The following is a 72,089-nucleotide window of genomic DNA, read 5'->3' as shown; positions in this document are numbered from 1 at the left end:
CGGTTAAAGTGACAATAAAGCCTACTTGAACTTGAACTACAGCAACAAGTAATGGTGCATTAGTTATCAGTGCCTTCACTAAACCTTGTGCATTCTGTGAGAAAAGTCATACCTTAGATGAATGCTACCAGTTCAACGCTAAGACATATAAAGACAAATTGGAATTTTTTTTTTAGAAAGAATGGATTTTGCTTTGGATGTTTAGTAAAAGGACATTTAAACAAAGACTGCACAAGAGGAATCACATGTCAGTCGTGCTCAAAGAAACATCCTCGCATGCTATACATTTCCGCACAAGACACAGCTCAGGTAATGGTAAAAGTTGATGAAACTGAAACAGTTAATACCTTGCCTGCTACAGTGAGTCATGAAATGAGCGCCTGTACTGGGGCTGGAGACTCCATAGTACTCTCTCCATAGTACCTGTTAAAATAAAGTCCAAGAAAAGTAACAAGACAGTAGAAGTGTATGCCTTTCTGGACCCAGGTAGTTCTGCTACTTCTCATTAGCATTAGCAAGGCAATTAAACGTTCAAGCAGTTGACAAAAAGTTGACAGCACCTATGCTGAAAATTGTAGACCCCTCCATGATTTCTAAGTAAAAGAACTCGCAAAATAACAGGGTAATTAAATACTTATTGGCCTCACTGTGTATAATATAATGTATAAAATTCTTAACTTTTTTTTATTTATATCCTGTATGCTAGTTGTTAGTCTTTTGGCTGCTCCCATAAAGGGAGGACCATCCAGTGGCTGGGTTTTGGGCATTGCATGGGAATCAATTGGTGTTATGTACCAGCACACCAAAGAGGAACATGGGAATCATTTGGTACGTGGTATATACCAGCACATCAAAGAGGAGGTGCCTTAGTTCTTCTTCACCTCCAGTTACCATGCCAGTGGGTTTTAAACATCCACGCACTAAGTATTATACACACAACAACATCGTAGACACAACATATAGCAACTAGCAGATTATCTGATGCATGCATAATATATTTATGGTCTCTTGGTAAGGTCATATTATCGCATGGATTCTCATACCACTGTTATGCAGACGACACCCAACTTGTTCTCTCCTTTCCTCCCTCTGACACTCAGGTTTCCACCCGGATCTCAGCATGTCTGGCAGACATCTCATTTTGGATGGCTGCTCATCAGCTGAAACTCAATCTCAGTAAAACCGAACTGTTGTTTATCCCTTGTGACTCATCTCCAGGTCAAGACCTTGTGATATCCATGGACAACAACCAAATCACTCCCTCAACCACTGCCCGCAATCTTGGGGTAACCATGGACAATCATCTGTCATTTGCCCCACACATCGCTAACCTTACTCGCTCTTGTCGATTTCTTCTTTACAATATCAGAAGAATTCGCCCATTTCTTTCTTCACAGGCTACTCAGGTGCTTGTTCAGTCCCTTGTTATTTCAAGACTGGACTACTGCAACTCACTCCTGGCAGGCCTGCCTTTGTCCACGATTCGTCCTCTGCAACTGATCCAGAATGCAGCAGCACGACTCGTTTTTAACCTTCCCAAGTTTTCCCACACCACCCCACTCCTCCGCTCCCTGCACTGGCTTCCTGTAGCTGCCCGCATCAAATTCAAAACACTGATGCTTGCCTACAAAGCTAAAAATGGCCCAGCACCCACTTACCTCTCTGCGCTAATTACACCACGCACTGCACCACGTTCCCTCCGATCCTTCAGCACTGCTCGCCTCATCCCACCATCTCTCAGGGATCGAGGGCGGCATTCATTCAGGCTCTTTTCTGTTCTGGCACCTAGGTGGTGGAATGAACTTCCTCTAGATGTCCGTACATCAGAGACTTTGACTATCTTTAAACGACGACTCAAGACGCATCTGTTTCTCCAGTACTTGGACTAACCCCCCCCCCAAAAAAAAAATATATATAAAAAAATAAAAATAAATAAATAAATCAGATGTGTTGGACTAATGGTACTTAGTTATTAACCTAGTTAACCCAGTGTAAGTATGTATCCAATGTTGTAAACATTAAAGCACTTTTTGTAAGTCGCTCTCTGGATAAGAGCGTCTGCCAAATGCCTAAATGTAAATGTAAATAATATGTATGTCTAGTATAAGGGGTATTTACACAGATACAAAGTTTATTGAGTCCTATGACATTTAATTTTTTAATAATCAGCATTATTGCTCCCTGCAGGCCAGTATGCAAGGGTATCTGGGTGTAGCTTGATGTCTCTATAAACTCACATACTCCACCATCCGGCGCCCTCATCATATCAAAAGCAAGGCTGTTTTACACAGCCATGAGTGTTGTTGCATCTAGTTGTACTTTGGGTAATCCAGAGATGCTATTGTGTAATTAATAAATGACTGTTGGTTATATGAGACATACAGTGCATCCGGAAAATATTCACAGCACATCACTTTTTCTACATTTTGTTACTGTACATCACAGCTTTATTCTAAAATGTATTAAATAAATTTTTTCCTCAGAATTCAACACACAACACCTCATAATGACAATCAGGCCTATATGGTAAAGTGGCCAGACGGAAGCCACTCCTTAGTAAAAGGCACATGGCAGGCCGCCACTGCCCTTGCCCTTTGTAAGTGAGCAAACCTAAAAAATCTGTAGGGGATCAAATACTTATTTCCCTCACTGTAGGTAAAATATCATAGTGGTGTCGGAAAACGCAGTGCCACTTCACAAAACCAAGTATCCAAGGGATAATCCTGAGCTCTGGGTATTGTCTGTGTAAAGTTTTTCATGCTCTACAATTGTTTACATACACTGATGGGCCATAACAGTAACACCACATAATATTAGCACATTAACATGAACAATTAGTATATATCAAGAGAGAGATCATGGGCATTCAAGGCTTACCCATGTTCGTAAGGTACAAAAGGTCAGCCTGTCTGGCCTGATCCTACAAAAAAGCCAGTGCGTAGCAGTTGACAAGAAAAAAAGAAAGAAAGAAAGAAAGAAAGAAAGAAAGAAAGGAGAGACACTATCACATGAGAACTCCTCTGCTCCAAGTTGATTTCAGGTACCTACTAATAATACAGTATATGCTGCCATTTTAATATCCCAACCCCTGTTTAATTAATATTACGATTTAAAAATAAGATATTCCTGGTACAGTCCTTGTTTGTGGAAGTGTTATGATTTGCATGTTTTTCTTTTCACACTTTTTTTTTTCGTCAGCAGGAGAAAGCTCCACCTCCAAAATTAAAGCTAAGCTTTGTGTCAGTACACACATATACAAAGTCTATGGCACAATCATTCTTGGACTGTTGAATGATGGAAACGGTTTTCCCCAACATAACAAGTAGGTACTTGTTTTTCCTTTGACATTTTTGTAAAATCTCAGGAATGCTTTATTAAAACTGACAAATTCATTACTGTGTCTCTGTCAACAGACCTGTTGACTACATATTTACTAAATAATGTTTTTAAAATGCACGCACTAATTTTTTTTTAGCAATGAGTCATGAGTGAACATCATCAGTGTTAGAATGACAATAGTTAGGTATGTTTCTTAAAGTTTATTTAACCCATCTTTAAATATATATAATGTAACAATCTGCATATCATATTGTATTTGATGTGCTGGGAAACTAAAAATATAAATGCTTCCTACATTACCTGTTCTTCATTACAATTTTAATTATCCTGTGTTGTTTAAAAAACCCATCCTATAAACACACACTTTAGGACAATCAAACCAATGTATTCATGAATATACTGTTTATTGCCCTATTGTAAATTTTTATAGCTGTGGACTATGCTCAGTACTTCTGTATATAAATGTTATTAGCTTATTCTTTAGTGAGGCATCATAACAAAGCTGACATTATTTTTCTTAAACAGATGAATACCCTGACTATGATAACTTAAATAAGGATGATCACATATACCAGGCCTGCAACAAAAACGATGTAAGGTCATTCAGCCAAGTTTTCCTCCCCACACTCTACAGCATGGTCTTCTTTGTAGGATTCATTGGCAATAGCTTGGTGGTGTGTGTCCTGGTCAAGTACCACAAAACATCCAACATGTCAGACCTGTGCCTCTTAAACCTGGCTCTTTCAGACCTCCTCTTCCTGAGCTCATTGCCTTTCTGGGCTCACTATGCTGCCATATCTAAGTGGACCTTTGGAAGCTTCATGTGCCAAGCAGTGACAGCGCTCTATATGCTGGGATTCTATGGAAGTACTTTCCTTATGATTCTCATGACTGTGGACCGCTATGCTGTCATTGTCCATGCCTTTACCTGTCTCTCCTTTAGGCACCGATCGGTCAGAGCTAGTATAGCCCTGTTTTTATTTATATGGGCACTCAGCTTGGGAGCTTCTGTACCAACCATCATTTCATCCAAAGTAAAGAATGACTCAATGAATGTATCTATCTGCACTGAGGAGTATCCAGAAGGGACACCGTGGAAACCATTCTTTTACATTGAGCTAAACATCTTTGGCTTTATTATTCCCCTCTCAGTGATGGTGTTCTGCTACTCCCGTATTATTCCAGTCTTAATGAGCATAAAATCTCAGAAGAAACATAGAGTTGTCAGACTCATGTTGGTCTTGGTTATTGTTTTCTTCCTCTTCTGGACGCCCTACAACATTGTCATCTTCCTGAAGTTCCTGCAACTTCTGGGCTACATGCAAAGCTGTGAGTGGTATCAAGACCTGAACATGGCTATGAATTGGGTAAAAACCATAGCGTTTAGTCACTGCTGCCTGAACCCCATAATCTACGCCCTTGTGGGGCAGAAATTCAGGAATTTGTTTCTGAAGATCGTGAAAGAGTGGTTTTATGTTCCCTGGTGTACTTGTTTGTTTTTGGTTTTCTTTCTCTATCTGTTTCTTTGTTTTTTTTCTCTTTAACACTAGAAGCGCCGCGCCAGTGTCACCTACTAAAAGCGCGGTTCAGCGGTCATTTGACCGCCTATTGTTTTGAATGGGAAGCTGCTGCTGACACACAATGATCGCTAGATGGCGCTTTCACCCAAAGCAAATAGTTTAGCTCCAAGATCAACTTGCACTTGGACAATGCGCCATTCATTCCCGCGTTGATAATAAGCGGTATCTTTTTTTCATATTCAACTGAGAAAACCTACTACAGAGTCTCTAAGGGAAAAAACAAGTCATGTTTGGAATTATAACCCAAAGTTTTTGACTTTTTTCTGCCGTTTTTTCTCCTCCTTTGTCCATCTAGGGGCTTCGTACTATAACAAAAAGGAAAGCTCTACTTAATTTTATATCGTATGGAGAAAATGTTATTAGTTTGTTCATTCTATTTGAAGCTTCTGAACGTCTCGGAGTAGCGATTTAGTTCTGAAATCGCTTCCGAGAAATTATCGCTAAAACAATATTAAATTTGAATAAATCAGATCTACTACAGCAAATAATAAACTATGCTATGTCATAACCGAAGCAAACACAACGAATATGTCTCGTTTCGTTCAGTGTTGCTAGGCAACGGACCACGCGCCTAATCGGTTCACTTGGCCGCGGTGTATTATAAACCTGCGGGATGTTTCACTGCTTATGTTCATGTAATAAAAGCGAGGGAAATGTGGAAGTGATGTGTGGCCACTGAATGAGAACTAAATCAAAGATTTTGGTAACTACACTGAGTGTAACATCTGCATAGTGACACTAAACAGCTGAACAACTTCACTTTCCCGTTTTCCTCTGAGAAAAAAAGCTGTATGTTGTTTGTTTATAAAAGTACACGAAGTAGGCGCGCGCGCGCACACACACACACACCTCCCCTGAGCCCTCGGTCAACATCTAATGACCGTCGATATGCAAATGAGTCAAGACGTAGCCTAACGTGGTGTCGTGTCGGATTTCACCGGTCAAAGAAAGTGGAAAGACTTTGAACAGTTGCAGCATTTTTTCAGTTACAACAAGCACAGCGATGAGTCCACGTTGTTTCACTGGTTATGACATAGTGACACTAAACAGCTGAACAACTTCACTTTTCTGTTTACCTCTGAGAAAAAAAAGCTGTATTTAGTTTGTTTATATTCAGAGTAACACCTTCCAACCACCTCTCATAGTCTATTGTTAGTTTTAATGATTTGGCTGAAACTAATTATCACTACATAAGTACCCCAACACCATTGATCATGAGTTTCAGCTGAAACTAATTCTATACATGCAACAGAAAATGTAGATGCAGATTCCACATGTATAAAGATATATGCTATATATATATATATATATATGTGTGTATTCGATGCATGCTATATATATGTGTGTGTGTGTATGTGTGTGTAATCGAGGCTGGCTCTATTCAGGGGCAATAGGGGCAGCGCCCCATCAACTAAATGTCTGCACATGTTAATATATTCCTAAAATTAATATATTACAAGTTGATAAACTGATCCGCGGTAGCAGAGAAATCCGCTGAAAAAGGGACACTACACAATAAGGTATTAGATGTCCCTCATGTCTCTGTCCCTCTGCTGTGCGTACTCATTCACAGGCTGCAGCGCGCGCGCGCGCGCTCACACACACACAAACACACACCTCCCCTAAAGCAGTTGCGGCGTTTTTCAGTTACAACAAGCACAGCGATGAGTATAAGAATAAAATAAGGTATCAGTTTGGTCTGTGTAGTCAGTGCCCGACAGAATAGAATAAATGAATGAATAACACATTCCAACCACCTCTCAAAAGAGTGCCATAGTTTTGCAAAAATACTTGCAAAACATCAGCATACATTGGAGGGAACTTCTGAGGTGGTCAGTGATTGATGGCACGGTCGTTCGGAGGGGGTTGTGATCACACCTAGAGTTCTTTTGTTCTAAGCTGTTGGTCAAATATCTCTCCACTTGAAATGGAAGCACAAAATTGAGGGGCAACATGCAAGGGATTTCAGCATCTCGACGCACAGTAGAAGCTGTTTGTAAAGAAGACACTCTTTGTTTTTTTATTTTGTAATCTTTCTCGTGTTTACCTTGTACTGTACAATGTATATTCATTTTATTAATGAATTGCTGTGAATAAACTACATATGCAGTTGATTTACCAGAAAGGACTTTTCAGTTTTTGTGTGCTAAACTAAACTTCAGGGTCAAGTAATAGCGATTTTATTTTAAAAGTATATATATATGGAAAGATTAAGAAACACGCTGAAGCGGAATATATATATATATAGCATGTATCTTTATACATGTGGAATCTGCATCTACATTTTCTGTTGCATGTATAGAATTAGTTTCAGCTGAAACTCATGATCAGGGGTGTTGGGGTACTTATGTAGTGATAATTAGTTTCAGCCAAATCATTAAAACTAACAATAGACTATGAGAGGTGGTTGGAAGGTGTTACTCTGAATATAAACAAACTAAATACACCTTTTTTTTTTTTCAGAGGTAAACAAAAAAATGAAGTTGTTCAGCTGTTTAGTGTCACTATGTCATAACCAGTGAAACAACGTGGACTCATCGCTGTGCTTGTTGTAACTTAAGCTGAAACTGCTTCAAAGTCTTTCCACTTTCTTTGACCGCTGAAATCCGACACGACACCACGTTAGGCTACGTCTTGACTCATTTGCATATCGACGGTCATTAGATGTTGACCGAGGGCTCAGGGGAGGTGTCTGTGTGTGTGTCTGTGCGCGCGCGCGCGCGCGCCTACTTCTTGTACTTTTATAAACATTCTACATATAAACAAACATTCAGTGGCAACACATCACCTCCACATTTCCCTCGCTTTTATGCATAAGCAGTAAAACATTCCACAGGTTTATAATACACCGCGGCCAAGTGAACCACGTTCCCGCCGATTAGGCGCGTGGTCCGTTGCCTAGCAACATTGAACGAAACGAGGCATAATCGTGGTGTTTGCTTCGGTTATGACATAGCATAGTTTATTATCTGCTGTGGTAGATCTGATTTATTTACATTCAATAATGAGGCTTTATATCCTCAGGAGGGGTCATTACATATGTAATATGTAAAACAATATTGTTTTAGAGATAATTTCACGGAAGCTTCTAACAGAACGAACAAACTAATTAATTTTCTCAAAACCTTATAAAATTAAGTAAAGCGAAATTCCCTAAATGTCCTTATAAAATATCGCTGATTATCAACGCCAGAATGAATGGCGAATTGTCGATATTTTACGGAAGCATATATATATATATATATATATATATATATATATATATATATATATATATGTATGTGTATATGTGTATATATATATATATATATATATATATATATATATATATATATATATATATAAACTGCATATATGGAATGAAACCTGAGATAGTTACATATACGCACTGAATGACGCATAGATAGTATGCGCGATTCCTTGCGCCATCTGCTGAGAGAAATGAGAATCGCAGGTTGGAAAAGACAGGAAACGTCATGCCGCCGCGCAGCTGTCAGCGATTTCACGTAAATAAGAGCAAAATAGCTTTATACTGGCTTTTACTGGTGCGATTTAAAAAATTTAAGCATACAGGGTGATTAAGCTCACAGAACTAGGAAAAGTCATGAAAGGAGGGTCCTGGAAATTGATCGAGTGTGAAGTATTATTTTTTTTTTACCCCCTTGCGGTCAAATGACCGCTGCTCGGCGCTTCTAGTGTTAAAAGTATAGGATCACCATATTGGTTGTCCGGGGTTCACCAGTCCTCCAATGGCCTTGGACCTGTCATCATAAAAGGGACAGGGCTCCCTTGGCTTTCTGTCAGTCGTCCTGCTTTCCGGCCAGCGGGCAACTGTCCATTTTGTGCCAATTGCATTATTTTTTTTTGTGTGTTGAAGCTTTGCTGTGTTTAGTCTGTTTTGTTTGTTGGTAATTCGTTAGCCTGATTTCGCCTTTGTTTGTTTAGACTTTCAAACACTTTTGAAATATAAACACCTGTTATTGAATGACGTTTGTAATGTGCATACTGCAAAGCACTGTTTTGCTTTGGCTAATCTAGCTTCGATTGTTATTTAAGTCTTGCTAAAATAACCAAGAGAAAGGAGACAGGTAAACTTGTAGCTTAAACGTAGCTTTCTTTTGTTAATAATAGGTAGCGAGTGACAACCACCTTTGTACTTTGTTTTTATTAGTTCAAGTAGTTTAGTTTGGGCGTCGGATGCGCTGAAGCTTAGGTTTTATTTCCACATTTTTTGTTTGGTAGTTGGATTATTTGGGTACGGGTTTAGTTATTAGAATTCCTTTTGCTTTTGATAATTTTTCTTTTGGTGTCACTTAGTTTTTCTCCTTTTCTCTTTACTTTATCTTTTGTTTTATTTTTTTAAATTAGTTAAAATAAAAATCTTTTGTTAACCTTATTCATTTGCCTCATTGATTTTCTTCATGTTTACCCCAGTGGCAAGAACACCTCACTTAAATGTTACAGACCATCCCCAATAACATCTAACATGTAACAAGTGGTTTCCTGTTTGCTTTGGCTGTGTGTTGCTTTCAGTGTTCAACAACTGAAAGCAAGTTCTCAGAGAGAGAGAATGACCTCCTTCCACACACACTCTTCAATAAATTCCAGCACAAAGTTTAACAGTTTATAATTCATAATGTCATGCAACAAACCACTATTAAAAAACAAGCAAACAAAAAACTATTTTTTTATATCATACTTTATACTGGATATAATATAAGGTGGGATAAGGAGTGTGTTGGTTGGATTTCTCTGAGTTTTATTTGTAGGTATTGTAAAATTGTGGTGTGTCTATTTTTCTGCATTAATTATATGAGTAGAAAAGTAGCTCCAAAACTAGTGATACTGCCACAAGCATAACATCAATTAGTTTAACCTTAAACCTCATGCTGATAGAAACATAAAATTTTGTGTGTTATACCAGACTGAATGTAAACAACAAGGAGTCCTCACCACTATACACCCATCGGATTCTCCTACTTTATATGTGGCTTTGGTGAACATGGACATCAAAGCAGCAATAAGTCTGACATTTAAATTAAAATTAAAGGAACAAAAACAAATGTGCTACTTTAAAGGCCATAAATATTAAATTAGAAAATTAGTTGCTTTTATAACAATCTCAGCAACAACCACATTTCCCCTCTTGTCTTATCACAGTATACTAATCACCGGCCTAATCATCTGTTATCATCTGCACCTGTTTCTTAATGGTTTATCAGTCTGGTTCTTTGGAAGCAAAATGAAAAAAAATGCAGCATGGCTCAAGACTTAGAAGTAATTTGATTGTATAAGTCTTTGCAACAATGTCAATTGTTAATTGCCATTAATCTATCCTACCATTTCATTAAAACAATCTAGTAATTATAAAAATGTGCAAATAGGATAAATTCTGGTGGAAGTTTATAAATGTACAGTATAATACATTCTCCTTAAACAATTTCCCTCTGGGATTAATAAAGTTATTTGAATCTTGAATCTTAATAGACACCACTTGTTTTAGCAGTACAAAGCCGCATTTTAGACAAATCATTGTAGCTCAGCCACTTTTTATATGCCAATGCACACAGCCTATTTTCATTACTGCTCTTAGACAGAGAAGACATTTAAACTAGATCCATTAACGGATTTAAATTCTTCTAAAACACTCACTGAATGGATCAGAGTCTCACAAGTCTTTTGAGTCACTTGAGTCAGTAGAGTTCCTATCTGTGGTTTCATAAGGTCTTCCAATAGAGGACGCTTACCAAATCCTTAGAATCCACCAAGTCGCCCCCCCCCCCCAACCCAAATCCGGCTGTTTCACTACGTGCTACAAGTCTGATGGATCCGCTGAATCCCATGTTTCAGATGAATCAGCCAGGACAGTATAGGTTATGTGTGTAGTATAAAATGAGTTTAAAATGTGTGAAAAAATATGTATAAAATAAAATAAAAGATTATTATCTTTTTATTTATCCCTGATAAGCAAGCCAAAGGTGACGGTTCCAGTGAAAATTTGAAGGGGCAATAGGAAAAATCCTTGAGAGAAACCAGAATCAACAGGGAACCCATCCTTATTTGGGGGATATCTGAGAGCTGGGATTTATTTGCACTCATACTGTGTGTTCGGAGGCTGGACATTTAGTATAACAGGAAAGGTTTATATTCCGATTTATACATTCTGATTTTCTCATATATTTCTCATCTATTTTTTGGTATTTTTTGGTTCTGTAAAACTGCTTTGTGACAATGACTGTTGTTAAAATCTTTATATAAAAAATATATATATAAAATTATATTTAAACTATACATAAAGTTAGTATGTTCTACGTGGTGCGGTATGGACGGCCGCACCACAAGATGTTATACTGTTTAAAAGCGCCTTAACTCAGGGCTCTAAAGGGGGTCAACGAAATAGGAGTTTGGGAGAGTGCTTATGATACGCACAGACCTTTCCGTTTAGAAATAGTGAGGGATTATTAATTAAGGAACTAAAAAATATAACCAACAGAAAACTGAAAACCCAAAATAAACAGACAGCTCCGTTGTCTACGCGAGAACAGACACGGCTCATATGCATAAATATGTAATTGCATTATATTTCTCACTCATCGTCTATACCGCTTACTCTTATATGCAGGGAGCCTGGATCCTATCCCAGGAGACTTAGGGCACGAGGCAGGGTACACCCTAGACGGGTGGCAATCCATTGCAAGGCATACACATACACATTCACGCACTATGGGCAATTTGGGAATACCAATTAGTCTACTCTGCATTTCTTTGGACTGTGGGAGGAAACCGGAGTACCCAGAGGAAACCACCAAGTACAGGGAGAACATGCAAATGTGATTCAAATAAAAATTTTATTTCTCACATACACAGTCATACACAGTACAATATGCAGTGAAATGCTTGGACAACTGCCCATAACCTTAAAATCGAGACAATGAATAAAAAATAAATGTGAAAAGAAAAACAGAAGGTATGTTTGACTAAGTAAGAATAAAATAAAATATAAAATTAAAAATAAAATAACACTATACAGTACAAAATATACTGTACAATATAAGAAAAATATATATAAAAAATATAGAAAAATAAAAGACAGCTGTACTGTACAGGAAAAATATACGATATAAGAAAAATGTATAAAAAATTTAGAAAAATAAGAGACAGCTGTACTGTACAGGACAAAATATATAATATAAGAAACATATATGAAAAATGAAAAGATATAAAAAATAATACAGAGATATAGGGTTTACTGACTTTTGTGGGAATGAAGTTGAATATAAATTAAATATAAACAGCAATGCCACATATTTAAAGTGTTTAAAGTGACTTGTGCATCCGGGTAACAGAACGTCCAGAGGGTGTGCGAATATGCTTGAAATGACTTAAAGTGACTTGTAATAGGGTAATTGGGTAATTTAACTAATGTCCACGAATGTGTTGTGCAGTGGCCACTAGTGTAAGTGAATGTCCAGAATGTCCACAGTGAGTGCAGAAACCATGTGTGTGGATGTGTAAAATGGATCAGTACAGAGTGAGGTACTGATTGAGAGGCTGTATCGCCTGCAGGAAGAAGCTCCTCCTCAGTCTCTCTGTGTTGGTCTTCAGGGAGCGAAATCGCTTTCCTGACCTCAACAGAAAGAAGAGTCCATTGCTGGGGTGGCTAAGGTCTTTCACCACCTTCCTGGCCTTGGTCCAGCACCGTGTGCTGTAGATTGAGTGCAGGTCAGGGAGCTCAGCGATGATGCGCTCAGCTGATCGCACCACCCTCTGTAGAGCTCGTCTGTCCTGTCTGGTGCTGTTCCCAAACCAGGTTGAGATGTTTCCCATCAGTATGCTTTCTATGGTGCAGGAGTAAAAGTTCCTGAGTACCTTGGAGGGCGGTCTAAAGTGTCTCAAGCATCTGAGGTGGTAGAGACGCTGTCGGGCCTTTTTCACCACGGTGTTGATGTGACAGGACCATGACAAGTCCTGTGTGATGTGAACACGAGGTATTTGAAGCGCTCCACCCTCTCCACTGGGCTTCTGTTGATGACTGGGGTCTGGTAGTTCCTCTCCTGCTTAGTGCTGAAGTCCACTATCAACTCCTTTGTCTTACTGACGTTTAGAAGGAGGTTGTTCCTCTGGCACCAGTTCTCCAGATTCCCAATCTCCTTCAGGTAGGCCGACTCATCGTTGTTGGTGATCAGGCCCACCACGACAGTGTCGTCAGCAAACTTGATGACGGCGGTGGAGTTGGTAGTGGCCACGCAGTCAAATGTGTACAAAGAGTACAGCATGGGGCTCAGAACACAGCCCTGGGGTGCTCCAGTGCTGAGAGTGAGGGAGGCTGAGACATGACCGCCCATCCTTTCTGCCTGTGGTCTGCCAGTTAGGAAGTTGGAGATCCACTGGCACATAGATGAGGTGAGTCCCAGGTACTCCAGCTTGGTGGTGAGTGTGAAGGGAATTATGGTATTAAATGCAGAGCTGTAGTCGATGAAGAGCATTTTCCGGTGCTGGCAGTGTCTTCCTGTCTGTAGCCGTTAGCGCCGCTACCATTAGCATTGCTAGCGTCTTTAGCTGCAGCCTCGAAGCGAGCATAGAAAGTGTTCAGCTCGTCTGCCAAAGACGCGTCCATGTACGTCATACCGGTTGTTGGTGCTTTATAGTCCGTAATTGTCCTTAATCCCTGCCACAGGCTCCTACAGTCAGTCTGTTGGAGTTGTGACTCTAGTTTTCTCCTGTAGCGCTACTTCGCCTTTTTCACTGCCTTCCGAACGTTATAAGACGCAGCCTTGTATGAGTCCATGTCCCCCGACGTGAGTCCCGTGTTGTAGGCAGCGGTGCAAGATCTCGGAGCATCGCAGATGGTTTTATCCACCCACAGCTTCTGGTTGGGAAACGTTCTAATAGTCTTTTTCTCCACGGTATCATCCGGTAGTTTCCAGATGAATCCCACAACTGCTTCCATAAACACGCTGACGTCATCATCGGAGCTGTTTCTGAACATGTCCCAGTCTGCGTCATCGAGTGCGTCCTGTAACACGGCCCTCGATTGGTCCAACCAGCGCGCAACCTCCCTCTGAACCGGATGGATTCGACATGAGCGGGAGACAGCTATGCCCGCTTACGCTCGAATTCCATGTGACAGCCAAATATGTTGTCCTCTGAACAGGAAAGAGCATGCTTTCATGGCGTTGTATCTCAATCCTAAAAAACAAAGATTAGCTAGGACGACATGCTGATGTCGAAGCGCTAGCTACTGAGACTGGGCCAGCCAGTCATGTTATTCTAATAAGGATGCTTTGAAGTCGTTAGAGCCAGAACTACATCCATGTATTTTGTGTATGTGCGGGTGAGAGAGCTAGACCAAATGGAAGGACCCGATACTGGTAAGCTTCGAAAGCGAACCTCTATAAAATATTTCTATGGATTTATTTTTAAATAGCAGTAAAGCCCGTAAAATCTTAAAATTGGATGCAGCCCCCCGTTCCTCTTGGGAACCAAGAAATACCGACTGTAGTAGCTTGACTCTCTGTCTGGTAGGGGAACATGTTACATGGCCCCATTTCCCAGCAACTTCTGTCAGCAGATGCGCACTTTCCGGTTTCAGGGAAGTGGAGACTATGCCATTGAAACGTGGAGGGTGATGTGAAAACTGAATTCTGTAGTTTCTCTCTACAGTGCTTAGTACCCAAGGGGATATACTTGGCAGTAGCTTCCACGCTGACAGTTTCTCAGAAAGGGGCAAAGTCTCGGCGGCTTGGTTAAACAGGGGGGATGTAAGATGTTCGGCATCCTGAAACATGGCGGAAAAAAAAAAGAACTAACATGTTATTGTGGGCAGTATAAGGTACACCTGTGCACCACTCATGATGTCAGATCAGCATCTTGATGTGGCACACCTGTGAGGTGGGATGGATTATCTCAGCAAAGGAGAAGTGCTCACTATCACACATTTAGACTGATTTGTGAACAATGTTTGAGAGAAATGGTAATATTGTGTATCTGGAATGAATTTTAGATCTTTAAGTCCATCTCATGAAAAATCGGAGCAGAAACAAAGGTGTTGCGTTTATATATTTGTTGAGTGTACAACCAAAGGTGTATGAGGACAACCAGGGTGCCGTAGCACTAGCCAGAAACCCAATATGTATGTGCAAACACATTGATCTCACGTGCCATTTTATAAGAGGAATGTAAATGATGGCAAGGTACTGTAATCTTGGAGTGTTCTCCCACTGAGAAAATTATTGCAGACATTATAACAAAGCCAGCCACTAAGCAAAAATTAAAGAGGTTTGTTCGAGACATGTTTTACATTTCAGAGTGTGAAAAAGTATGTGTATGTTATTTATGTAAAAGGAAAGTCTTATTTGTTCTTATTGTTTTTCTGACAACACATTGAGCTAAGAGTGAGTGGGGATGTTAAGTATTGGACTCTTGCACATTGTATTACGGCAAGACCAAATTCCGAATTAAAAAAAAATAATTAGTGGACAATATAACGGTTTAAGTACAGTATGATGATGTCGTTACGCCTTTACATTTTCAGTTCTTTACTTTGTAGCCTGCTGAGATAATTTTTGTTTGTGCCGAATAAAGCACTGAAGAGGTGACTGAGAACTTTTCTAGGTTTTGTTTTGACCTTTTTTTAATGCGATTATTGAGGATATCATAAACAACTTTGAAAAATTATTCTTGCTAACTTCTGTTGGCACAGTTAAATTTATTTAGCACAGGAGCAAAAGCAAGGAGGTTCTTTTGAGTAGTTTTTTGCAGGATCTGCTAAGTTCTTAATTCAATAAAAACTCATAAAAACTGTTTGGGCCGTTTGTTTATGAACCTTTCGTCATGAAGTTCCTGTTCCTGAAATTTATGAGCTGTCATAAAAACTTCTCTTTCTTTTTAAGCACAACAGAAGCTCAGAATATGGGATGTAACATTTAGAATCACTTTAATTTAGGTTGTGTGTGTTTTTTTTTTTTTGGCAGCCATAGTTAGTGTTAAAGTGAAAAAAATAATAATAATGAATCTAAATCAACCTTAAAAACAACTGAACTCAACATGTTGTTAGTAGCTAATATATATATATATATATATATATATATATATATATATATATATATATATACACTCACCTAAAGGATTATTAGGAACACCTGTTCAATTTTTCATTAATTTAATCTAATCAACCAATCACATGGCAGTTGCTTCAATGCATTTAGGGGTGTGGTCCTGGTCAAGAGAATCTCCTGAATGTGTCTCCTGTATGTCCAAACTGAATGTCAAAATGGAAAAGAAAGGTGATTTAAGCAATTTTGAGCGTGGCATGGTTGTTGGTGCCAGACGGGCCGGTCTCAGTATTTCACAATCTGCTCAGTTACTGGGATTTTTACGCACAACCATTTCTAGCGTTTACAAAAAATGTTGTAAAAAGGGAAAAACATCCAGTATTCGGCAGTCCTGTGGGCGAAAATGCCTTGTTGATGCTAGAGGTCAGAGGAGAATGGGCCGACTGATTCAAGCTGATAGAAGAGCAACTTTGACTAAAATAACCACTCCTTACAACCGAGGTATGCAGCAAAGCATTTGTGAAGCCACAGCACGCACAACCTTGAGGCGGATGGGCTACAACGGCAGAAGACCTCACCGGGTACCACTCATCTCCACTACAAATAGTAAAAAGAGGCTACAATTTGCACAAGCTCACCAAAATTGGACAGTTGAAGACTGGAAAAATGTTGCCTGGTCTGATGAGTCTCAATTTCTGTTGAGCCATTCAAATGGTAGAGTCAGAATTTGGCGTAAACAGAATGAGAACATGGATCCATCATGCCTTGTTACCACTGTGCAGGCTGGTGATGGTGGTGTAATGGTGTGGGGGATGTTTTCTTGGCACACTTTAGGCCCCTTAGTGCCAATTGGGAATCGTTTAAATGCCACAGGCTACCTGAGCATTGTTTCTGACCATGTCCGTCCCTTTATGACCACCATGTATCCATCCTCTGATGGCTACTTCCAGCAGGATAATGCACCATGTCACAAAGCACGAATCATTTCAAATTGGTTTCTTGAACATGACAATGAGTTCACTGTACTAATATGGCCCCCACTGTCACCAGATCTCAACCTAATAGAGCATCTTTGGGATGTGGTGGAAAGGGAGCTTCATGCCCTGGTGTGTATCCCATAAATCTCCATTATCTACAAGATGAAACCCTATTAATATGGGCCATCATTTCTAAAGAATGCTCTCAGCACCTTGTTGAATAAATGCCACGTATGAATGAAGGCAAAAGGGGGTCAAACACTGTATTAGTATGGTGTTCCTAATAATCCTTTAGGTGTGTATATATATATATATATATATAACCCAGGCTGAAGCTCAATGATTCTCAAGACAATGACACACTTTGACAAACCAGAGTGTCTGAGGGCCTTGTAAGTAACTATAAACATTATAGTCATCTATATATTGTTTTCACTAAAAGACTGCAAAGGAAAAAAAGAGTGCACCAAAACAGCAATGCACTGTGTATTTTGACACCTTTTCATGGGTATCAGCTTTTTTATTGGATTGGACTACACGGTCCAGTGGAAGACAAGGAAACTGCTGAAACAGCCATGCTGCAGGTCAGGGTTACTGGCCAAGTTTTTTTTTCCTTTTTCCAAAACATCAGTTACGTATTTTAACCACTTCCAGGTGTAACTAGATATTGAAACTGTAAATCCTGTGACAAGAGCCAAATTGTTTACATGTGTAATGTGTAAATTATACTTTTTCTCACTGATGTCACACAATCAATTTATGGCTTTCATAGTACTGCACCCTTTAAGCCCACCTTAAAATAATGTGAAGGCTTTAAAAATAACAGGACTTAAAAACTATTGATCGTTAATAACTGTAAACTTATGGTATTATGTATTTTAAAATACAAACTATTACTATGTGATATACTTAATTAGTATACAGCTAGTAAGCTAACTTTGGCTTATACCATAATATCATCTGGTAGTTTATTTTCATTCAGATAAAAGTTTCTTTTAAATTAAGATTTAATGAAAGCCTATTTATAGCGCAGCTCGGGGCTCGAAAAGTTAAATAAATTGCGTGCTGGCGGGTGTTGCACATCGGCGGTTGCAAAGCATATGTTGAGCGACAAAAAAAAAATACAATTATGAATAAGTTTTATTTTAATGTTACATCATCACCTTAATCTTTACATTTTAAATTACATTTGAAAAACCAACAACTAAAAAAAAATATTTTAATTAAATACTTTTTTTAAAATAGTATTTTTTGTATTTTAGAGGAACTAACTGTTCACCAATATGCTAGGATATTTAAAACACAAGAAAAAAAGGCTACATTTAAAAACCTCTTTGGCTAAACCTGCTATACCACCCATGCACTTCCATCCTATTTTTGGTGCATTAAGCAGATTTAGAACATTTCAGTAGTATTGGACAGAATCCCACAAAGCAAACGCAATAACTTTATACACACAAATGAATTTCATGTCTCTTCTGTGCAAATCGCTTGTGCAAATTTTGTAAGGTTATTTCTCAGCTTCACCACAGTGCTTCGCTACAGCATCCCACAGTTTTGTTGTGTACTGTATATAACATTTGTTCAAACAACATTAAAATTACATAATTTCCTATTTAGACATTAAGTGATGTATACCTGTCAGTTATTACTGCTATCATGAATGCAACAGCAGTAACAAAACCTAAACTTCCTTTTATTGACTTCAACATTTACCAAAAACCCTTTAAACACATGAAAGCACAGCAGTCACCATGTTGCAAAGGATGTATATTCACTTCAAAAATCTGAAGACTACATGTTATGCTTTGCTCAAAAAAAAAATTTAATGCATTTAATTAGCTATTTAATATAGCTGTTTTCAAGTGAAATGTTTTATTATAGACAACCATGTGTGTCGGAGAATGATAATTTTCTAAAATGAGCAAAAGCCCATTTATCATATTTTCATCTATAAACAATGCCATTTTGCAGAGAATGTGATGAATATACAGTGGGTACGGAAAGTATTCAGACCCCCATAATGTAAACTTAAATGTGATATTTTAGGTTTTCTTTTTTAATAAATCTGAAAAAAAAGGCCAACAATTCTGTGTTTTTCTGTCAATATTGGGTGCTGTGTCTACATTAACGAGGAAAAAAATTAACCTAAATGATTTTAGCAAATGGCTGTAATATAACAAAGAGTAAAAATTTAATGGGGTCTGAATACTTTTCGTACCCACTGTATATTATATGTTCATAAATAATATGACAGATTATGTGCATAAAATATGTATAAACTGAAATTAACAACCAAAAATAAAACATTTAACATCTTGAAATACAGAAACCTAGAAATCTCCCATTGTAATAAATGGCTTAACCTGAGCTAAACATCTAAAAATAAAAAAAATAAATACAATTAAAAATAACAGTTAGAAAAGCGATTAATTTATTCATTTTTTTATATTTCTTATGCTGGACAGGGTTTGAGGCCTAGATCCTATCCCAGGAAACTTTAAGCTTGAAACGTGCTACACCCTGGACAGGATGCCAATCCATCTCTCTCTCTCACACACACGCACGCACGCACGCACGCACGCACGCACGCACACACTCACTCACTCACTCACTCACTCTCTCTCTCTCTCTCTCTCTGTCTCTCTCTCTCTCACACACACACACTCTCAAACACACACACTATCGCGTTGCGTTTAATAAACATTCCCTAATCACAAACCCAAATAGGAAATATCTATCCGCAAAGGACAAACCATTACCGGTTTCAAATTCTGTAAAGGTCAGCACAAGTGTCCTTGGAAATGTAGTCCCCGGAATTGTCTGTTTTCGACCACAAAGAACTCACAGCTGCTGCACAGTACTGGGGGTACCAACCTCGCAATGGGAGGCAGTCCTTTTATTATTTTATATTGCAATCAACTACAACTTCAGCTAAGAAAAGCAATATATGGTAAATAAGTATAACTAAGCAAAGGGTTCAAAGGACAATAAAAGAACACAAAGTCTTGTGAACTTAAATTAACAATGCCTGGTAACACTGCATAAGAACATTATCGAAATACAACAGAACTCTTTTATACCTTGGTCCTGTGACTCATGTTCTAACAGCCTTCCCCTACTGTACACTGTAAAAAAAAAAGGTACATTTTACGGTAAAAAAAAAAAAAAAACGGCAGCTGTAAAAAATACTGTAGCACCGGTATTGCACTGTAAAAAAAAAAACTGTACATTTTACGGTAAAAAAATGGCAGCTGTGGTTGCCAGAAGTTTACCGTAAAAAATATGGTTGCAATGTTTTTGGTTGTACGGGATTGCACTCATTATACTGTATATTTTACAGATTTTTTTTTTTTTTTACGGTTTATAACTGTGTAATTAACATGTTTATGTTGTTATAAAAACAGTTAATTCCCGTCAAATTCCACGGTTTACATTGTAACAAATACAAACCATAACCATGTTTTTTACAGCTCAGAACTGTCCAATTGTCTATACAACTTTATCCTGTATATGGTATTTTATACTAATTGATGAATACAAACCTAAATTAAATTATCAAAACCCATCAAAATTTTTTCAAGACTTGGACATCAGCATGGTCCAATGTATTTTTTTAAAAAGACAGCAAAACAATATAAAAATTCTCAAAATCAAATATAGAAGTGTCAGGGTGGACATTTTTAAACGTTTTGGGCAAACAATCTAAGCATATAATTTTATAGAAGGACTTTTATTACAACTTTTCTAATAATTTTTTTTTTTTATCACACACATGTTAAAATTGTTTATGTCCTCTGTCCTGCATTGTGGTTTTTAAGTGCACACTGCACCGGGGTGTTAAATATGTTTATGTATTTTGTAATGGGTTTGGCACAAGGGGGGCAACAACAAACACGGACGAGGTCTTACGGAAAAGGGGTAATTTTACTTACGGAAGGAAAGGGTTAAAGCAGGGAGGAAGGGAAAAAGGGAAGGAAAGGTGCTTACGTGCATGTCTGGTAAATTTCTGGCAACCACAGCTGCCAGTTTTTTACCGTACAGTTTACGGTTTATTTGTTAATCGTAGAAAAAAAATATTAAAATCCGTAAAATATACAGTATAATGAGTGCAATCCCGTACAACCAATAAGTTGCTACCGTATTTTTTATGGTAAATTTCTGGCAAACACAGCTGACAGTTTTTTACAGTAAAATTTACGGTTTATTTTTTACAAAGCAGATATTTTTCTGATTTTTAAAATTTATCAACAAAGGTTTAGTAAAATATAAACTGATCCTTCATGATATTAGTAACCAATACCTTCTCTGAGAGTTTCCTTTTTTATAAATAGAGTATATCATAAATTTTACTGCAATAAACCATATTTTCATATGTTTTTAACTGTTAAATTTAAGGTCTTACTCTGTAAAACTAATAAAAAAATTTTCACTGTAAATTCTACGGTTATCACAAGTTTTGTAAAATAAGGTTTTATTCTGTAGCATGTATATGGTATTTTACTGTTAAAATTACCAATTTTTTTTTTACAATTAGCAGGTTCTTACCTCATAAGGTAAATACTGATGTATTAAGATGTGCTCTACTGCTCCTAAATAGATTTAATATAATTAGCAAAATACATATTATTGTCTTGTGTCTTACAAACTGCCAGACAATTTCTCAAGAAGTGCATTAACCGCAGACTTTACACCACACAATACATTTTAGGTGTGAAGAAAACCGTTGATAACATCAGCCTCACTGCCTGCAGCCTTTCAAACATTAACTGATTCTCTTTCCACGGATGTTGCAGCAATGTCAGGGAGAAGAGTCTTTGCAGGATTTCCTCTCACCAGAACTTTGCGCATCTTCTTGAGATGCCTTGGTTCTTGTCGAGCTGCAACTTGCCCTGCTTTGATGTCTAGAACATTTTCAGCTTCACACATTACATCTCCAATAGTGAACTGGGACATATAACAACTTAAAACATTAGCACATTCCATAACAACACACATGCTTAATCCATCCTCTTTTCAAATGTATTTTTTCTATTTATGGTTATCCAAATTTTGTAGTAAAAATTACTCAGATGGATGAGGACTTAAAGGTCCTCTTGTCTGGGAACTTCGTGACAATAGTTGTACAATGACCAAAGCAAACAGGAAACCACTCTTTCAGGATCTTTAGAAATAAATTCCTGAATCTCTGCCCCACAAAGGCATAGATTATGGGGTTAAGGCAGCAGTGACTGAAGGCTATGGTTTCCACCCACTGCATAGCCATATTCAGGTCTTTATCCCACTGACAGGTGTTCATGAAGCCGAAGTGTTGCAGGAACTTCAGGAAGATGACAATGTTGTAGGGCATCCAGAAGAGGAAAAAAACAATAACCAAGACCAACATGAGTTTGACAACTCTATGTTTCTTTTGAGATTTTATGACCATTAAGACTGGGATGATACGGGAGTAGCAGAACACCATCACTGAGAAGGGAATAATTAAGCCGAGGATATTCAGCTCAATGTAAGAGAATAATTTCCACATTGTCCCTTCTGGATACTCCTTAGTGCAAATAGATACATTTATTGAGTAATTTTTTACTTTGGATGAAATGATGGTTGGTAAAGAAGCTCCCAAGCTGAGTGCCCATATTAAAAAAAACAGGCCTATACTAACTCTGACAGATTGTTGCTTAAAGGAGAGACAGGCATTGGCATGGACAATGACAGTGTAGCGGTGCACAGTCATGAGAATCATAAAGAAGATACTTCCATAGAAACCCAGCAGGTAGAGCGCTGTCACTGCATGACACATGAAGCTTCCAAAGGTCCACTCAGATATGGCGGCATAGTGAGCCCAGAAAGGCAATGAGATCAGGAAGAGGAGGTCTGAAAGAGCCAGGTTAAAGAGGCACAGGTCTGACATGTTGGATGTTTTGTGGTACTTGACCAGGACACACACCACCAGGCCGTTGCCAATGAATCCCACAAGGAACACCATGCTGTAGAGTGTGGGGAGGAAGACTCGGCTAAATGACCTTACATCGCTGTTATGGCAGACCTGGTATATGTCATTATCCTTATCTAAGTTATCGTAGTCAGAGTAGTCTTCATCTGTTTAAGAAAAATAATGTCAGCTTTGTTATAATGCTTCACTAAAGAATAATATTTATATCTAGTAGTACTGAGCATAGTCCACAGCTAAAAATTATTATGTGAAAGATCGTCACATTTAAATAGGAGCAATAAACAGTATACTCATAAATACACTGGTTTGATCATTTTATTATTGTTCTGATGTGTGTTTATAGGGTGTGTTTATAGGATGTAAGAACCGGCAATGTGAGAAGCATTTATATTTTTAGTTTTCCAGCACATCCCAGTTCTAAGCGAAACCTGAGCCTGCTAGATTTTAAATACAATAAGATATGCAGTTTGTTACATTTGATATACTTAAAGTTAAATAAACAATATTAAATGTGAGGTAAAGATATAAAGCTACTCTTATTAGCACAAGGCGTGAACAGATTAACCACCATTGCTTTAACACATCAATAAAGAGGGCTGATTTTGATCATGTCCAATACCATCGTGCTAGTGGTGCTACCTTTAATATTGAAGTGTCCAAAATAACAACAGTGACCTAACTTTTGTGTTTAACTACAATTTGAACACAAACCTCAAATAACCACAAACGTTAAGAAACATACCTAACTATTGTCATTTTAACAATCTGTTCACTCATGACTCATATAGTCTGCTTTGTGATTTGGTGATGTGCTAAAAAAATAAGTGTGCGTGCATTATGAAAACATTATTTGGTGAATATGTAGTCAACAAGTCTGTTAGAGACAGTAATAAATATATAAATTTAATAAACACACTAGAGATTTTAATGAGAAGCGTTCCTGAGATTTAGCAAAAATGTAAAATGAAAAACAAGCACCTACTTTGTGTCATGTTGGGGAAAACCTTTGCCATTATCCAACAGTCCAAGAATGTTTGTTAAAGTAGACTTTGTACTGTAACTGTAGGCACTGATATGAGGCTTGGCATTTACATTTCTGAGGTGGAGCTTTCCCTGGCTAAAGAAAAAGTATGTGTGGGAAGAGAAATATGCAATTTAAAACACTTTCATAAACAAGAACTGTAACAAGAATATTGTCTTTTAAAATCCTAATAATAACTAAACTAGGGTGGTAATATTGTAGTACATTGAAATGGCAGCATATCTTTTTAACAGGCACCTGAAATCAACTTGTCGAAATCAACACATCATTATACCCAGTATGGTTTAGGTTTAAAACCTTTATTAAAAAGTCATGATTCAAATGACTGGCTGTTAGGGGTACTTAAGGCAAAATTCCATATTGCAAATCGCATTTTCCCATGAAAAATAAAGGCTTCCATAGGAAATAAAGGCAGATAATTTGTTCTAGCCACCCAAAAATATTACTAATATTACCAATTTCCTGGGCTATAATCATATGTTTGCATATAAAAACAATAAAAAAATTTAAAAAAAGATGTAATAAATTAAGCTAAATATTAAATAAATCAACACTAAACCTTTTTTAACCTCAATTTATTCTTGGCATCAGCTGCTTTAAAAGGGAAACTGCAAGTGCCTCTATTTTCTTCTTGATACTGTCCTTGATAACATGTAGACCAGCCACATAATATGTTTTAATTAGGCTGCTAATCCTTTTTATATGTTGTTGTATATTTTATAATCTGTACCCATATGATGTATTCAGAGGTGTCAAATAATGAAGTACAAATACTTTGTTACCTTACCTAAGTAGAAATTTTGGGTATCTATACTTTACTGGAGTAATTATTTTTGACCCGCACCACGCCCCTTCATCCACAAAGTGACGGCCTCGTGGAGCGGTTCAATCGGACGCTCACCACCCAACTCGCCGTGCTGACCAGCGACCGGCAGAAGGATTGAAATGAACATTTGCCTCTCGTGCTGTGGGCATATCGCACAGCAGTGCAGGAGTCATCACAGCTGACGCCAGCTGCGTTAATGTTCGGGCGCGAGTTGCGCATGCCTGTGGACCTTGTGTTTGGGCCACCTCCACAGTCTGATTTACCCACGAAGCCTGGGTTGGATTATTTTTGTTCCTTAAAAGACAAACTGTTCCGTGCCCATGAGTTGGCGCGTAGACACTTGGCGGACGCCGGTGATAAGCAGCGCCGCGTGTGTAATACTCACAGCCGAGGGCGAGACTTTGCTACTGGGGAGCAGGTTTGGGTGTATTCCCCCGGAAGGAAAAGGGGGCTCTCGCCTAAGCTTATGTCTCACTGGGTGGGCCCCTGTACGGTAATTGCCCAGCTCTCCGATGTAGTCTACCGGGTGAGGTTGACGGGGCGGTCGCGAGTGGTCGTGCTCCACCGGGACCGTCTCGCGCCCTACCAGCCCAACGCCAGCGAGACCTCGAACTCTGTGGAGGCTGGTCCGCCTCAGGGAGAGGGTAGCGGCCCTCCTTCCCCCGCAAAAAGACTCCGGCGTTCACAACGCCAGCGCCGACCACCATCACACTTCCAGGACTGAGTTTGCCATCTTGACCGGGGTGGGAGCAGTGTGGCGTGGGCGGGGTTTTGGACTAGTAACCATCATGCTTTGCGGGAGGGGTTGTTAGGTGTTCACCCTGTCGAGGAAAGGTGTTTGGGTTAGTGGCTTCGGCCAGGGTGTGTGTGTGTGGGTTAGAAGTGTGTCCTGTTGATGTGTGTTAGTGAATGTGTTTTTGTGTAACTTTTCGTGCCATGTTAAATAAAATACTCCCAGCTATTTGCATTGGGCAGCAAGGAAGCTCACTCGTCTCTTCAAGTCCCTTCGTAGCAGTGAAAAACGCTACAATACAATTCCAACACTCTATTGGTTGGTACGCGATCTATCGCACCTGCACATGACGTCACGTCACACTCCAGCAAGATTGTTTGAATAAAATAGCATTTTCGGTTGATAAGGTTGTGATAAGTGGACGAAGATGTCCGTGATAGAGACTCAAGATTCGAGCGAAATGTCACAACCAAGCACCAGCGAGGAAGCTAACAGCACTAGGAAGGTAACAGGAATAATATATATAATTTTATATATACTTGTTTTTATTAATCACTTGAATTAATCATTCATCCTGACAGCGCTAATGTTTATTGTAGACAACCATACAAGGGTAATTGTTACTAAGCCTGCCCTGGGTGCACTAATTTTCTTGTATGTTGCCCTCACAGATTCCTGCAGCTAAGCTTGGATGTACATTTACATTCCAATAAAGGTTACCGATGACATGCCTCTGAAGTTTGACTTTTTGCACCATTAAAATTTATCATATCATTTTCTCCATAAAACATGTTAATGCTCAGTAGTACACATATATGGTTCTTTAATGTATTTGCATTGTACTAAAATGCATTCTTTTTCAATTGCCATATACAGTATCCAAATCACTATGGCCATTAAAAAATACAACAAAAAAACAACACATTTTTTTTATTTTTTTTTATGAGGTGTTAGTGCAGTATATAGGCCCGTGGCACAGACTAAGCTTTTATCCTTAATGCTCCCCCCCCCCCCCATGTTACTTTTACTTTTAAACTTTAAGTAGTTTTGAAACCAGTACCTTTACACTTTTACTTGAGTAAAAAGCTTGAGTTGATACTTCAACTTCTAAAGAAGTCTTTTTAAACCCTAGTATCTATACTTCTATTCAAGTAATGAATTTGAATACTTTTGACACCACTGGATGTATTGTTGCATCAGTTGTTTTGGTTCAACGATTTTACTCTTGTAAGACTTTCTCTCCAAATCATGAGGGGAATCCCTTTAACACAAAACTCAAATGTAGTATAGCTATGATATGAGCAATCATGATACTGTATATAAAGGAGAAATGCCTGCGGACAATAATAAGTACTGTATAGTATTATATATTCTTTTAAATCACTTGTCTATACACTCTAAAAAATAAAACTGTGCTGTACTCAATTTTTTTGGTGAAACATTTTTACACTTAAAAATATTGAGTAAATATAAAAAAATATAAAAAATCATGTAAAATATACTTCATGAATTGAGTACAAGTCAGTACAAAAATTAAGTAGACCTGAATAACTATATTTAGTACAATGATGTACAGAATTGAGTAAATGTAATGAAAATCTAAAGTTAATGCAAAGTGAAAATGGGTAAAATAATTGAGTAGATATAATTGAAATGGAAGGTAGAAGATACTGAAAATTATACTATTATTTAACAAACAAATGTGCTACATTTACTAAATATTTTTACTGAATGAAAGAAACAATACACACATTTTCATTTTAATGAAACATTTATTTGCCAAATTTGACAAGACATGAAGTCTAAACTTAACCTGGTTTACTTTGCAAATGACATGTAACAAGATCATAAACAAAGAGCTGAATTTATGTTATTAGTAAACAGTTTCAGAAACAATACTTATGCCACAAGTATTATACAGTTAACACATGGAAAGTAGACCTTTACCTTCACACTTCAGTTTCCTGCAAACTGTGGGATCCATACAAATGTGTGTGCAGACCTTCTCAGGTCTTAAAGAAGCAATGACAGTCTAAATGAAGACAGGACACTAAATATCCATGACCAACAGTACCATGCTTCACTCCATAATGATCGAAATTCCTTTTGATGATTCGACAAATGTGCAGAGCTTACACCGCCATCCCATAATGCTGGCACCTAAAAAGGAACAATAGTATACAAGTAAGTACAAGTGTGACTGTTACTGTAAAGTCTACCAGACTGGTAAAATAGTACTTCCGTTCAAATACATACTTTTTGGACTAATAGTCTATTTCTATCTTTGTACATTTAATACTTCTGTAACATTTAAAAAAGTTGACATTTACCTCCTGTTTTATCTCCATTCAACTTCTCTTCATTAGTGGTGTTGGTGCTGTGAAAGAGATATAGAAAATATATAACATGTTTCACACAAACACACAAAATCAATCAGTTTTAGTTTCTTTTACTTACATATCAGAACATACATAACATTGTAAATATAAATATTTAAATTTCATATTACTTTCTCCCAATTCTGAGAGAAATGTTGTATTTTCACTAAATCTTTATATTTCATAGCTTTAGTTACTAGTACAGTACTTAGCACTTTTATTTATAACATCTGCCGCTGCGTGCTCAGTGTTTAATCATGTTAAAAATACTCATATACAGTAACGATTAAAACACTGCCAGGGCCCGGACACTGCACCTCATTTCTGCTGTTTAAACCTGATTTGTTCTGAGTTTCTTCCTTAAAGTGTCGGAGTGAACGAGCAGACTCGCGGTTCAGTGTGTGAGGTGGACCGGTACACACGCGGTAATTATTTGAACATGCTAGTTTTATATCCTCGCCACAGTGGCGGTAGGCTGCGCGAAATCACCGCATTTGGCGGGAGAAATTCAAATATTGCGGCACAACCGTGGCCGGTTACACCGAGAAACCCGGAGGAAACCCGGACATGCACGCGCTGCTGCTCGGTGTTAAATCTCTCCTTTTACACCAGATTTTAAGTGTCTGTATTAAACGCGCTTTAGCTGAGCAGTTTGGTGGTTGGAACAAACAAGCTAAATCACAATGAACCCCAGGACTGGCCTGTTGCTAGCTATCGTTAGATCTGGAGCTCGGCTGTGACAGGATTTAGAACAGTAACTCACACCCTATAAAGTTGTGTGTGTTATTATTTCTTGTTATTCTTTAAGGTAAAATATTAACACCTGTAAGTTCATTGTTATATGATGGAACTGCTAACATTGTAACTGGATCTAAGTGAGCTGGGAAAACTTTAAACACAATCAGTGATTATATTAAAATATTTATGCTATACTAAAGCCCAATCCCAATTCTATTTTCTACCCCTTCGCCTACCCCTCGCCCCTTCCCCTTGTCCCTTGAAACGAAGTGGAAAGGGGAAGGGTTAAAATATCTCCCCTAAGAAATGGGACACCACTACAACACTGTTATACGTCATCATACGTATCCGTTCATTTACATGTACACATACAGTATGGCCGTAAGCAAAACAAACAATGCGTTATCAAAAGCTCGGCAAACTGCCGTGCTACTGAACTTTTATATTTGTTTGTAGCAGTAAAGTGTATATGACATAAAAATATATTTTTGTAATATTGCGCAATCGGTGCTATCCGCTAGCAAACTTTACCGTTTTTTTTGCAAACGTTTTTTTACAAAACATCACCATAAACACAAACACAAGACTAAAATTAATATACATATAATGAAAACTTGTCATAAAAATCCTTATTAATGGCAAAAATTCGTAAAATTTACGGGTCTGCTTGCTCGAGTGAGCGGCCATCTTGAAAATTTCGTTAGCCCTTCGTTTGAAGTGAGGTCCCGAAAAATCTTAGTTTGGAGGGCTATCTGGCCCTTCCCCTTACCCCTACCCCTCCAACCAAAAGAGAAATGAGACACCCCTACCCCTTCACGTGAACGCGCCAAACGGAGGGGTAGGGCTAAGTGTAGGGGTAAGGGGTAGTATTGGGATTGGGCTTTAGTGATTCTATTAATAAAGTCCTAGTTGATGCTGTGTTTTGGTTATTTCTGTAAGAACTTCGCAATTGTCTGTCTCGCTGATTCCACGGTTTGCATAAAATGGAGGCATTAAAGAATATAGAAGAAAGGAAGAAGAAGAAACCGAGAAACCCGGAGGAAACCCGGACATGCACGCGCTGCTGCTCGGTGTTAAATCACTCCTTTTACACCAGATTTTAAGTGTCTGTATTAAACGCGCTTTAGCTGAGCAGTTTGGTGGTTGGAACAAACAAGCTAAATCACACTGAACCCCAGGACTGGCCTGTTGCTAGCTATCGTTAGCTCTGGAGCTCGGCTGTGACAGGATTCAGAACAGTAACTCACACCCTATAAAGTTGTGTGTGCAGGCAGACAGAGTCATTATTACAGTAACTTGTGTTAGCTGTTTACTCACCAGGATTTGTAAGGAGTGTTCCAGAATGTTCCAGGTGCTTCATGTCCATCCTCACATCCTCACAGCCTTCTTGTCTCTGATGTTACACCAGACTTCCCATGAGCACTTGCACAGGGCAATTTACTCAATTATTTAAGTTTTTGTTGTTAAACATAAAGAATATTGAGTTGGAATAATTTATAATTGTAGTTCTTGAAACTAATCAGTACAATTACTCCATTACCAGTTATTTTGATTTTAATGTATCAAAAAATATTAAGTGCATGTTAAAAATATAATTCAGTTAGTCAAATACTGATTTTTACTAGTGAAGTAAACTTAAATTATAGTGTAAATTTAAGACAAAATGAATAATTGTTTTTTTTAGGCATTTATTTTGATTTGTCTAACTCAAACAATCATGTATGTGACTTTTAGAGATTTTATTAAAGTAACCTGTTTATAACTGTGAAATTTACAAGGCCACAGAATCATTTTTTAGAGTGTAGTTAAAGAATCTCTATTTTATAGTAACTTGACATGGACACCATATCACAAACTCTGTGAATTCAGATCAAGTTTCCTGGGACAGTTTTGGCAAAGAGTAATTAAAAAAAAGACTTTTGAAATGACATTGGCTTGATGTCACCTTTTTTTAATGCATCTGAACAAAAGCTGTATCAATCTTTTTTACACTGACAGTTGTATTTTTTTGTTTGTTTGTTTGTTTGTTTGTTTGTTTTTTGGACCATATAATTATCCTTAAATGGACTTGACAATTGCCTGTTTTTTTTGTAGGATTACTAGTTTGTGTAACTGACTGTGTTATGTTGCTATACTGTAAATAAGCACTGCGTTTGATTTTTTTTCTGATAAGGAGGATTTCCTTGAATATGATTTAGAAATTCAAAAAGCTCTAAAGTAGAGAAATATTGACACATGCAACAATTAAACTACTTTATTTTTGTTTGTTTGTTGTTTGTTTAATGAAGCAAGTGAGTAAATGTCTACTGCAATATCAGCTCTGCTGGATCTTTCAGTTTCCCCAGAATGTGCGTGTTAGGACAGGTAAAGGCGGATTCAGACAAAATATCCTCTGAAGTCAAACACGTAAAGTGGGAAATTCCAGTCCTTCATGATTGGAACAACGGCCAAGACTCATACATGAATAGATTTTAGCATAGCCTGTTGATGTGCAATCAAATGTGGATTACATATCTGTTTAAAATGGCTATCTCTAAAAACAGTGGGGCAGTAGAGCCGCTTATAAAGCTTTTAACATTTACTTTAACTAACTGCATTTCCTAGTCCCAACATGGTCATATTACAGTGTTAAAGGAATCTTAAGCATTTTATTGGTCTAGTTGCACTGCCAGTCAAATGTCCTTGCCTTTTTTAAATTATTGAATGCATTTTATGTTATGGGGATTCAATAATTAATAGAATATTATTGAATAAAAAACTTTAAATAGACTGAAAAGTCTGTGAAGATTCATCCAGGTGTGGTTATCTGGAAGTTAAGTCATGTGAACTGGACTTCTCTCTTGCTACGTAGATATGTTTCACTATTCATCCAAGTAGCTTTTTCAGTGTAAGGTAAGTTCCTCATATTTGAGTCTTCCGAGGTCAAAAGAATCCTCCCCGTCTGAAAATGTTCATTACACAAACAATGAAGAGGGTAAGTGTATGAGAAAGGATCATCAGAGAGTGCAGGGGGAGTGTCGTTATGGTGTAACACCGTGTAAGGAGGGAGTGGGAAGACTAGTTCAGGTGTAATGACTGGCCAGAATCAGCAGTATATTCTATCTTCACCTGAAGAAGAAAGTATGCTAAACATGTTTGAGGATGAAAAGGTATGAGTTTTAAACAGAGAGGAAAGATGGTTAGCGAGAGGGGTAAAAGAATCCATCTACATCCAAGTGGAAGATCCTTCTCTTAACGGAGGTAGAGGCACAACCTATCTTTTATGCTGCTCTTTCATTCACCCAGAGAAAAATCAAGATCCCTTCACAAGGTCCACCTACACTACTCAAAGCTACACTTATGAACTGCCCTAAAACTCTCTGGTCATAACACAGTAAAAACTCATCATAATCCCCCTCTGTTCCCTGAAGATCCTTTGACCTTGGAGGCCTCAAATATGAGGAACCTACCAATTTATTTTAGACTGAAGAACCTACTTGGATAAGTAATGAAATGTATTTACTTAACAAGGAAGAAGTCCAGTTTACATGACTCAACTTCCAGAAAACCACACCTGGATGAATCTTCACAGACCTTTCAGTCACTGTGATAGCCTATTATTGTTATTTTTGTAGCTACATTATTTCTTTTTAGATTACTCACCTGACTCAAGTAAAAAATTAAAAAAAAAATTAATATGGGACGTAAAAATGATGGGGTTATTATGGTGAGCATGATACATTGGTCTGGCTCTAGTAACAGAATAAAACACCATGACCATACTTGTTAAGGATACTACTTGGCCACACTGAAGGAAAGTGAGAATTTATTTAGAATTTTAAGGCAATAATATTTATATATTAATAAGAAAATAATTGCTAAAGCTATAAAGTAAAACAGAAGCTACTATAAAAACAAACAGCAACTAATATATAACCTATTTAAAAATCATATTTAGAGCAGCTATTTTAGGCACAAAAAAACTTTTAAATAAAGGTGCAATTACATGACCAGTTTGAAATCAAAATGAGATCTCTCCATTTTGTCAGTTTTGAGGGAGGCGAAGAAGCAAGACAAATTACATGCTATTAGAGTTTTTTCTACTTTGATTCTTCGAGTTAAAAAAAACTGAATTTCACAATAATTTGTTTAAAATGTAAATTTTAAATGCACCTTGAAAAATTGGAATATCATAAAGTTAATTTTACATAACGTATACAGTCTTATGCGAAAGTTTGGGCACCCCTTGATAAATAACAGATTTTGATGGGGAACTGTGGAGGTCAAGATGAGATCTGCAAGACCAAGAAAACTCTCGGAGAGAACTGCTCATATGCTGGTCAGAAAGACAAATCATAATCCCATTTGACTGCAAAAAAACTTGCAGGAAGATTTAGCAGACTCAGGAGTGGTAGTACACCGTTCCACAAGACCTTCATGGAAGAGTCAGCAGAAGAAAAACTTACCTACATTACCATCATAAAATCCAACGTCAGAAGTATGCAACAGAAAATCTACAGAAGCCTGATGCATTTTGGAAAAAGTGCTGTGGATTGATAAAGTTAAAATAAAACTCTTTGGCCATGTTTGGAAAGAAAAAAAAAGCAGCACTTCATGAAAAGAACACCTTGCCCATGAAGGGGAGAATGGATTCCACTAAATATCATAAATTTTGGAAGCAAACATCACACCATCTCTAAAACAGCTGAAGCTGAAAAGAAAATGGCTTCTACAACAGGACCAATGATCCTAAACATACCTTAAAATCCACTATGGAATACCTCAAGAGATGCAAGCTAAAGGTTTTAAAACGGCCATCACAGTCCCCTGATTTAAACATTACTGAAAATGTGTGGGTAGATCTTAAAAGAGCTGTGCATGCAAGATGACCAAGGAATATTACAGAACTAGAAGCCTTTTGCAAGAAAGAAATGGATAAAATCCCAAGTACAAGAATTGAAAGACTTTTAGCTGGCTATAAAAAGCGTTTACAAGCTGTGATATCTGCCAGAGGAGGTGTTACTAAGTACTGATTATGTAGAGTGCCCAAACTTTTTCACAGTGTCATAATAATGTTTTTATTTTTAATATTTATTACATTTATGGCATACTAGAAGTAACTATGATTATGAAATATTTGAAATCTGTTTGTCTTAATTTTAATAATTGTGACTTGCAACGCATGGCAAAAAAAAATGAGTATCTCAAAATATTAGAATATTTCCTAAAATCAATCCAGAAGGATTTATAATACTGACATTCTAAAAGGTTATGTTCATTAATGCACTCAATACTTGGGCATGAAGGTGATTAGCCTGTGTCATTTCAGAGGCATTATTAAAAAGCAGATTACTTTCATAGCAGCCTTCAGCTCATCTGTCTTTTTGGGTTCGGTGTTTCATACCTTCTTCCTGACAATAGTCTATAGTTTCTCTATCAGGTTCAGGTCAAGCAATTTGACAGATCAATCAAGCACAGTTACATCATGGTTAGCAAACCAGTTAGTTGTAGTTGCAGTCCTGCTGGAAAAGGAAATCGACATTTCCATAAAGCTTGTCAGCAGACAGCAGCATGAAGTGCTATAAAATCCACCTGGTAGAAGGTTGTGTTGTCTTTCTATTTGATACAACACAGTGGACCAACATCAGAAGAAGACATGGCACCCTAATCATTACAGACTGTGGAAACTTGACTTCAAGCAACTTGGATTGTGTGTCTCCCCACTCTTCCTCCTGCAGTCTTCCCCATACCTATACTAAGATAGGCTAAGAGATACACAGGATTTATACTATATGAATAGTAATTTCCTAAAACTTAAATTATATATTTTTATATGAGCTATAATTATCAAAATTAAAACAAAAAAAAAGGCTTGAAGTCTTTTTACTTTACATTTAATGCATCCAAAATATATGAATTTCACTTTTTTAATTAAACTACAAAAATATCACAATATTAAAAATTTACAATATGCTACACTGGAAAAAAAAAACTGCTTCAATGCAAAAAGTTTAGTAACAAGTTTACTCAACTTTTATAGAAATTTTCTGGCCAAACAATATATTTCACATTGCTGTTGAGTTGACACAACATTTACACAGTTCAAGATCTTAAGTTGACTCAACTAGTAATTCCAATATTTAAGTCAGTTTAAGTAGTATTTGTTGGGGGCTCAATTTAATTATATTTCTCTAAGGTTGACTTTTCATCAACTCCCATAGTGGCCCATTAATGTAGTTGATTAATGTGATTGTTTTTCTATAAAAACAAGTTGGTCTGACAAAACCCCTATTAAAACACACAAACATTACTTTTAAGTACTTTTATCTTACACAACTAGTCAAAGGTAAAACAATAATGTGCATAAAACATGAGAATACAGGTTCTAGTTTGCTTAAAGGTCAGTAAAATACCTGGATAACACAAAATTCAAATTTTATTTGTCACATACACAGTCATTCACAGTACGATATGCAGTGAAATGCTTACACGACCGCCCGTGACCTAAAAAAAAAAATAATAATAAGCACCAGATGTTTATCATAATCTTTATTACAGGCTCTAGGCCGAATAACAGGACATACAACATATACAAGGAAAAAAATTAGTATATTAGACTCAAAATATCAGACTCTTACTGATTCTTTTTCTATAACATTATAAAAACATTTATTTTATTAACAAAGATTTGACTTTTGAAGATTCAACCTGACTGACACAAAAAGTTTGTTTCTTAACATGTGAAGAATGTGTAAAAGATACAAAGCTATGTTTTTTTAAATATCCAAAAGTCTTTGATATTTTCTATGGCTTTACGTTGTCATTCTCAGAAGTAACTAACACAGACATTTTTCTATTCTTTTACTTACTGAGTGCTGAAGCTCTCGCTGCACAGTTCCTTAACTGTTGAACACATTCAGAATTTTCTCTAACTTTCATTAGCCAGTATAAACAGTTAGCTTGCTATCCTCTGTCTAATGTGGTCTTACGGTAGCTAAGCTCACCTCAGTAATGTCCATTGCACATGTGAGGAAAAAGGATAAAAGTTGCACAAATTATACGTGTAAAAAAGAAATTGCACTTAAAAAAGTGGTATGGCTCAATCACCTAGTGTTGGTAAATATTACACAAATTGTCCAGGTACGTGATAATACGGTATAATTGTAACTGACAGTGACTCTCTCTATAGTGTACACGTTACAGAGAAGAGAAAGAAAAGATTTCTTGCGGTGCTCTGTAGAACATTCAGCCTCTGAAAAAGCCTCTGGCTGAATTTGCTCCTCTGGTTAGAGAGAACACTGAATGAGAGGATTGTTCAAGATGGATTGGATTTTGAATAGAATCCGCCTCTTCCTCTTGTGGATGCTACTACATCCACAGTGCCAATCTCCATTCTAGCACCGATCGGGCCCTTTTAATTACTTTGTCCAGTCTATTTCTGTCTGACATTTTAATTTTACAGCCCTAACAGACCACAGCATTAAAGAAATTACAATTGCCACAATGGATTCATAAAACATCTGAGGAATGGTGTTGCAGCCATTAGAAGACCTGAGCCTTTTCAGAAAATACAACCGGCTCTGTCTTTCTTGTAGATTGCCATTCTGCTATGTGACCAGTCAAGTTTGTTGTCCAGATGTCCACTATCTCCCCCTGGATAGATATTGAAGTCACAGGGGTTTTACTTCTTCTGAAATCTATCATCTCCTTTGTTTTCCGGATGCTAAGTTGTAGGTGATTACGCTCAAGTTGTCCACCACAGACAGGTAGTCAGGGATGTCACCATCCTTTATACATTCAACAACTACAGAGTCGTCAAAAAAATTCTGCAGATGGCATGACTCTGAGTTATATCTGAAATTAGATGTATAGAGGGTAAAAAGGAAAGTGGACAATACATCTTCTGAGGAGCTCCAGTGCTACAGGACACAGTCTCGGATACACAGTTCTGTAATTGGACGTACTGTGGATGGCAGGTCTGATAGTCCATGATCCATGAAACCAAGGAGGTGTCTATGTGCATGTTCTTTAGTTTATCCACCATTACTGCCAGTTAAATAGTGTGTATGGCACCTCTATGGAGACGTGGGAGCAGGAGAGTGTAGATTGAAGCTGAAGCAGAGGGAGGTGTAAGATAGAGGGACATCAAATCTATTAAAGGAAGTGTTGAGATTGTTTGCACGTTCTACAGTCCTCTCTTTAGCTTGGCCACCTGTCTTGTAGCCTATGCTACAATGCTCCTCATGCCTCTCTGTAAGGTTTTATAATATTGTAAGACAATGTAAACTAATATGAAGATTCCTGTTCCTTGAGAAGAGACCCCCTCACTGTGCTTCCTCATGCCTTCTGTGGCAACACCTTCCATATCCTGTATCCAGACGAGGATACATCCAAATGGCTCTTGTCTGCTAGAACCCTTTTGTTTAATTAGGAAAATGCAAATGTATCTCCTCTCAGCTGTCTGTCTCCGGGTCCCTCTGACATGTTAATGACTGGTTCTTTTGATGTTCGGGACATAGCACCGTTTAAATGTGCTCTCTTTGCTCAGAATAAAAAGAGATCTTCAGACATCATGCCTGCGTGTGTGTGTGTGTGTGTGTTTGTCTCTCCCTGTCAATTGGTCCCGGACTGGTAAGTGTATCAAGGTGCGGCGGACACAACAAGAAATAACTCCTGTTCTCTTAGCTTAAAACTTAGCTCGGACACACACTTCTTCATCATTTAAAACCCCAACAATTTGGGGGCTCAGTCCGGTCTTCTCTCTCAGAGAAAAAAGTAAGTGTTTATTTTGCTCTTTTAGATTTTTTCCTCGGTCAGGGAAGATTTTGTTCTCTTTTTGTAGGATTTGGTTAAAATAAAGTTTAATTCACATTATATTTTCTGATTCAGTTTTGTTCACCGTAATCAATTCTTATCGTGTTGTCTAAAAGCTTTTGTTTTCCGGAGCAAGTTTTATATAACTTTTGTCATGTCATGTCATGTTTGTCATGTCCTGCATTACAAAGCACGTGAACGCAGATGCAGGGTGAAGAACACAGCTTTATTTATTGTTCAGTCAAAATAAACAAAGGAAGAAAAATAAAAGTGCACGACACTCCAGTCGTTCTACCAGGTGAAGTCTGCAGACGGGCTCACAAAAAACAGGAAACTAGGAATAATTCAGGTTTTGCTTGAAAAGAACATAAAGGCTTACAGTCTCTCAGACTTGACGTTGACCTGAAGCTGATTGTCCTACACACACATGCTCACCTCTGCCTGCAGACACAGCTCAGCTCTGGGGAGAAGAGACATACACAAAAACGGCACAAAGACACACTAGGGGGAGACAAAGCAAGGCTCAGTAATTCGGTGAGCCAGATCTTCTTCCCCAGGGCTATGGTGGCTCGGATGTGACAATGTTTAAAGAAACATCCGCGGTGTTTTGAATTAAAAAGCTTCGTTGTGGTGTCAGTACCGCCGTGTTTTAGAGAACCGTTGTTTAATTTTTAACTAAATTCGTTTCGCGTTTCGAGTCATGCTTTAAACAGCTCGTTAATTAATTTGGTAAAAACAATTGAAATGGATACAGTATTTGCAAATGTTTACGACAAGCATGCGAAATACCCTGTTATTTACGACAACTCTGTACTTAGTGAAATAGAAACATTACAACGCTTCTGTTACAAACGTACTACGTCATCGACCCGCGTCCGCGATTGCTATGGGTTACTAGACGCGGGCGCTGACCCGCTGTCTGCGTTCTTTAACTGTATGCGCTGTAACATGGGCAAATTTACATTCAAATGTTCAGTTGTTTTTCATGTTGTTCTTCATTAAGATATCCATGATAACTGTTGGCTTCCTTAGCCAACAGTTAGTAGTTAGCTTTGGTATTATTCCATGTTGATTTTTTTTTCCATCGAGCACTGAATGCAACATTTAGACCTATTGTAGTATTATTTAATAGTAGTGTTGTATTACTGACAGTAAGTGTGCTTGTATTGTTTTGTTGCCATGCAATGTCAGTGCTGAAGCAAAATCTGTCTGTTAAGGTTCTAATCTACATGTGTACATATATTAGATGCAAGTTGAGTGCTTAAAATGCAGGTTTTAACACAACGGTCATCACCAGGGACTGTGAATGCATAGAGCGTGTGTGGATTGTTACTTTGATAGTTGTTTGGCTAGTCATATCTGGGCTTTGCTCATTGATACTCGTGTCTAGTAGGTGGCAGTGTTCCACTGTTGTGCTTTGTTCCTGGTACTTGTAAGGGTCCGCCACTAGAGGTCACTGTTTTTATTTTGTAGTTTTTGTTGGCCGACTCAGTTTCCCAGCAGGCACCTCGGTCAGGTGATGTGAGTGCACACCTGAATCGAGGTAGCCATCAATCAATCTATAAATAGCTGGGACTGGGAAACTGAGTTGAGCATTTTTGGTAACACCACTGTCATTTGTGTGTTCTGTTCTGTTCTGTTCTGTTCTGTTCTGTTCTGTTCTGTTCTGTTCTGTTCTGTTCTGTTCTGTTCTGTTCTGTTCTACTTTGATTTTAGTTGTGTTGACTTGGGCTCTCTTATTGGCAATGTTTCTGTGTATCTTGTGTGTGTCTGTGTTAGTGGAGCTGATTCAGTCCTGTCCTCCTGTTTTCTTGTGTTTAGCTAGAGCAGGTAAGTAGTTAGGTGTGTGTTTGGCTAGGAGCGTGTTAAGCTAAGATCTATGTTGAGTTACAGTAACTAGCATGCTTCTAGCCATAGCCCCTTTGTGTCTCTAGCTGTCCTGTGTTTCCTCTCCCCCTAGTGTCCCAGTGCGCCCCTCCTAGCTTTCGAGTACCGACTAGCTTGTTAGTGCCGCCTTGCTTAGTCTTGGAGGGCTGCCTCGCCTAGCCACTGGGTATCCTCTATGTTTCTGTGCCCCCATTCCCTAGTGTGTGTTAAGCTATTAGGTAAGTGTAGCTTAGTGCATTTTGGGGGTAAAGACATGCTTAGCTAGGTGTATGTGTAGCTAACTGCCATGGTTAAGCACTGCTTAACCATGTTTAGCTAAAAGCAATGCCTAGCTGATTGCCATGTCTTTAGCCCTCGTCCCGTCCCTCTCTTGGTCTCCCTTCTCTCTAGGGTCTCCCTTCTCTCTAGGGTCTCCCTTCTCTCTAGGGTCTCCCTTCTCTCTAGGGTCCAGTTTCAGCTCCACGTTCAACACCTGCCACAACACCCCGTTCATGACAGTACTAACTTGGCCTAGGTAATGTTGCGCGATGTTGTCACTTGTTTGGAATATTACAAACTGAAAAATTAAGAGTGCCTAAATTGAGACAAATATTGAGAGCAGTTTTGTGCGAAGAGTCCAAGCAGAGAACAGTTCAATTTTATTTTATTTGTATAGCGCTTTTAGCAATTTTCATTGCCGCAAAGCAGCTTTACACAGTAAAAAGAATTATTTAAGTTTGTATGAAATGTGAATTTGTATGAATCAAAATGGTCAGTTTGTCCCTGGTGAGCAAGCCGAGGGCGACAGTGGCAAGGAAAAACTCCCTGAGATGGTAATAGGAAGAAACCTTGAGAGGAACCAGACTCAACAGGGAACCCATCCTCATTTGGGTGAAACAGAAAGCAGTAAATGATCTGCATTTATACAGTGTGTAGGGTGGGAGGCAGTTCAGCTATAATAGCTGATGTTAATTGATGTTAATATGGAGTCCCGGTAGTTATTGAAGACCCAGGTAGACTTGTAAGAAGTTCCAGTCATGAACTGTCAAGTCCCCAGAGAAACAGTTGCCAACACCAGTCAAGGCCAGAACCATTTTCTAGGTAGAGAGAATCATTCCCAGACACCAGACACATCCCAGAGAGACACACGGGGCATCCATGTGACGAGATCTTCAGCCAGAAGCGGGGCACCAGGATGGGTCAGACAGGTCCGGAGGGCAGAGGGAGTCTGGATCACTGGCAGCTCAGGAATGACATGTGCTAGAAAGGTTTAAGCAAGTAGGAAAATAACGGTTTATAGAATTGTTGTGAAACCAGCAGTGTTGTATGGCTTGTAGACATTGGTGCAGATGCAAAGAAAGGAAACAGGGCTGTAGGGGCGGAGCTAAAGATATCCGAATTTGCTTTGAGAGTGACAAGAATGGACAGGATTTGGAATGTGTATATTGGAGGAACAGTGCAAGAAGGGCAGTTTGGAAAGAAAGTTAGAGGCCAGGTTAGAATACTTTGGACAAGTGCATAAAAGGAATAAGGCCTTTTTGAGAAGTAACTGTTAGACACGGAGTACAGGCAGAAAGATTTTGAACAGTTTTGTGTACAGTAGCAACACTAGACACAAAGTCTAGCCACATAACATTTTAATTTGTTTTAAGGTTCAATAGATTCTGATGCTCAAAAAAACAACATAAAAACTAATAAATACATTTATAATAAGAATAAGAATAAATTAATACTAATAGATAAATATTTTTTTCACCTGCTATACCTGAAATAAAAAAAAAAAAAGTTGCATTTATTGGTTTCCGATTCCTTTTATAGAAAAGTCAAATGAATTTAAATTCCCTTCAGTAATTTAAGGGGGCTAGTCCAATAGTAAATTGGTGTATATTTGGGGTATATAAAAAAAAAAATATATATATATATATATATATATGCATGTTAATTATTTATTTCTTGCGTTGCTTTTGGCATTTCTTGCGTTGATTTATTGATTAAAATTACAGCGACTGTAGCGATTGTGGTTAATTAAAAGATATAGATAAAACTAGGCTTTTTAACTTAAACTGGACCAGTGTTGTTAGCAATAGGCTAAAAACATACACAGCGCTGTCATCGCAGAGTAACTACGTCATCAAAACCGCGTCCCGTTAGAGGAGACGCGCTCCTTCAGGTGTGTTTTAAAAGTTCTACATTCGCTAACTTCTGTTGTTTACGTAATTTATGCATTAAAATACAGTGGAACCTCGGATCATGAGGTTTATGAGTGTTCCGCAAGACGAGCAACAATTTTTAATAATTTTTGACTTGAAAAACGAGCATTGTCTTAGTTTACGAGCACAGAGTTTCATGTTTCACGCATGCGCTTCTTGTTTTAACACAGAGTATCACGTCATCACAAGTGAGCCAGCGGTTTTTCTTTCTCTTGCAGCGGAATTGTAGGTAATCGTCTCTCCTGCTGGGTGCACACACACACACACACACACATACACACATTAACGGAGAGACCGTTTTTAAAATCGAAGTAACATCGCTAGTCGGGCTCACTACTGTAAAGTAAAAAAACAACAACAACAAAAAAACTAACAAACAAATTAAACAGCTCCCCACCTTTGAAAACAGTCGCGACAGAGAAGAGTTTGTGTGTTTGTTTGGCAACCTGAGAGGAGGGGAGTGTAAAGCCGAGACCTATCGTCTCCCCTGCTAGGTCTTGGTGCTTGCAGTGTTTTTGCGTGTGCGTGTGTGTTTGTGTATGTGTAAGGCAGAGAGTTTGTGTGTTTGTAAATGCGAGCGAGCCCCCCTTGAGCCCCCCTTCTCTCAGGTTGCCAAACAAACACACAAACTCTTCTCTGTCGCAATTGTTTTCAAAGGTGAGGAGCTGTTTAATTTGTTTTTTGTTGTTGTTTTACTTACAGCAGTGATCCTGTTAGTATGCGCTCACGTGAGTGTGACTAGGAATGTTCCTTGCAAATTTTTAAACGGTTTTAAAAACGGTCTCTCCGTTAATGTGTGTATGTGTGTGTGTGCGCACCCAGCAGGAGAGACGATTACCTACAATTCCGCTGCAAGAGAGAGAAAAACCGCTGGCTCACTTGTGATGACGTGATACTCTGTTCTTTGGAACAGGGAGCGGCATGCAGTTGCAGTTATACACGTGGGAGGTGCATAATTTTTATTGTCTCCCTGACATAGAGGTGTGCGGACTCAGTCCGGCGCACCTGAGGTTCGTTTTTCTGAGAGTGTTCTCAGAAACAGGGTAGATTGGTTAAATGCCTTATTACTTCACTATATTGGTATTTGATAAATGTGTGAATAATCTCTAAAGGTGTAGAGACACATGAATATTAAATAGAATTTATATTCCTGATAGTGTTATCAAGAACGCGGAGCTATTGCACATTTTTTATAATACCCTTATAAATTACAGTATATACTTATACACTCTGTTCGAACGTCACACCACCCGTAAGAAAAATAAATAAAAAGGTATATATTCTGGAATAATTCAATGAAACGAGCTTAAAGTGTCCGTAATTAAACTGACTATCTTGAGGTGTCCGCCTAACTTTGATACGCTAATTTACCAACAATTAAAGCATGCTTATAAAATTATTACATTTGTGAACACAATATAATGACTGCAGTAACAAAAATAAGTAAGTTAATAGATTCATTCATGATTAAGAAATAACCAACTATTGGCACAAGTTGGATACCAAATTATGCAGCGTTGACCTCCGCTGCTCTAAATTAAGCACAAGACAGATTGAGAGCTCATGACAGAGCAGCATGCACTTCTGACACAGACAACGAACTGATTGACTGACTTCAACTAAAATTTAAACCAACAGACCTGACATGACAAACACTTGTACGGATTCTATGTGACAAAGATTCAATGTCTTTCATGAATGTGACTGTACTCCTGTTTACACATACCTGTAACTATACTGCTTTAACAGACAAAACAGCAGCAGCAAGATTTAATCGTAATTTCCTCAACAGGGAAAAAAAAGAAAGGAAGCAAGCCGCATAACAAATCATGAGGATGTGTGATGCCATTGAACAACCTTCTATTTTATTTTAGATACAGAAATTTCATTGGATCAGCTGATGGTTGACTTTATTGTGTCCAATGAAATTTATGAATGTTGTGTATGTCTAACCAAAGGCATTTGTTTCTCATAGCAACATCAGACAAGGTGAAATTTTGGCACAATTCATCAGAGATATCCCTAAATCATCCATATGTAACTCTTATCTGAGATTGTACTGATTCATATGCTGATGCGTATCTTCTGTAGTGAAGGATTGAAGGCATGGGCCCATAATAAAATGCTAGTAACCTCTCTTCTGGGCTCCAACTGACTCTCTACTATACGTAAAATATCTGGGTCGAAGAAGAGATCAGCTTGGAAGATGACTTGGATGTTTTGGACACTAATTTTTTCTTACCTTACCCCATAAACACTACTGTATTAGTCTGAAAACACACATGGCAGAATTGTAACCACGTTATAGATTGTATTAAGTTATAATTGGCACATTGACATAATATATTTGATTTACAGGTAGATTAGTTAGTCTTTTACTCTTTTCTAGTCAATTGTGGAGAGAGATGTTTGGCTTCATGGTCTGGGGAACTGGTTTTGAATGAAATCTATTGATGAGAGACCAGAAGGACTGGGGATGGCCTGCTGAATTCTTAAACGAAAGTTTGGAGTTCAGGGTTCGGAATCTAGAGTTAAATATTACACTCACAGAGAGGAAGTTCATTATCAGTTCCTGTAGCTTAATGAAACCACAGGCATAATGAAGACAGGAAGGGGGCATATCTTCTCATTTTTACACAGGCACAGGGTTTGGATTAGTTAAAAAAATTTTTGATTTTGTAAATCTCCTCTATGCCAATGCCTGACTTCATTTATTGCCATGTTTTTGACAAATTGTAGTAAATTCTGTTAGAATTTAAGGGGGCACTGTAAGGTTTTATAATGTTGTAAGACCATGTAATCTAATAAGAAGATTCCTGTGCTCTGAGAACAGACCCCTCAAGCTTTCTGTGGTAACACCTTTTATATCTTGAATCCAGACGAGGATACCTCCAAATGGCTCTTGTCAGCTAGAACCCTTTTGTTCTGCAAATGTATCTCCTCTCACCTGTCTGTCTCCGGGTCCCTCTATGACTGATATGTTAATGACTGGTTCTTTTGATGTTCGGGACATAGCACCGTTTAAAGTGCTCTTTTTGCTGAGAATAAACAAAGATCTTCAAACATCATGCCTGTGTGTGTGTGTTTGTCTCTCCCGGTCGATCAGGCCCGGACCGATAAGTGTATCAAGGTGCAGCGGACACAACAAGAAATAACTCCTCTTCTCTTAGCTTAAAACTTGCTCGGACACACACTTCTTCATCATTTAAAACCTAACACTCTCCACACCTCTTTTATGTTGTTTTGTTTCAGTCTTTGTTCCAGTTTATTCCTGTAGGCCTCTTTTCCATCCCTAATTTTGCAAGCTAGCATTCTTTGAGCCTTTTTCACCACTTCCTTATCACCAGACCTAAAAGCCCTTTTTTCTCATTTAAGCAAGCTTTAATGTCCTTGGTGATACAGTCTGTCATGCTTTTAAAGTCTTCTCCATGTGGTTTACAGAGAACCTTCTATTCTGTAGCCTCAAAAAAATCCTGTAAGGCAGCAGTGGCTTCTCCTGACCACTGTCTCACATTTCTCATTGTAGCAGCCTGTCTCTGAACCAGGGGTTTGTATATTGGCAGGTGATGGACTAGCTTGTGAGCCAACCTTCCCAGGGGGCGTAGTGCTGCAGCACTGTAAGCACTTTTAACATTAGCATACAGCAGGTCTAGTGTCCTATTCCCCCATGGTGTGACCATCCACAAATTCCTCCTAAAGTTCTTTGGGACAACACCATTAAACATCACTAGAAATAATGTTTTATGTCACAACAAAGCCATTCAACTTCCCTGGAAGAACAACTGGTTTGATACACGCAGGTTGAAAGCTGAAACCACTAATTATCTTCAGACACCTGCATCACATAAGATTACACAACTTTCTCTTAGCCTAATTAAAAGGAATGTAAGAGACACACCAACATTCACTTCAAAAACACTAATATATAACTTAGGTCCCAGAGAACAATAGACAGTTATTTGTACTGCATTGCTTTTTAACATACCAGTCCATAGAAAGCTTCTTTGACTTAAATAATCACACAAACAAAAACAAACAACAAACAACAATGTAACATGTTCCTATAATCCTACCACAATAAAACCATCCATACCATAAAACCAACCAACCATAAAACCATTGTAAAGTACATAAGTGATTGCATTGTAATATGCAACCAGTACTGCGGCATCACATACAAACAAAGCAAACATAAATAGAGCAAAGTAACAGGACATACTAAAGCAGAATATAAACTCAGTGGCAAATAATTAAAGGATTCTATGAGTTTCAAGAAAAAAAAAACAACAAACATAAAGCTAAAATAACTTGTGCATGGCCAGATTTTGGAGAAAATCAGAGCACATGTTGCAGGACATTAATTAAATGAATAGTGATCAACATTGGTAGCATTTTTTGTTACTTCAGTAGTTAGACTTTCTAGTTGCTACCATTGCGACCCTATAAAATTAAATTAATCAATGCAGTTTTAAGGTTTTATAATATTGTAAGAAATTATAATCTAACAACATGTTTGTGCCCTGACAACAGACTGTGCTGTTATATACATTCAAATCGCTCTTGTCTGCTAGAACCCTTTTGTGTACTCAGGAGAATGCAAATGTATTTCCTCTCTTCTATCTGTCTCCGGGTCTCTCTATGACTGTCATGTTAAAGTCTGTGCTTTAAATACACTGGCTGCTAAACTAGATTGTAATTCAGATTTCTGTGTATTAGCACCTGTTTTGGGACAGGTGCCATTCAGACAAGAGTAAATAAACTAATGCCTGCCAACAGGATCTCCTAAAGTCAGACCTGTAAAACAAGACCTTTTGGTCTTATTGCTGTGTTTAAACCAGCTTAAAATAGCAACCACATAGCATTGCTTACTATGAACTGGGAGATACTAATAAACCTCTAAGAACTTCTGTAAAAATGAACATATACAGAGTCCGGGTAGAATCTGTTGTATAATGATAAAGAGCTCTGTAAATAAATGATAGTTTTATTTTACAGTTTAGCTATAGTATCCCAACTGTGATTCATTTAAATCAATTCAATTTTATTTTTATAGCGTTTTTAACAATTGGCATTGTCGAAAGCAGCTTTACTTGTCATGGTAATTGGAAGAAACCTTGGGGAGAAACCGGACTCAACAGGGAACCCATCCTGATTTATTCATTTATCTTCTATATTCATTTATCTTCCACACACACACACACACACACACACACACACACACACACACACACACACACACACACACACACTGGGTAATTTGGAAATGACAATTACCCAAGTTTGAATGTATTTCGACTGTGGGAGGAAACTAGAGTACCCAGAAGAATCCCACCAAGCATGGGAACATGGCCACAGTGCTAGCCCCTATGCCACTACGCTGCTCCGGCTGTAATTGATCATAATAACAGCATTTTATGGCTAATAATACAAAACTTTAAAAATAGGTTCAAAAAGGCTTTAAATAGACAAAAGTCTTTATAAGACTGAGATTGAATAGTAGCTAATGTGATGTAATAAATAATTAATTAATAAAAAATAATATTTTTTTATTTATTTTTCAAAGAATATGTGCAGAAAGGTTTAAAATCAAGAACTATTACATATAAATAAAAAATAAACTACATAAATAAAATAATAAAAAACAACAAAAAGAGTTTCTCTGGAAAAAGGAACTAACCAAATAATTATGGTGTTATGAGTTATGAACATACATTGGACTCCTCGGATTATGAGCATAATTCGTTCCGGAAGCGGCTTGTATTCCAAAACACTCGTAAATTAAAGCAAATTTTCCCATAAGAAATAATATAAATTTTAATTATTCATACTACAGCCCAAAAAAATAAATACATAAAAATAATTAACACAAAATATAAAGTAAAAATAAAACAAATTAACCTGCACGTTACCTTAAAAAAAGTAACACTTCTCTGTCTGTAAATCCCGACAGAGAACTGTTTACATTTATGCGCACAGGCACTATGTGTGCGTGTTTTTCTCTCTCCTGCGCTGCTAAGTGTGTGTTATGTGTGTGCGAGCGTAATTTGACACTGTGCCGGTTGTGTGTGAGTGAAGCACTCCCTCTCTGTTTCACACACACACACACACACACACACACACACACACACACATTAAGGGGAGAAAGAGAGAGAAGCGGCACAGTGTCAAATTATGCATGCGCACGCACATAACACACACACTTAAACACTGACACACACTAACAACGAGAAAGAATGTGTGTGCGAACCTGCGTGTGCATGTGTCAAATTACACACGCACACACACATAACACACACTCTGCAGTGCAATAGAAAGAAAAACACACTCACGCACATAACACACACACTCAAACACTGACACACAGTAAAGGCGAGAAAGAAAGAGAGCGTGTGTGTTTGTGTGTGTCAAATTATGCGCGCACACATATCACACACACTCTGCAGCGCAAGAAAAAGAAAAACACACACACACGGATGTTGATTATACCAGTAAGAGACGAGCACTAAGACCCAGCAGGGGAAATAAATACCCGCAGCGCCAGAGAGAGAAAAAACGTTGGCTCAGTTGTGATGACGCGATGCTCAGTGTCAAAACAAGAAGTGCATGCGTTATACATGATACTCGGTGCTCATAAACGATGACAACGCTAATTTTTTAAGTCAAAATTTATTAAAAATCTTTGCTCGTCTTCCGGAACACTCGTAAACCGTGTTACTCATAATCCGATATTTTATCTCACTGTATATTAAGCATGCATATTAGGCATGCAATTGCACACAGTCACACTTTAAATTTTGTTTTTCTGTTGTATTGAGTAGCGCTATACACTAAGACCCCACTTTCCATTGTTAAACATCCTTTAAAACAAAGAGGAAACCACTCTTTCAGGATCTTTAGAAACAAATTCCTGAATTTCTGCCCTACAAAGGCATAGATTATGGGGTTGAGGCAGCAGTGACTGAACGCTATGGTTTCCACCCACTGCATAGCCATGTTTAGACTTTGTTCCCACTGAGAGCTTTGCATGTATTCCAAGTGTTGCAGGAGCTTCAGGAAGATGACAATGTTGTAGGGCGTCCAGAAAAGGAAGAAAACAATGATTAAGACTACTATGCGTTTGACAGCTTTGTGTTTTTTCTCAGTCTTTAAAGTCATTAAGATAGGGATGATACGTGAATAGCAGAATACCATTACAGAGAGAGGGATGATCAAACCGAGGATGTTTAGCTCAATATAAGAGAATGATTTCCATGATGATCCTTGTGGGTATTCCATCATGCAGATAGATACATTGGATTCATTCTTCACTTGAGAGAAAATGATGGTTGGTAGAGAGGCTCCAAGGCTAAGCACCCACATGAACAAAGCCAGGGCCATGCTGGACTTGACAGAATTGTACTTGGGGAAAAGGAAGGTATTGGCATGAACAATGGCAGTGTAACGTTCTATTGTCATAAGGATCATAAAAAAAATGCTTCCATAGAATCCCAGCAAGTAGAGCGCTGTCACTGCATGACACATAAAGTTGCCAAAGATCCACTTAGTGACCGCAGCATAGTGAGCCCAGAACAGCAACGAGATCAGGAAGAGGAGGTCTGAAATTGCCAAGTTAAAGAGGCACAGATCTGACATGTTGGATATTTTGTGGTACTTGACCAGGACACACGACACCAGGCCGTTGCCAATAAATCCCACGATGATGACAATGCTGTAGAGTGAGGGGAGGAAGACTTTGCTGAATGACCTTACACTGTTACTGTTAGAGAGTTCAGAGCTGTATTTAGGGTCTAGATCATAGTAGTCCTTATAGTCATCATCTGTTTAAAAAACAGAAAACATTTCCTTTGTTAACAATTTATTAATCAATATTTACATGCAGTATATTATTCATTAGTTCTTTATAGTCAAAGTATAAACAGTACAATTCAAAAATTTAGACACCTTCTAATTCTGTTTTAAATTTTGCTATTTTCTACATTCTTAAACAATAATTCTTCTAAGAGTAATAGTGAAAGTTGGCTGTATGACAGGCTGATCTACGGTTTGATTTTTCCAAGGTTGGGCTTTGTCATGCTGAATGAACTGTATAGTCTATGAAGGGAAGTATATTGAACATTCATAAACTTCACAAAAGTTTTCACAAAAGTTTATATTAAATTATAGTTTATAAAGGAAGTTATATTAATGGCAGATACCTGAAACAGTGTGTATATCTCACTTCCTATGTTATAGAGATGTGTCCTTTCCCAGCCATAATGCTGTGTGTCAAAGGACTAGAGTGGTGTATTCAGTAAAAAGCCAGTCTAAGACTCGATAAGAATGCTTACTAAATAATAATAAATGTGTTAGAAGAAATGCAATGAATGAAGTCAAAGACATATAAAATATTTTTATCCACTGTATATTAAATAAGAAACAAAATCGGATTTATTGTTATGTTATGTGGACGGTTAACACACCCATGAAAGTTTAGATATAATTACAGACAATGTACAAAATAATTATAGAAAATACGGAATTACCTGATTAAATAAAAACAGTATAAAGACTACGTATTTGAATAGTTTAGTGGTGTTGCTGAATGCTGAGTGTATCGCACTGCAGTTTGCAAACTGCCACAGTAAAACATTTGTTCACATTTCTTTAATTTAATCTACATGATTTAGTGTCATTACATTTGATTTAAATAAGTGCAATTAGCTCAAACTATAACAGTACTGTATGACTTTATAACTGTATGAGTGTGAGTGGTGTGGTAGAGCAAAACAAAAAAGTAATTTTTAATTCACACTGGTCTTGGTGAAACTGCGATTGAAAATAAATAAAGTTCATTAACATCTCAGACTGAATGAAGTCATATATATGAGGATCCCAGGATAAGAGTTGTGAGGGCCCTTGGGTCTTTATGTATAACCATGACAATTTTTCTAATCATATAATTAATGCAATTAAAAAAGATATGATACCACAATCTTATAATACTTGAATAAAAACCTTCATGAATTCCAAAACGTGTCTTTTAAATGCTCTAGCAGAAATTAAAGTATTAAAAAAAGTGGTTTAATGCAGTTCAGGCCATGTCCACATTTTTTGAAATGGAGATTTTTCTCTGCGTTTTAACCTTTCGTCCACATGCAAACGCAGTTTTGCTCATTGAAAATGGAGCTTTAGGAAAACCCCTTCCAAAGTAAAGAATTTCCAAAACTCTGTTTTCAGCGATGTTGCGAGGACAGGGGAAACTGAGATTTTGGATTGTTGTAACGTCCCCTTGTGTGCCAATGATGTCATTGTTCGATGTCTTGATTCTTTGTTTATGAAGATATTGTGTGCAATGGCAGATTTATGTAAACTAGTGACTGTGTTAACGCTGCTTACTGGAACTTTACATGTGCGTGCATACGCACACACACTTATTTACAAATTACATTAATGAACAGAGGTATCTGAATGTACTACGAAGCTGACTCCTTCTACATACAAAACTCAGACAACACAAACCCCATAGAAGCAACAGCAGTTTTAGACAAGACCCGTCAGACTTATACAAAGCACAACTGGTAATGACTTTTTTTTCTAGCGTTATGGTCGTTTACTGGATGCTCCTGACAGCACTTAACAGGGTGTTTTGCATTTTTATGTGGACGAAGATATTTTTAACATTAAATTTTAACATTTAAAATTTATAAAAAATAAAAAATAAAAGAATTCGAAAAAATGTTAAGGTTTAAAAAAGACCCGGCAATATGTGGACATGACTTACTGTAAGTGTTCACAATCAGTTTAAAATGGAGAATTAGCCACGGTCACATAACACTTAACCAGTTGTTTTTTCTTTATTTTGTTGTTGTGCTGGAAATTATTGATTGTGTGTGTGCATGGTGGTCATTCTCTCTAAGAACTCATTTTTACTTGTTAGACACTGGTTAAAACAAACAGAAAACCACTATTTCAGAAGCTTTAATAATAATTTTCTGAATTTCTTCCCAACAAAGGCATAGATTATGGGGTTGAGGCAGCAGTGACTGAAAGCTATGGTTTCCACCCACTGCATCGCCACGTTCAGGTTCTGATACAACTTAGAGCTTTGCAAGTAGCCCAACTTATGTAGAATTGTCAGGAAGATGATGTAAGGGACCACCACTAGAGGTCACTGTTTTGTTTTTTGTAGTTTTTGTTTGCAGACTCAGTTTCCCAGAAGGCACCTCCGTCAGGTGATGCGGGTGCACACCTGGGCGAGGTAGCTCATTAGATCGTCTATAAATAGCTGTTTAGTCTGGGAAACTGGGTCGAGCATTGTTTAAAGATTACTGTCACTATGTGGGCATTTTGTTTCTTTTAGTTCAATTCGTATTTTTATTTAAGTTTTGTTTTGTTAAGATAAAAAGGCTCTAGTGTTGGCTATGTCTAATGTTCAGTGTGTTTCTATGTTTGTGGAGCTGACTCAGTCATGTGAAGTGTGGTGTGTGTTTAATGTTTATGTAAGTTTTGTTGGTGGTGTCCTCCTGTTATTTCCCTGTGTGTTTAGCTGGTGGGTAAGTTTAGCTAAGTGTATGTTTGGCTAGGTGCATGTTTAGCTAATTATCATGGTTAGCTAACTGCCATGCCTAACTTATTGCCATGTTTCTAGCCATAGTCTCCCTGTGTCTGTGGTCTCCCTGTGTCTGTGGCCTCCCTATTCTCTGGCGTCTCGTCTTTAGTTCCGTCTCTAGTCTTTCCGTGTCTCTGGTCCTGTCTATAGTCCCTCCGTGTTTCTAGTCTTGTCCCGTTTCAGCTCCCTGCTTAGTTTGTTTGTATATGTCCTTAAGCCTGTGTTTCGCCATAGCGCTTATCCTTTGTGTAGCAGGTATTAGAGACTGTATATAGATGTCATTAAGTCTGTGTCTTGCCATAGAGCCTGTGTTTCGCCATATGCTTTTGGTTATTGTTGGAGTTGGTTGTTTGTTCCTTTGTTTGTTTTGTTTCTTTTAATAATATCAATAATAAAATATTTATAAAGACTCTTTTTGTTTACAACACCCCTCTGCGTTTATGCCTGCTCTTTGCGGCCACGGCGACATCTGCCTATACCCCCCCCCAAATGACAGATGACAATGTTAGGATGTCCAAAAGACAAAGAAAACAATGATCAATACCAGGGAGAACCTGACAACTTTGTTTTTTCTGAAACTTTATAGTCATTAAGATGGGGATGAGAAGCAGAACACCATGACTGAGATAGGAATGATCAAACCAAGGATGTTCAATTGACGGTAAGAGAATGATTTCCACACTGTTCCTCTATATTCGATTTGGCACTTCACTTTGGATAACATGATGGTGGGTGGAAAGTAAGTTATGTGCCCACATAAATAAAGCCAGGACAATGTTAGCTCTGTTAGGAGAAAGACTTGACTGAATTCCATGATCTTGATATTGTTGCAGACAAAGAACTCATCCAGTCTTATGCTATCAAAATGGTCCTCAACTGTTTAATAAAAGAATAAATATGCTAAATTCTGTTATACATATTATTTTATACCCTCATTTTACTGACCTGAATTTGCTACTGCCTTTCCTGTCTAATTTTTCGGGAAATTTTAGGTGTAGTGACCTCTCATCAAGCTGTTAACAATTAAACAAATTCTTTCAAGGAAATGAAAACAACTTGGCACAATTCCTTATACATGAGGCTATAATAAACTGTTATTGACATATTATAAATAAATAATTTAGCACCTCCATATATTTCTGACCCTTTTAAGGCCATACAGTCCAGCATGGTCTCTTGGTGAGCAGCTTTTACTTGCAGTTCCTAAATCTAGGTTAAAGAGTCCAGCTAAAACTGTGGAGTTTAAGAGTTGCCCCTGTACATCAGGCAGACGCTGACTCTTCTTATTTTCAAATCTCACGTGAAGACATATACATTGGCTTTTTATACAGGGTCATAAGGTATTCTTCCTGTTTTAATAATTTTTATTTACATTTATTTATCTTTTATTTATTGTTTTACTGTTTTATTTGCTTATTGTATACAATGACTTATTGTTGTACATTTTATTTGGATTATTTCATTTTATTTTCTTACTGTCTGTTTTCATGTCTGCAGCTACTTTAGAATTATACAGCACTTTAGTCAACTAAGTTGTGTTACATGTGCTTAAAAAATAAATTTGCCTTGATGTTCTACCAAGCCCTAAATAATTAATAATGAAACTGTCACTACTGACATAAAGCTGAATTAAAACAGCACTACAGTTCATTAGAACAACAGCAGATGGGTCACACACAAAAGAAGGGATGATAATTGGAACAGTCATAATGCTGTACCGATCAACAATCTCATAAAATATATCCACATTTACATGCATTTCTGGACTGCAGTGTTTCCAAAAAAATTTACATTTTTGTTTATTTCTGTAACACTTTTAATATTTATAAAACATTTAAACACTAATAAACATGATAAAAAGAAAATCACACGTGTGCATGGTGCATGCGTAAGAGGGAAACAGAGAGAGAGAGGGAGAGAAATTCTCAATCATACATGCAGCACAACTTTCTATTGGGGATCTTTATTTTTCCTTTTCTTTTTTTACATTTACATTTAGGCATTTGGCAGACGCTCTTATCACATCTAGAGGACGTTGTTCATTCCACCACCTAGGTGCTAGAACAGAAAAGAGCCTGGATGAATGCCGCCCTCGATCCCTGAGAGATGGTGGGATGAGTTCACTAAACTGTCCTAGTGTCACTTTATGTTTGACTGCACCATTAAATGTATGTATATATTTTTTATCTATTTATTTCTTTTTGTTATTGTAAGGGTTCACCACTAGAGGGAACTGTTTTGTTTGTAGTTTTGGTTTGCAGACTCAGTTTTCCAGAAGAGCTCCAGCATCACCTGATCCGAGGCAGGTCATTAAATCTTTTATAAATAGCTGGTTAGTCTGGGAAACTGGGTCGAACTGTTGGTTTTACAGTATAATCACTGGCATGTAAGTGAGCATTTTGTTTTGTATTTTTATTTAGATGTGAATTTATGTTCTGTTTATTGTTTGGTAAAAGAGGCTCAAGTGTGGTAATGGTTCTATGTCTGAGTTTCAGTGTGTGTGTGGAGTTGATTCGGTGTCGTGAAATGTGTTTTGTGTTAGAATTTAGGTAAGTATTGTTGAGTGTGTTCCCCCATTTGTTATCCTAGTGTGTTTAGCTATAGGTAAGAATAGCTAAGTGTCTGTGGGGCTAAGTACATGTTTAGCTAAGTAAATGTGTAGCTAATAGCTATGGTTAGCATGTTTAGCTAATAGCTGTGCTTAACAGATTGCCATGTACCTAGTCCCCTAGTCTGTGTCTCGGAGCCGTGCCTCTGTGCTTGTCTTGTCCTGTGTCAGCTCCATGCCATGTTTCGCCATAGAGCCTATGCATTGTATGTTACGTCATAGAGCCTGTGTTTCGCCATAGAACATATGCACTGTATGTTAGTGCCTAGAACCCGTGTTTCATCATAGTCTCAGTCCTGTGTCATGCCCTAGAGCCTCTGTTTATAGTTAAGTTTGTTGGTTTTGTTCCTTCAGTGTTCATGTTTTTTGTCATGATTAAAGACTCTTTTGTTTAAAAACACCCCTCTGCTCCTATGTCGGCCCGTTTGTGCCCACGGCAACTACAAGAGCCAGAACCACCCGTATCATTTATCGTTATTTTGTAACTTGATTCTGAGCTACAGCAGTACAAGTATACTTGATCTGAGCCCAAACGAGGCTGTAATAAGCAGTTACCATCCTCTACTCACTTCTCCAGAGGTCATAATGAATTTTGTATTGGTGTTGATTTGGTAACAACTTCGGCACATTTTCTTACATAAATATCAATTTGGTAAATATTGAAGTGCAAAGTGATAGTTGTGGTGTACTTTTAAAAGACAAATATTTTGTGATTTTTAACAAAAAATTTGTTATAGTCAAACTCGTATGCCTGAACACAATAGTTTGCCAAAATGCATGTTTTTACAAGGACTGTTCCAGAAAGGCTGACCTTGTTGTTAATTAATTACCTAATGCATATGTTTTACTTTAAGTAATCTACTATAATACACTGTAGAAGCAGTTTTGTCTAAATATGTGTCAGTATGCTTTTAGAGACTCATGGGTAACAGGTTCAGATGACAAATGCAGAAAACCGCTTTTCTACAAGACAATGTCGGCTTTAATAAAACATTTTAGATTTTAAATAAACTTTACTAATTCTATAAATTAAACCATTAATTAGTACTAAGGAATGAATAGATCCTGCAGGGTGCAAAATGAAAAACAGGCACCTACTTGTCGTTGTGTTGGAAATCGTTGCCATGATCCTAAGTGTGGGTGAAAAAGTAGACTGTGTACTGGTATATAACAAAAGGCTGTGCTATGACACTTTTATATTTTGAGGTGGAGCTTTATTCTGCTGAAAGAACACTGAAGTCCATAAAGGGGAATATGCTGCTAATTTTAGCACATTATTGTGAAACAAAAAACTGGAATGTGCAAAAACATTTGTGGGCTTCAGCACTACAGCACAGCACAAGTCATTTTTTTAGATTTTGCATTTAAATTCTTAAAAATGCTTTAAAATGAACAAAAATATTTAATTTACTTATTTTCAGTTAAAGGAAACTACAAAAAGCTTCTCAAAGCCATCCTTTAATAGAGTAATGGTCTTTGTATCAGAATACACAACAAAACAAATTAAATTTGAATTGAACGTTAACATGGTTCAGGAGATTGGTGGGAGAATGCAAAGAAAGGCATAAGGGGTAGCCAGGGGTAGCTCAGTGGTTAAGGCATTGGACTACGGATCAGAAGATCCCAGGTTCAAACCCCACAATCACCAAGTTGCCACTGTTGGGCCCTTGAGCAAGGCCCTTAACCCTCAACTGCTCAAATGTATAATAAAAAAAATAAATAAAAAATAAAAATGTAAGTCGCTCTGGATAAGAGCGTCTGCCAAATGCCTAAATGTAAATGTAAATGTAAATAATTGCAGAACACTTACTGTAAATAAACAAAGACAAGCAAATAAAACTTAACAAAAACAAAGGTCCAAGAGAGATTAAAGAGATCACTTAAAAAAGACAGAGATGGCCTGTGGGAAATAAACTCCAACTATGAACTGAGTCTCCAGGGTTTTTCCTTGGCATGGGGATGATTCAGGAAGCTCAGGTGGTGCAGGTTGTGGTTTAGGCGGTGCAGGGTGTGGCTCAGGTGGTGCAGGGTGTGGCTCAGGTGGTGCAGGGTGTGGCTCAGTATAAAATGTGAGAATGTTTGGATGTTCAACTAGGTGCATACAGCAAAGCATTATCGTAATCCAAGTATCCAAGCCTCCAATAATAAAGGTGAACTCAATATAACTTAAACACATCTTCTGTTATATTGAACTTCCAGTGGCTTAACACCAAGTATTATTGCAAATGAATTCCTGTTTTCTGTTATCACCTAAATGAGGATGGGTTCATGGCTAAATTGCAAAAAAAAAAGCATAATTTTTTTTAATAACAGCACAAAGTTTTTTCTACTATGTTTTATATACAGTAACAAATAAATGTCCATTGTAGCGCAAGAAATATACACATCCTTTACACGCACACACATAAACTACAGTCATTACATTCTATAAACATTGTACACACACACACACATCGTACACAAACACACATACACAAATACTACAGATGCATACTACACACACACACACACATGACACACTACATATCTTTTACATACACAACACACACAAACACATACTGCACACAAACAAAGGCACACCAAACCATCTTGAAAATTGCTGTGGAAAATCCACTTTTAGCTGGTAACAGATTTAACTACCATATCATTGGAAATTAATTTCCTATAACATGCCTTGAAGTATTTTACTTATTACATACATTCTTGTTGTTCTTTCTTAATTAACCAGCAATACAAAACAAAAATGGAGATTTTTTTTTAAATAACAATATCACAAAATATTCTTTGGGTAATTATAACCCTGAAAGAGCAAATGTCACAGTTAGTAATGTAAGTATACAATCTTAGCAATTATTTTTTAAGGCCTATTACACACATGTTCACAAATGGTTTAAAATGGAGAATCAATCATATAGTAAAAATGAAGCATACACTATTGAAAAAAAAAAAAGACACAATCATTAGCACTTTGTGGATAAAAAAAAAAACAAATCTAAAAAAAGCACTATGCACTTATTGACCTTTTGGAAATTGTTTCATTTGTTGGTTGGTTGGTTTATAGTTTGTTTTGATAACATACAATTACAACTGGTTACACTTTTGATTTTGCGTTTGTGCTAGATATTCCAAAAGTGTGTAAGTACATATAGGTCCCCCTCTCTGAGAGCTCACTTTTTGTTTTTTTGCAATGGCCAAAGCAAAAAGGAAACCATTCTTTTAGAATCTTTAGAAACAAATCCCTAAATTTCTGGCCCACAAATGCATAGATTATTGGGTTCAGGCAGCAGTGACTGAACGCTATCATTTCCACCCATTGCATGGCTATGTCCATGTGCTCTTGACAGACATTTATGTAGATCAATTGTTGCAGGAATTTTAGAAAGATGACAATGTTGTAGGGTGTCCAGAAAAGAAAGAAAACACTCACCAAGACCACCATGAGCTTGACAGCTTTGTGTTTCTTTTGAGACTTCATGGTCATTAAGATTGGGATAATACGCGAGTAGCAGAAAACCATCACTGAGAGAGGAATTATCCAGCCAAGGATGTTAAGCTCAATGTAGGTAAACAGCATCCAAAAAGTTCCTTTTGGATATTCCACGCTGCATTGTAATATGTTTGAATGATTCTTCATTTGTAAGAAAATTATTTTTGGCAAAGAGGCTCCCAAGCTTAGTGACCACACAAACAGCGCCAGGGCTATACTAGCTCTGACAGATAAGTGCCTGGAGAATGTGTGAACAATGACAATGTAACGCTCCACAGTCATAAGGATCATAAAAAAAATGCTTCCATAGAATCCCAGCAGGTAGAGCGCTGTCACAGCATGGCACATGAAGCTCCCAAAGATCCACTCAATGACTGCAGCATAGTGAGCCCAGAAAGGCAATGAGATCAGGAAGAGGAGGTCTGAAAGGGCCAGGTTGAAGAGGCACAGATCTGACATGTTGGATGTTTTGCGGTACTTGACCAGGACACACACCACCAGGCCATTACCAATGAAGCCCACAATAAAGACGATGCTATAGAGTGTGGGAAGGAAGACTTTGCTGAACTTCATTAGTTTGTCATTGTTGGGCAACTGAAACTTACCACTATTTATATTTTCATATTCAAAGTAGTCCATGTCAGTTTCTAAGAAAAAAAAAATATATATATAATGTTTTACTTAAATAAATATATAAATGCTTAACTAATTCTTTCAAAATGAATGCCTTAAATAATGATATTACATTTCACAATGAGTTAAGCTGAAATGTTTTTAGTTTATATTATGGGTAGCAGTGTTGACCTTATATTAACATGGTACAGATACTCTGTAAAAAAATATAAATTTTTTAAAAAGCTGTATGAAGGTAATCACTGTTGCACTATTGCACTGTTTCAGTTTTAATTCAAAGATCTAGACATTTAAAACTTTACTAATTGTAGTAATGGTCATTTATTCCTATTAAGCAGTTGCTGGATGTAATAAAAATGCAAGTTTGCGGAGGTGCACCTACCGTTTGGCATGTTGGATTTATTTATTGCGATGTCTCCTAAATCCAAGAGTGATTGTGTAAGAAGACTGTGTGTAATAAGACAAAGGATATGATGTTATCCAAAGCAGCTCATACACTTCCTAGTTAATACATGCCCATCCAAGTTAAATAGTCTTATCTGAGAGGAGGTGCAAATATTTACAAGTGTTCAAGTAAAACTGGGACTTTTGATTGTGCAGTATATGAAGCAACACTTCAGACACTTTTAAAATTCAAAATTAACCTATCTGCTTTACCCTAAAAAAGGAGCAACATAAAAGATGATCTGCGGGAAAAGCTATGCGGCCTCGGCTTACTGAGGGGACAAGCCCTTAACTTCTGGTTGGACATTGAAAGCAGGGGGCAAGGAAGTGGAAGCATGGCAAGTTTGGGAATTGTGCCATCTCAGACCACAGCACCCTACAGCACATAATAAGGACAAATCATTTACATTTACACAACAAGCCATCCAACTCCTTAATACAATGGGATTGGACTAATGAACACACACAAACCCATACCTGCTGCTACTGTATTTGCACAAGAACTTGTTCTTTGCTGCTATTACAATACAAAATGTTTAGGGGATTTTTCCATCTCATGGACAATTTATTTGCACTACCTTAAATCAACTTGTACTGTACTGCTCAGCACAACATTGTCATAGTGGCACATTTACACAAGGGCACTTCGCTGCTTTTTTTGTGGCTTTATGTAAAGTATAGTTCATAGGCAGTTTTGGGGATTAATATTGCATGTAGCAGTGTGGTCCTCTAGGAAAGTTGTTTTATTTCACTGTGTACTAAATTGTATATGGTAGAAAAGACAATAAAAGTCTACTTGATTTGACTTATGAGAGTAAAAACTTACTTTTCTCTATTCAAGTTAGCTGCACTAATAGGCTTATTTTAAGATTTCACTACTGCTTGGATACCGTGAAGGTAGAAAGGTTTCCCAGTACACCAGAGCTATGACCAGATTGCCTGCTCCACAACATCCTCACAGCTGAAACCTCAGCCAAGATCATACAGTAATTGGGGAACACAACTACAGCCTTCTTTTAAACTTTTACAACATTTAAATGTTTTACTGCGGCTAAAAGTCTCAGCACTGCACTGTGCTTGAACTATTTTAGAAATGTCAGTAAGTTTTACACCTTCATTCTTAAGAAATTATCACAACCCAAAGTCTTTGCTTGAACTACCACAGCTGCATGCTGTTTTGCTTAATATCTGATTCACAGTGCTAACCACTAAGTCACCGTGACAACACTTACATTATTGCATATTATATTTTGATGATGGGTTAGTTATGTTTGATTCTTGGAATTATATCCACGCCACTGCCCACCTCAGATAGCACCCCAAGTATTGCTTATCTGCTTCTCTCTATTTTCTATCCTTCACATTTTTTTCATTAAAATCAGTTAAACTAAGTCCAAAGTCAACGCCTCATGACAACATATTAAAGTCTAAAAGTAGTCACCCACCAAAGTTTTGTTATATCCACATTAGTCAATAATGTCTTGATAAAAGGATTTGCCTTGTTGCTCCAAGTACGCACCAATATTGTCTTTAAAGCTGTCAAGATATGGGTTGAGTATATGGACTTTGCGGGACGTTCTGCAGAAGTTTTGAACCATGCTATCTACAAGTTTTTAGCTTCGTGATTGCCAAGGAATTATTGAACCACTGCTGTCCCATGCAGCTTTGTGTGTCCTGGTAAACTTCCTCGAATATTCCTTGCACACCATTATCTTTATTTGTGGGCCTACGAGAACCTTGTTTTCACTTTAGCCTCTGAAAGTTTTGGAGATAATTCCTAAGTGTAGTTAAAGGCTGCAAATCTTTTATTCTTAAGGATGGGGAAGTATGGGTTTCTCCCTTCTACTGCATCTCTAATCAGGATCAACAACTACTTTATGCTCTTCTGAAATTTTGATCGTCTCTGAAAACAGCTGACCTGTTTGGAGGAGTAGGCATGGGGAGTTCTGTGCTGTGTGGCACTGGGGCGATAGATTATATAAAAGCAGGTGCATTCAAGAAAATTCTGGAAACTCCTCAAAACTTCTACGAAATTATACTTAAGCAGCTTGCCACTGAATTTAACTGGAAATTTGAAACCAGTTTTAAAGAGTTTCAAAAAACGCTGTTCAGGTCACAAGCAAAGTTTATGCAGAACTATTTTTTTTTTACCTTAATACAATTAGGAAATAATGCTTTCAGACAAGACAAGTCAAAATTTTGTTACATTGTGTCACGTACCGTTAGGTGTTGGACTGTGGGCATGAAGGTGAGGCAAAGGCGCAGAGGGGATGAGGTAAAACAAAGTCTTTTTGATAATAAACAAACCAAACAAACATGAACAAAGGATGTTGGCTTTACTTTGGAGCATGCTAGAAACAAAAGCAATAAATACAAAGACAAGGGACTAAACAAACTAATACACAATACAGACAAGGGATACAAACCAGACGAGACAAGACACACTAAACAGACTAGAGGACTAAATATGCAAGGGGCTTAACACACACAAGACAGGCTTGGCTAGGCCTACCAGCTGTTATGCACATTACTGTAGCTGCTAAGCTAGATAGTAGCTAAACAGACTAAGTCCTAACCAGTCTAAGGCCAGACCCAAGAGACGAACAGACGAGGTACACAGCAGACTAGGTATGAAAGACTAAGAACTATAAAGGTTAGTGGCTAAACAGGTTAGTACCTAAAAAGACTAAGATCTAAACAGATGAGGAGACTAGACAGACTAGGATCTAAGCAGGTTAGTATTGCACTGGTTAGTATTTATACAAAACAAGAACTAAACATGCAAAGGAGGTTACTTATACATGTGGGTATACACAAAAGGCTAATTCTCCTAGAGGCTAATCCTGCTAGGAAACAAAGAGACATACTAAATTAAGACAGATGCAAACTTAACTTAAACAGCTCCAGAAACCAAATGCCAACTATAACTAAACAAAATAAAACAGACCATAACCAGACAAAACAAATACCCACTTAACAGAACCTGGAATATTAATGCTCGACTCAGTTTCCCAAAACAAAGCTATTTATAACGAGACTAATGAGCTGCCTCGGTTCAGGTGAGCACCCATGTCACCTGACCAAGGTGCCTTCTGGGAAACTGAGTCTACAAAACAAAACTACAAAACAAAAACAGTGCCCTCTAGTGGTGAACCCTCACACATTGTTTTATTTATGATCCATCTATATTAAATCATGACTAAAATTTAGCTAAAATTATATCAGCACCTCCACAGATTACCAAACATTTGCTGATTAAATAGGGTACTTCCTTGTAGTACTAAAAGGAACTGGACAGACAGGGTCTGGATCACTAAAAGCTCAGGATGGTTTGTAGATCCAAACCATCATGAAGCAGATCAAGAAGACCTCAAGATCTTTGCAGTGGTGGCCTCTGCCCACTGGGCTAAACCATTTAGAGCCTTTTATGTAAGTAATGCTAGTTTGTAATTAATTCTAAACTGAACAGGTAGCCAGTGCAGGGATAATAATATTAGGGTTTTATGATCATATTTTCATGATCTAGTGAGAACCCTAGCGGCTGCATTTTGGACTAACTGTAGCTTGTTTATTGAGGATGCAGAACAACCACCTAGTAATGCATTACAATTGTCTAGTCTGGAGGTCATGAATGCACGAACCAGCTTTTCTGCATCAGGTACAGGTAAAATGTTCCTAAGCTTGGCAATATTTTGAAGGTGGAAAAAGGCTGGTTTTGTGATGTTGGGAATTTGTAAAAAAGTTGTTACTGTCTAATATTACACTGAGGTCTTTCACTGTCGAGCACATCCTTCTAAACTTAAGCGGAATTATGAGAGCTGTGGTGTACTGGTTTTTGGCCCAATGAGTAAAATCTCTGTATTATTTAAATTAGGTAAAAAAAAATGATCAGTTATTCAATCTTTTATATCTTGTACACACTCTGTTAATCCAGACAACTTGGGTATTTCTTCTGGTTTTGTTGAGATGTAAAACTGGGTATCTAAACCATTTTCATGCCTGTCCCTGAATACCTATGTGATTTTGTAAGGGATCTATGAGAATATTATGATCTATAGTGTTGAATGCAGCACTAAGATCAAATACGACTAGTATCTGGGTGCAGCCTTGGTCCGAAGATAAAAACATATCATTCGTGATTTTAACTAGTACAGTTTCTGTACTATGATGGGGCCTGAAACAAAAGGAAATTGTTTTCCTGTAAGAAGGTGCATATTTGAGCTGACACATACCTTTTCTAATATTTTTTATATATAAACAGAAGGTTTAAAATCAGTATGTAATTTATTTTATTCGGGTCTAAATAAGATGTTTCTACTAAACCAATAACGTGGGGAGACACAGCTAATCTGTTCTACGGGTAGAGTATATACTAAGAGGTGATGATCTGTGATATCATCCCTGTAAGGGCCATATTTCATTCTTGTGATTTGTTGTTATGTTTATCTTATTTCAGTTTATTAGTTAAGCATTAAGCATTAAGTATCATACACATAATTTGTATTGTGACATCATTTCATGAGTTGTTCTGTGACATCATCCCACAGTTATGCAGTTTCATGTTTATCACGCACGTTAGTTGTAGTTGTTGTTAAGACACAGAAGGATACAGAAAGGTGTGGAGCACACAAGCTTTTGACCGTGAGACAGTAAGCTAAAAGGAATACAGTAAAATAAGTTGTTGTAACTGTAATCTATCGAAGCTACAGAACACAGCAAGCGACTTGTCGTGACTACAGTGGATTTTTGCAAGAAACTGTAACAACCGTTGTTTTTGATGTTGAAAATAAACAAGAGACAAAGCAATCAACGAAACGTCTAATGTTGTCAGTGACACTGTGTAACTAAAGACACGCGTCAGAACTTGTGAATAACATGCATGTACAATCCCTTTGATGTAGAATCTCTATATTAGTAATATCTATACCATGGGATATAATTAAATCTAGCGTATGCTTAAAACAATGAAGAAGCTCAAGCCTTTATAGGCCCCTAACCAGAATTTCATTTGGGGGCCCCTCTGTGACACAAATACGAGTGACTATCGTCAATGCTTGATTATTCGCACAGTATAAATCTAACAGTTTTTTTTGTGCCCCACCTCCAAAATATTTCAGCAGTGCTACTAGGAAAGTTTCAAAGGTGTATGGAACAGAATGCTATTTTGACAACATAAATTATTTAACACAGCAGCAAGCCATCTGTACACATAAAACAACAACTTATAATCTTTAACTAGCTAATTAAGGCATAATGATAGTGGAATATAATAGCAAAGACCCCAAAGGTAGGCTAATGTAAATAATAATAAGCTTTTATCAGTAACAAGTTTATGAAAACTTTCATAAACTTTTATCTAAAACTATTTTAGTAATTGCACGCATACACTTCTTGCTTTGTCGCTGAGTGTCACGTGATCACAACTGTGCCAATGGTTTTTCTCATTTTTGTGCTGCGGAATTGTGGGTAATTGTCTCCCCTTGTCGGTTTTGTGTTTGTATGTGTGTGTGTACAGCGCACGTGTACTGTTTATTATAACGCACGTGTGCGCGCCCATGTAAAGAAAAAGAAAGTCTCATTAGAAAGGTTAAAGATCCATTTTCTCTCTCTCTGTGTGTGTCAGCCTGCACTTTATGTCAGTGTGTGTGCATGTCATTGGAGACCGTGTCCCTTCACAAACATACACCCCTCCTCCTTTCGCCTTTACACACACACACACACACACACACACACAGAAACCCCTTCGCCTTCACCCACACACACACACAAAAACTCACTCTTAATGTTAACACTGCTCTGTCGTGATTCTTTTCTAAGGTAAAGTGCAGGTTAATTTGTTTTATTTTTAATTTACAGCAATGATTCCGTTAGTATGCCATTGTCATTAAGGATGTTCCTTGTTCATTTTTTCGATAAACAGTCATTCTGTTTGTGTGTGTGTGTGTGTGTGTGAGAGAAACTCTAATAAGAAAGGAGAAAGTGTTACTGTATAAGACGAGCAGAGTGAGAGGGAAGGGTCTGATTCCTCCTCTCCTCTTACTTTAGCTTTACACACATAAACAAATACATACACAACCACACACATTTTCTTCTTTTTCTTTGCTCTGCACCTGAAGGATATATCCTTTTTTGTGATATTTATGATGGTTTTGCTGCAGTGCTGGTGCCTTTTAAATCAACTCCAATAATCAAAGTCACAGTCTGATTGTGCCTGCATCCTACAGCACATTCACATAATATAGACTCACCTAAAGGATTATTAGGAACACCATACTAATACAGTGTTTGACCCCCTTTCGCCTTCAGAACTGCCTTAATTCTACGTGCCATTGATTTAACAAGGTGCTGAAAGCATTCTTTAGAAATGTTGGCCCATATTGATAGGATAGCATCTTGAAGTTAATGGAGATTTGTGGGATGCACATCCAGGGCACGAAGCTCCCGTTCCACCACACCCCAAAGATGCTCTATTGGGTTGAGATCTGGTGACTGTGGTGGCCATTTTAGTACAGTGAACTTATTGGCATGTTCAAGAAACAAATTTGAAATGATTAGAGCTTTGTGACATGGTGCATTATCCTGCTGGAAGTAGCCATCAGAGGATGGGTACCTGGTGGTCATAAAGGGATGGACATGGTCAGAAACAATGCTTAGGTAGCCCGTGGCATTTAAATGATGCCCAATTGGCACTACGGGGCCTAAAGTGTGCCAAGAAAACATCCCCCGCACTAATACACCACCACTACCAGCCTGCACAGTGGTAATAAGGCATGATGGATCCATGTTCTCATTCTGTTTACGCCAAATTCTGACTCAACCATTTAAATGTCTCAACAGAAATTGAGACTCATCAAACCAGGCAACATTTTTCCAGTCTTCAACTGTTCAATTTTGGTGAGCTCGTGCAAATTGTAGCCTCTTTTTTCTTTTTGGAGATGAGTGCTACCCGGTAAAGTCTTCTGCTGTTGTAGCCCATCCTCCTTAAGATTGTGCGTGTTCTGGCTTTAAAAATGCTTTGTTGCATACCTTGGTTGTAATGAGTGGTTATTTCAGTCAAAGTCGCTCTTTTATTAGCTTGAGAAAAAAAGCTGATGGCGCCGGTGAGGTCGGCTGCCGTCACGACTGCTCCGACCACCTTTTCTTTGTTTTTGTTCTTTAAGTTAGTTTACAGCGTTTTAAAACCGGCAAAATTACCACCATGGGGTACATTAGTTATGATAGAAACACTCTTGTTTCTATTGGTATACAATGTACTCACAATTCGACGTTTTTAACTCCGGATCCGAGCTGGCCGAGTGAGATCCTGAGGGACAACAAAGGACGCGACGCGAAGCGGCGGCCCCGAGGGAAACGAGCCGGCGTCAGGAACAGGCTGAGAGCACGTGCACACCGCACACCTCTGCCTAGCATCCTGCTCGCCAACGTCCAGTCACTGGAAAACAAGCTCGATGACCTCAGGGCCAGGGTAAAGTTCCAGAGAGACATTCGGGACTGCAATCTCCTCTGCTTCACCGAGACATGGCTGAACCCAGCGGTGCCGGACCACGCCATCCAGCCGGCCGAGTTCTTCTCGGTTCACCGCATGGACAGGACGCGGGACTCGGGGAAGTCAAGGGGAGGCGGCGTGTGTTTAATGGTGAACAGCAGCTGGTGCAACAGCGCGAGCGTTGTTCCTCTCACACGCTCCTGCACACCAAACCTGGAACTACTGTCCATCATGGAGAGTTTACATCGGTCATAATCAGCGCCGTTTATATTCCACCACAAGCGGACACGGACACTGCCTTATGCGAGCTGCATGAGGCACTCACACAGCACCAGACACAACACCGGGACGCTGCGCTTATTGTGGCGGGGGACTTTAATAGTGCCAACCTCAAACGTGCAGCGCCAAACTTTTATCAGCACATCACCTGCCCCACCAGGGGCGAAAGGACACTGGATCATTGCTACACCACAGTCAAGGACGGTTACAAGGCACAATCTTGTCCACCGTTTGGTAAATCCGACCACGCCGCCATCTTCCTCATGCCAAAATACAAACAAAGGCTGAAACAGGAAGTTCCGGTTCAGAGGGAGGTCGCGCGCTGGACGGACCAATCGGTGACCGCGTTACAGGACGCACTCGATGACGCAGACTGGGACATGTTCAGAAACAGCTCCGATGGTGACGTCAGCGTGTTTACGGAAGCGGTTGTGGGATTCATCGGGAAATTAGCGGACGATACCGTAGAAAAAAAGACTATTAAAACGTTTCCCAACCAGAAGCCGTGGGTGGATAAAACCATCCGCGACGCTCTGAGATCTCGCACCGCTGCCTACAACACGGGACTCGCGTCGGGGGACATGGAACCGTACAAGGCTGCGTCATACAGCGTCCGGAAGGCGGTGAAAGAGGCGAAGCAGCGCTACGGGAGGAAACTAGAGTCACAGCTCCAACAGAGTGACTCTAGGAGCCTGTGGCGGGGACTAAGGACAATAACGGATTATAAAGCACCAACATCCGGTATGATAAACGCAGACGTGTCTCTGGCAGACGAGCTGAACACTTTCTATGCTCGCTTCGAGGCTGCAGCTAAGGACGCTAGCGATGCTAATGCTAGCGGCGCTAACGGCTGCAGACAGGAAGTCACTGCCAGCACCGGAAGCGCGTTCATCATCACCGAGCATGACGTGAGGAGAGCCTTCAAGAGAGTGAACACCAGGAAAGCAGCAGGACCAGACGGCATCTCAGGCCGTATTCTCAAAGCCTGCGCAGACCAGCTAGCACCTGTGTTCACTGAGATATTTAACATCTCTTTATCTCAGTCGGTGATCCCCACATGCTTCAAAGAGTCCATTATTGTTCCTGTCCCAAAGAAACCTCATCCTGCTTCCCTCAATGATTATCGCCCTGTAGCCCTCACTTCAGTAGTGATGAAGTGCTTTGAACGCCTGGTCAGAGACTTCATCATCTCTTCACTACCAGACACACTCGACCCACTACAGTTTGCTTATCGTCCAAACCGTTCCACGGACGATGCAATCTCTCATCTCCTCCATACATCTCTCACTCACCTGGACACTCGGAGGGGGAATTATGTGAAAATGCTCTTCATCGACTACAGTTCTGCATTTAATACCATAATTCCCTCCACACTTACCACCAAGCTGGAGCACCTGGGACTCAGCTCATCTATGTGTCAGTGGATCTCCAACTTCCTAACTGGCAGACCACAGGCAGTAAGGATGGGCGGACATGTCTCAGCCTCCCTCACTCTCAGCACTAGAGCCCCCCAGGGTTGTGTTCTGAGCCCCCTGCTGTACTCTCTGTACACCCACGACTGCGTGGCCACTACCAGCTCCACCACCATCATCAAGTTTGCTGACGACACTGTTGTGGTGGGCCTGATCACGAACAACGATGAGACGGCCTACCTGGAGGAGGTTGGAAATCTGGAGAACTGGTGCCAGAGAAACAATCTCCTCCTGAACGTCAGTAAGACAAAGGAGCTGATAGTGGACTTTAGTACAAAGCAGGTGAGGAACTACCAGACCCCCGTCATCAACAGGAGCCCAGTGGAGAGAGTGGACAGCTTCAGATACCTCGGTGTTCACATCACGCAGGACCTGGCATGGTCCTGTCACATCAACACCGTGGTAAAAAAGGCCCGACAGCGTCTCTACCACCTCAGACGCTTGAGAGACTTTAGACTGCCCTCCAAGGTGCTCAGGAACTTCTACTCCTGCACCATCGAGAGCATCCTGACGGGAAATATCACGACCTGGTTCGGGAACAGCACCATGCAGGACAGACGAGCTCTACAGAGGGTGGTGCGATCAGCTGAGCGCATCATCCGCATCGAGCTCCCTGACCTGCACTCAATCTACAGCAAGCGGTGCTTGACCAAGGCCAGGAAGATCGTGAAGGACCTCAGCCACCCCAATAACGGACTGTTTACTCTGTTGCGGTCTGGGAAGAGATTCCGCTCCTTGAAGGCCAACACAGAGAGACTGAGGAGGAGCTTCTTCCCGCAGGCGATAAGGTCTCTCAACCACAACCACACCACTATGCAGAACTACACAATATTTTCATAATTGGTCAAAACTATCAATCTTCTTACATCCATGAACACTATGGACAATTACACGCTCACCTTCCTTCATATATACACTACATGTCGTACGTTACATCCTGGACCATTGCACAAAGACACTTTAATAACCTTGCACACCTACCTTCACAACTACACTACATTTTACAGTTTTACGTTCACATCCTGGACCAGTGCACAAAGACACTTTAATAACCTCTGCACTAAGACACTTTGCTCTATGCATATTTGCACACACCGTACAGTATATTTCAATTTGCACAGTATATTTCTATTTTGTACATCATATTTCTATTTTTATTTCTAGTTCTATTTTTTTCCTAGTTTAATTTAATTTTTTAATTTAATTTCTATCGTATTTCTTTTATTCATATTTATTTCTTATCTGTAAAATTTAACTCTCTTTTAGGGTCAATGGCAGTCGTATAATGCATTTCACTACATTTCGTACTGTGTATGTTTGTGTATGTGACAAATAAAATTTGAATTTGAATTTGAATCAGTTGGCCCATTCTCCTCTGACCTCTAGCATCAACAAGGCATTTTCACCCAAGGGACTGCTGCATACTGGATGTTTTTCCCTTTTCACATTCTTTGTAAACCCTAGAAATGGTTGTGCATAAAAAATCTCAGTAACTGACCAGATTGTGAAATACTCAGATGGGCTCATCTGGCACCAACAACTCATGCCACACTCAAAATTGCTTAAATCACCTTTCTTTCCCATTCTGACATTCAGTTTAGAGTTCAGGAGATTGTCTTGACCAGGACCACACCCCTAAATGCATTGAAGCAACTGCCATGTGAGATAATAAACCATTATTAGATAATTGCATTAATAAGAAATTGAACAGGTGTTCCTAATAATCCTTTAGGTGAGTGTATTTTTTTTAAATATTGCATTGTTGTTATTTTCATTTAATATTGTGATTTTGTATAATTACCATTTAATTACCAAAAGAAAATACGCTTTCACTCTTGGGGGGTCCCCTGGTGGCCACAGGGGCCCTAAGCAGCCGCTTAGTTTACTTGTGCTTTGGGCCGCCTCTGTATTATACAGATCAACTCTTACATATTTGTATATTTTCTATCCAAAATCATTGTACTGCAGTGTCATCTGTTGGTACAGGTGCTTTCAAAACTATTTCTTTCTGAAAGGCTGGCTTTCATTGTCATTTCAACCATATACAGAACAGTACACAGTGGAAAAAAACATTTCTCCATGTAGACCAAGGTGCTACATACAACATAAATTAACACTATCTATACTATACTAAACAGTTCAGAGGATGAAAGTTAATGGAGTTCTTTTAGTACGGTTTACTAGACCTGAGATTTAGCAGAGCCTTGGATTTAATCTTACAGTTTGTTTAGGAATCACGCACCACTTTTCAGCAAGATATAAAGCTTTGTTTGTTTTACTTGTGTTACATATGGGTTGATCTCGTTGGTTCGCCTTCAGAGAAGGGAAGCACGGCGTTGCTGATTGGTTGGTGCACTGGGTATGAGGTCTTTCGGGAAAGCCCTCGGCGGTGTGTTGGTTGCTTTGTTACTGACTGGCACTCTGGGACTTTTTCTGCAGGCCTCTTCGTTGCACGGTTCAAGTGGCGTCAGATTCCGAGCCCTAAGTTTCTTTGCGTGTCGAGGAGAACGGAGTCTTTAATCGTTTGGTGGCGCAGGTTGAAAGTCAAAAATTCAGGCTCCGGGTTGAGAGCTGAAAAGAGAGGTGGTCAACCTGTTCAGACCTTGCATTTCTCAAAGTGCGGATCCATCCCACAGCCATTTGTCTTTTCATTTGAGTTTTCATTTTTATACCAAATATCCCATGTCTTAAATATTCAATCATGCCCTAATCCATAGCAAGGGTTGTACAGGTTGATTACACTGTATGTTGAACACAAAACAAAGATATCACAAATTATATATGAGTACACATAAATAATTTGCCCTATGTCACATACACAGTCATACACAGTACGGTATGCAGTGAAATGCTTATACGACCGCCTGTGACCTTAAAAACAGGTTGAGATGTTTCCCGTCAGGATGCTCTCTATGGTTCAGGATTAAAAGTTTGTGAGCACCTTAGAGGGCAGTCTAAAGTCTCTCAAGCGCCTAAGGTGGTAGACGCTGCCGGGCCTTTTTCACCATGGTGTTGATGACAGGTCCTGCGTGATGTGGACACTGAGGTATCGAAATCTGTCCCTTCTCTCCACTGGGCTCCTGCTGATGAGGGAAGTCTGGTAGTTCCTCTCCTGCTTTGTACTAAAGTCCACTATCAACTCCTTTGTCCTGCTGACGGTCAGGAGGAGATTGTTTCTCTGGCACCAGTTCTCCAGATTTCCAAACTCCTCCAGGTAGGTTGTCTCATCGTTGTCAGAGATCAGGCCCACCATGACACTGTCGTCAGCAAATGATGCTGACGACAGTGTCGTGGTGGGCCTGATCTCTCTAATGATGGTGGTCGACTTCGAAGTGGCTGTGCACTCATAGGTGTACAATGAGTACAGCAGGGGGCTCACAACACAACCCTTAGGGGCTCCAGTGCTGAGAGTGAGGGAGGCTGAGACATGTCCGCCCATCTTTACTGCCTGTGGTCTGCCAGTTGGAGATCCACTGACACAGAGATGAGCTTAGTCCCGTGCTCCAGCTTGGTGGTGAGTGTAAAGGGAATTATGGTATTAAATGCTGAGCTGTAGGCGATGAAGAGCATTTTAACAAAATTCCCTTTCCGAGTGTCCAGGTAAGT

At 38.5% G+C, this 72,089-nt stretch overlaps 3 protein-coding genes, 1 long non-coding RNA gene and 1 pseudogene across 4 annotated transcripts; 1 reads left to right on the top strand and 4 right to left on the bottom strand.

The window, feature by feature from the left end:
- Positions 1 to 3,857: 3,857 nt before the first annotated feature.
- LOC128519997 (C-C chemokine receptor type 4-like) lies at positions 3,858 to 12,374 on the top strand (the record flags this gene model as incomplete). The annotated part of the gene is given in 2 exon segments (XM_053494011.1): positions 3,858 to 4,807; positions 12,365 to 12,374. Coding segments are annotated over 2 exon segments (960 nt in total), but the record flags the coding sequence as incomplete, so codon positions are not given.
- A 9,016-nt stretch (positions 12,375 to 21,390) lies between these two features.
- Positions 21,391 to 23,948, bottom strand: LOC128520349 (C-C chemokine receptor type 5-like). Its single transcript, XM_053494549.1, has 2 exons — positions 23,883 to 23,948; positions 21,391 to 23,046 (listed from the first exon to the last, which is right to left on the bottom strand). The coding sequence occupies exons 1-2, from the start codon at positions 23,911 to 23,913 to the stop codon at positions 22,019 to 22,021; spliced, it is 1,059 nt and encodes a 352-aa protein (XP_053350524.1). The 5' UTR covers positions 23,914 to 23,948; the 3' UTR covers positions 21,391 to 22,018.
- Positions 23,949 to 27,458: 3,510 nt separating this feature from the next.
- LOC128520949 (uncharacterized) lies at positions 27,459 to 30,085 on the bottom strand. Its single transcript, XR_008357971.1, has 3 exons — positions 29,935 to 30,085; positions 27,832 to 27,878; positions 27,459 to 27,661 (listed from the first exon to the last, which is right to left on the bottom strand). It is a non-coding gene; the product is annotated as an uncharacterized LOC128520949 (long non-coding RNA).
- Positions 30,086 to 48,182: 18,097 nt separating this feature from the next.
- Positions 48,183 to 49,325, bottom strand: LOC128519996 (C-C chemokine receptor type 5-like; annotated as a pseudogene).
- Positions 49,326 to 57,773: 8,448 nt separating this feature from the next.
- Positions 57,774 to 58,805, bottom strand: LOC128519995 (C-C chemokine receptor type 5-like). Its single transcript, XM_053494010.1, has one exon. The coding sequence runs from the start codon at positions 58,740 to 58,742 to the stop codon at positions 57,774 to 57,776; it is 969 nt and encodes a 322-aa protein (XP_053349985.1). The 5' UTR covers positions 58,743 to 58,805.
- Between the last annotated feature and the right edge of the window lie 13,284 nt (positions 58,806 to 72,089).

Source organism: Clarias gariepinus, chromosome 4 (genome assembly GCF_024256425.1).
Source record: "Clarias gariepinus isolate MV-2021 ecotype Netherlands chromosome 4, CGAR_prim_01v2, whole genome shotgun sequence".
In the NCBI taxonomy this organism is placed as follows: domain Eukaryota; kingdom Metazoa; phylum Chordata; class Actinopteri; order Siluriformes; family Clariidae; genus Clarias; species Clarias gariepinus.
The sequence above is the reverse complement of the archived record's forward strand: the minus strand, read 5'-3'. Positions and strand labels throughout refer to the sequence as shown.

What these genes read in the sequence shown, in the direction of transcription:
- LOC128520349 (XM_053494549.1), bottom strand. Translation starts at nt 23,913, where the DNA reads ATGGCAAAGGTTTTCCCCAACATGACACAAA. An exon ending in TTTCCCCAACATGACACAAA is followed by an intron (nt 23,047 to 23,882) that starts GTAGGTGCTTGT and finishes TTTCTTAAACAG; the next exon opens with ATGAAGACTACTCTGACTAC.
- LOC128519995 (XM_053494010.1), bottom strand. Translation starts at nt 58,742, where the DNA reads ATGAAGTTCAGCAAAGTCTTCCTTCCCACACTCTATAGCATCGTCTTT.